Genomic DNA, 72,089 nt, shown 5'->3' with positions numbered 1-72,089 from the left:
GAAACTGATTTCAGAATTTGCCACAGTTATAACCAGTGATCTGCAACAAAGAGAATGGTTACTGCAGGATGTCAAAAATTACATGCAGCAATATCCTGATTTCTGCAAAAAAACTCTTGATCAATTAAGCAACATTATTAACAATTAGATATTTTGACTATAACTGTTAACGAAAAAATACAAAACTAGCTTGGTTTAACTGGATAATATAGCATATATTACCGCCCTTGTTTTAAAACATAAACTGGCATGCCATTTACAGACGCGCTAAGCCATTTAATGCAATCGGTAAATTTTGGTTATTTCAGTTAAGTCGCTTTTTATCATTTTTTAATATTTTAATAACTCTAAAGATATCATTTATCCACTTATAAAGTTTGAATGAGGATAACTTGCAAAAATTTGAAAATGACGTTTGATATTTGCACTTTTTACAAATGTATAAGTTAAGAAAAAACAAAGAAAATTTTATATTTATTGTTTTAACTTTTCCATCAAAAATGTTCGCCAAAAAAAAAAAAAGATGTTATATGACACTTAAAAAATGAAATCATAAAAGAAATATATTAAATAAACTTAAATTTATCATCTTACTAGAGCAATAATATTTATTTAGACTATTTCTCCTAACAAAGAATAACAAAAATAATTACCAAATTAATTGAAAAAATTAAAAATCAAACGTTGCACCATTCATCCAGCCAGATGGGTTGGCAACCCCAACATATCCAGATGGACCACCATTTAACATACTTCCTTTGAAATGAACTCTTGGAAAAATAAAAAATGGAGGGATTGAGTTTCCTATTGCATTAACTGCACAACAAACTGTTACCAATGTCCCTCTTTCTGCTGAAGTTATCCTTCCAACTTATTTATCTCCTTTTCAGCAATTACTTTGACTGGTTTTTGAACAGTTGTGAGACCTGTCTCATCAACATTATATATGTTTTGTGGCTGAAATTTGTGTCGCAGACAAACATTTTTTAGATTCGTGAAAAATTCTCAGACTGTATAACGATTAAAAGCAGTTGCTCGTGCCATACTAGTAGCTTCTGTATTTCGTAAAGATAATTCATTCCTACGTAACATAAAACCACGAAGCCACTGTTTCCCAGCAATTTGTAAACTTTTCCAGGATTTAGGAATGCGCTTAGAAAGAGTCATTGCAAATTCATAGGCAAGTTTTCGTGTTGTTTTGGTTGACAATCCATAGTGAAATTTTGAAGCCCTTAAAAGATAGTCTGATAACGATGTTTCTTCTTCGTTGGTAAAGATTTGCATGGTAATGAAGTTAGGTTTGCAGACTTTAGTTGGATTTAATTGACATTTCCTTACATATCTCTTAAGTGTCATTAAATTGATTCCCCTCTCTTTAGATACACGATAAACTGTACCACCATTAAGAACTGCATTAACAGCTGCTTGCATTTTATTTTCATTAACTTTATAGGTGGTCCATCGGTTTTTCTTTTTTTATGATACACCATATTTAACTGTAAAAAAATGAAAAATATTTATATAGTTTTGCTATATTCCTAATTTTTGGAAGAACATTTATAAAGATTTTTAATTATTAGAATCTACTTTATTAACAAACACACACAGATATATATATATATATATATATATATATATATATATATATATATATATATATATATATATATATATATATATATATATATATATATATATATATATATATATATATATATATATATATATATATATATATATATATATATATATATATATATATTAGGGCTGTTCATGTGAACACAGGAAAAAAAAATTTTTCTCGGATTTGAATGCATAGTTGTTTATTTTGTGCCATTTGACATAGTAATTGACTGTTGAAAAAATCTTTCCAATCAGATAATGTTTAGGGGGTGCTCAATGACCATAAAGTTTTACGAAAAACGTCAAAAACGTTCCAAAGTTCCAAAAATTTCTAGAACCTGGTTAGTTAGATTTTTTCCACTGAAATATTGTCTGATTGCGTGCTATATAGATTAATTAAAGTGCAGCAGATTAACTGTCATCAGGGCACCAGACTAAAAAATGTCTGCTAGTGTTTAAAACAACTGTGTTTATATCATTTTGTTAAAATTTGTATTCATAATTTTAATACTATTATTTAACTCAATTTAGAATTTGTTCAAACAGAATAAAAAGGTTTACAAGTATAAATATTATTTTTATTTGGAATTTCAGTTTGACAACAAATGTATTAATATTTTGATAGTACCTAACCTTAGTAACCTATTACAGAAAACTAGCATGGTAGTCTGGTAGTGTATTGTTTGTTATTAAGTGCAGATAATAATAATTTCTAATTTGAAAATATTTATTTAATTTCTTTAGTAATAATTATTATAATATATTGCTGCAGCTGCATAAACCAACAACTGAATGATAAGTTTGTATAATATGGTATTGAGTTTTGATTTTCTCATAATATTTCAGTTATCATTGAAATGGCAGCATCATCTCGTGTTGCTATCTCTACACGACTTCAAACCAAAATCTTTTTAATTGGACAACCAGAGCCAAATCTTCCAGATAAAGTTCTTCCCTTAACATCTGATGTTTTAAAAACGTTTTTTTATCATCTTAATTCAACCAAAAAGTCAGTGCCTGAAAGTCTTAAAACAACTGTTGATGAACTGATTATTATTTGGAATAAAGCCCGTATTCCGACAGCATTTCATCCGAATGTAGTCTTAAAGTTGAAAACTTTAGTCCAGGAATTTAAATTAATAAAAAAAAAAAAATCCAGATTGTCAGATTCTCAGAAATCGAGAGAGAAATCATTTACAGACACCATTGGCCTACTTTTTGACATTGCCCACAAGGATGCTGAAACCATGATCAGAATTGAAGAAGATAAAGAATTTTTATTGGATCAGAGATGTCAGAGAAAAATGGTGATGTTTGGAGAGGACAAAGAACTTTCAAAATTAGAAGAAAGAAATGAAGCAAGGAAACAAGCAGAGAGAGAACGAAAGCTAAAAGAAGAGCAAAGACAATCTGGTGCGAATGCAATAGTTCCTGTTATTGAACCTTTACATGACGAAAGTTATAGTGATGACAACGATAACGATGCTGTTGATAATGACAAAATGGTTGATAGAGATTTTGAGATAGAAATCCCTGTTTATTACAGACAACAAGTCAGTAAAGCAAGTTCTTCAGGGTCAGCTGAATCAAGTTTAGCAAGTACTCCAAAACAACAATGTATCTTAGATACAATTCTTGACTCGCCTGATGTTTCATCAACATTAGACAGAATTAATCTATCTGACACAAAATTTACTATACTAGCAGCAGCAATTGCAAGGGCTGGTGGACAGAACCTCGATGATGGATCATTGTCACGTTCTACAGTCCGTAGAAAACGAACCTATCATCGATCAAATATTGAAGCCACTGTTCGAACTGAATTCTGCGATTTGGACAAACCACCATTAATCGTCCACTGGGATGGCAAACTGATGATAGATCGTACAAATTCTGCAGCCCCTAAAGCAAATGTTGACCGGCTATCTGTAGGTGTGACAGGTCACAATGTTGACAAAATACTTGGAATAGCAAAACTATCAGCTGGAACTGGAGAAGCCCAAGCAAAAGCAGTTATTCATCTGCTTAATTTCTGGGACATAATTGGTGATGTTATTGGAATGAGTTTTGATACTACAGCCTCTAACACTGGCTCCAAAAATGGTGCATGTGTAGTTCTAGAGAAACATATAGGTAGAAATTTGTTATATTTCGCTTGCAGACACCATGTTCATGAGATCATAGTAGCAGGAGTGTTTGGATCACTATTTGGACCATCATCTGGTCCCAACATACCTCTTTTCCAGAGATTTCAGCAATATTGGCCCAAAGTTAATCAAGGAAATTTTAAACCTCTGGATGACATTTGAATGAAAATACCCCTGGTGCAAGAACTACAAAATGAAGTGATTGCATTCCTCAAAGAAAACCTGCATGTTAAAATGCCAAGGGATGACTACAAAGAAATCATGGATCTCTGTCTGTTAATACTTGGAAAACTGCCTGATCAAGAAGAGAAAAATTATCATTTCAAGATCCCTGGTGCTTATCACATGGCTCGCTGGATGGCCAAGGTTATTTATTGTTTTAAGATTTATTTATTTCGTGAAGAGTTCAAGTTGACCACAAAAGAGGAAAAAAATCTCTGTGAATTTTGCTTATTTGCTAGTCTGGTTTATGTAAAATCTTGGATATCATGCACAAATGCCAGCGATGCTCCAGTTAATGACTTGTTTCTGTTTCAGCAACTTAAGCAGTTTGCAGTTGTGAATAAAACGATTTCGGAAGCAGCAGTCAAGAACTTTCAAAACCATTTGTGGTACCTTTCACCAGAATTGGTCCCACTAGCTTTGTTTTCAAACAAACTTCAAACGGAAGAGAAGCGAAAAATGATTTCCAACATGAAATTTCACAGTGAGAACTGGTCTGAAAGGTTGATCAAATTAAAGAACATTGAAAGTCTAGAGAAGAAATCTCTGGACATGCTGGTGACATCAGTTTCAGCAAGTGCGTTGCGGTCAATGAAGGTTGATATTGATTTTCTGTTCAACAACGATCCAGCTACCTGGAATGATTCCCCAGAATACCAAGAAGGAAAAAATTTAGTATATTCATTGAAAGTAGTAAATGATGCTGCCGAACGATCTGTGGCTTTAATGTCGATGTTTAATGAATCGGTTACAAGGAATGAATCTGAAATGCAGAGGTTAATTCAGGTGGTTGAGGATCACAGAAAGCGAGTGCCAGATGCCAGAAAGTGTACTCTGAAGAGTTATAGTCCTCGCTAGCATTAACATTGCACGAACTATAACATTACGATAATTAAATGTTAATTGCTCATATGTTTTTTTGTTTATAATTCGTATTTTAATCAATGACAAAGAGTCAAAAATCCTAGTGTTTTATTTTGGAAAAATTCTGATATAACAAAAACCGCAGAACTTTAGTCGTATTGCAGTATTTTATTTCATTAATTTCTCTGCTAATAAACGAGTCTAAAGTGGATGTGGATTGTAATTTGTATTCAGAATTTAATATTTAGAGATAATTAAAACTGATCAAATCTGAAAAATCTAATTAACCGGGTTTTAGAAATTTGTGGAACTTTGTTACTTTTTCCATGTTTTTCACATTTTTCGTAAAACTTTATAGTCATTGAGCACCCCCTAAACATTATCTGATTGGAAAGATTTTTTGCACAGTTAATTACTATGTCAAATGGCACAAAATAAACAACTATGCAATCAAATCTGAAAAAAAAAATTTTTTTGGACAGCCCTAATATATATATATATATATATATATATATATATATATATATATATATATATATATATATATATATATATATATATGTATATATACATATTAAGGCTATATTTTGGAAGAAAAAAATATATTTAAAAACAATATGACATATTGTACATGTTACTTTATTGGTTAAACATTTTGTGTGTGTGTATGCACCTTTGATCATAGGATCAAAGGTGCATAAACGCATTAGGATAAAGGGTGCTAACCCACTCAATTTTTACAAAAATTCTTTTTTTGTCATATTTGATGCTTCCATAGCTTACCAAAAGCAACCATAAAAGAGGTGAATAGTTTAGTTACAAAATGACATAAGCAAAATTATGCAACTCAAAATAATATTAAAGATGTGAGGTTCCTTGTAAAAGTAAAAAAATTACTTTTTATCGTCAAAATCAAACTCTTTAGAAATAAATTTAACAGTGGTCTACTCTCTAACCAAAATACAATTAATCATGAAGATACGATATTTATAACACGCTGGTTATCAGCCCTCTTTAATAAGTTATGTAAATATGGAGATAACGCTATAGGATCAAAGGTGCTTAAGGATCAAGGGTGCAAGTTCTCCCTCTACACTTTAAATTTTATTTTATATAGCGTTACTTTTGATATTTTAATTTTTTTTGTTTGTTTTGTTATATTGATTGACTTTATCATAAAAAAAATAAAAAAACATTATCACAAACTTTAAATGACATATCATAAAGAGTTTAATTTTTTATAATTAAAAAAACAACTTCTTTTATGGATAACTCTATTATTAATTTTTTTCACTTGAATTTATGCTTGAAGCAATATAACTCTTGCAATGTCTTCATTCATATTTATAAGTTTTATTTTGCAAAAAAAATAGTATATTATAATAAAAATAGTATATTATAATAAAAAATAGTATATTATAATAAAAATAATATATTATAATTGTTACATCAGCTTTATATAATTAATAGATTGCACGATATCATAAAAGTGAAAACAGAAATTTTCTTTTAATTTACAAAGAATTTTGAATAAAAAAGTTATTTAAATTAAAAAAAAAAATTTTCTTATTTTTTCTTTTTTTACAAAAAAATTAATTCCTTGTAAACATGTCATAGCTTATAACACTGCATCAAAAATATTCAATAAGTGTGCATTTAACTTTTTTGTCTTAAGCCAAGTGAAAGCACAATGGTACATGGTAAGGCAAGTGAAAGCACAATATTTTTTAATAAATAGTACTTGGAAACTTAAATCTTTGTTTAGAGCTCTGAGGGGGCTCTGGAATTGTTGATAAAATGTGATAATAAAAATTTTTTCATTGTACACTAACACTAAAATGGGAAAAATTCAATTTGGGTGGTTTTGAAATTTTTTTGTGTAGTAAACTCCCCTAATATATGTGTGTGTGTGTGTGTGTGTGTGTGTGTGTGTATGTGTGTGTGTATATATGTGTGTGTGTATATTTAGCACTAGAGGTTAAAATTAGTAGCGCTATTTTTATTATCAAAATTATTAAATTTATTTTAAAATTTTAAACCTATTTTTAAACAGGAAATGATAATTATCCATTGTTTAATCTTTATAACTATTCAGGGATGTACCCTCATGGTTGTCCTTTGGCACAAGACAACTTGTTTTCTCCAAGGGCAACTGAAATTTAAAAAAAAATGCCTGACAGTAACCCGGCAGAATGACCAGACAATAGTGTGTTGATTAATAAAACCATATTTTGATCCATGAAGATTTTATTGCGATTATTGCAACTATTCTAAAGAAAACTTTAAAATTTAAAGTAGTTTAACAATGAGTACACTATGGTGCGAAATATAATTTCACCAAACTTAATAAAAAGTAACCGACACACGATTTAATATTTTGAAGTGCGACTGTACCATTTTTTAAACATTGTTGTTGTGTTTTAAAGCGCGTTTTTTCTCAATTTAAAATGACTTTTTTTTTTTGATTTCTAAATGCAATGGTATCATTTTTCAAACCTTATAGTCCATTTTAAATCATGTGAATGGGCGTTTTAATCATTAATAATGCTGAATCTCTTGTTTTTCATCAATAAAATAAATTTTTATTTTAACTTTGTCAATTAAAATTAACAAAATAAAAAACATTATTAAGATGCACATAAAAAGTTATTATTAAAATGCAATTAACGATGCACATGTAAATTTTTTTTCTAAAAAAAAAAAAGTCTTAGTATAATTAAAAATGTTTAAAAAATTAAAAAATAATGTTTTAAAAATTTAACTAAATTAAATTTGATTGAAGATTGAGAGAGAATAATAGAATATTTTTCTACATATAAAACATATCTTTGCAGTTTTGGCTTTCAATATTTTTGCTTCGCATAATGAAACCTTTGTTAAGATTGACAAAAAGAAACGATATCGACTACAACAAAAATGACAACCCATCTTTAATAAATTTTATTAATAACTATTATTAAATAAATCGTTTCTTATTAAACATATTTTATTAGTCAGGCGTTTAAATTTATTTTCTTCAGTATTTTCACCCAAGAAAAAAAAAAAAACTTTTACACCGTACTACTGATTATTATTGCGGACGACTAAAAACTGTTTTAGTCGCCCGCAGGAAAAAACCGGAGAGTATACCACTGCTATTATAGGCAATTTTTTATTGGAATTTAAACAGGAAATGTCAATTAAAAGTGTCATGTTTTTGTTTGTGGAGATGTTTTTCATAAAAAATTAAATTTTTTTTATTTTTGAGTTTAAAAAAAAACAATAAGTTGGAAGAAAGTTTCAATAATTGTATTATGTGTAAGTTGACAATTATAAACATGGTTATTAAATCTATCTTTTGATTGTCTGGTTCTACAACTTGAAATATGTCCATTTGTACGAAGTCTTTTCCTAATGCAATATAAACTTTTTAAATAGTATATTACATTTTTATTGTCAATTGAATTTACTTAATAGTAACAATAAAAGGAATTAATATTTTTGTTTAATATTATTATATAATTTATATTATATTATATAATATATATATATATATATATATATATATATATATATATATATATATATATATATATATATATATATATTTATATATATATATATATATATATAAATTATGTTAGTGTATTCTATAGTTAGTGTTAGTGTGTGTGTGTGTGTGTGTGTGTGTGTGTGTGTGTGTGTGTGTGTGTGTATATATATATCTCTTCCTGATGATCCAGCAATGGTGAAACTTCAAGTCAAAGATAAAAGTTAGATAAGTGTTTTTTACTAATTAATTATTGCTCTGTTTTTTAAGAACATTGAGCACTCTATTTGTAAAATAAACTAACATAATTTACATATATATATATATATATATATATATATATATATATATATATATATATATATATATATATATATATATATATATATATATATATATATATATATATATATATATATATATATATATATCCTAACTGGTTGTCAGAAAGTTTTGTTGACAAAAAGTAAAAATTAAAATGCAAGACCGGAATTTTTTTTGTTGTTGCTTGGTAGACTGCCTGCCCCAACCAAACCCTCAATGGATGCAGCAGCACTCACTTGCGAGTCAGGCTATAAGATAGTTGATGTAGCAACACTCTGTTGCAAGTCAGGCTATTTGTCAGTCGATGTAGCAGCACTTTGTTGCGAGTCAGGCTATGAGATAGTCGATGTAGCAACACTCCGTGCACAATTTACAGTAAAAAAAATTAAAATAAAAACATTTTATTAAAAAAAATAAAAATAAAAACATTGTTTATATTATTAAAAACGTTCAGAATGTTTAAAAACATTCTGGTCAATTAAATTTGCGTTTTTGCGGTTTTTTTAAAAAACAATTAATTTGTAATTAAATTAATGGTTTTAACTTTCTGACAACACGCAAATGTTGGAGGAAAGTCAAAAGTAATTAAAAGTGATGTGTTTGTTGGCATAAGAATCATTTTTTTCCTTCCGTACTCCCAAATGCAACAATCTATAGAATCTATTGAAAAAAAAGTTATAATAAAAAATCTTGTTGAATTCTCTTTGTTAAAAAATCTCATTTTGTATATGACAGTGTATAAGTACTATTTTTTCTGTTTTTAAATGTTTTGGTTTTTTACATTAAATTGCAATCAGATGTTTATTCTGGTACTGATGATTCCATCCACTAAAATTTAAAATAATTTATTCATAAAATGATTCATTTTTTTGAAATTTCTATAATTTCGGTTTAATTTGAGACCCAAAATGACATACTTTTACGAAACCTTTTTTTTTTTGATAATATTAGAGACCTTTCTGATGTTTAGGAGTTGTGCAACCCCTAAAAATATTTTTTATTCAAAAAAATTTTAAAGTCAGTATTATTATATAATATAAGGGTTTAAATGTATGTTTTTTTAAAGATCAATGAATGTACACAAATTTTTTGTGGCTTACATGGACGCTGCGAAAGCACAAAAAATGGTTTTGAGTGTGTTTGTAATTCCTCATACACAGGTAGGTTTATTACTAGGCTTACTACAAGTTGAATATTTAAAATTCTTATTCAAGTTTCTATTACATCTATATTCTTATTACATCTATATTTCTATCAAACATTCATACTTTTTTATTTTATTTCAATAGTTTAATATTAGCACTGTTTTTTGTCAACTGTACCCTGTAAAATTATTTTAGTTTCCATATATTCAAGCTTAGAATTGTTCCTGTATTCCTATTTTTCAAATAGAAAAACACCTTTTTATAAAACACCTTTATCTTTTTTTAATCTGTTAATCTTTCAGTTGTTGGAAATTTTGTTTTGGGCTCTAAGTATAATAAGCAATAAATTTTTATTGAATCTTAGTATAAAAAGCAATAAAGTATTTTTATTAAATCCTAATATATTTTATAGGAGCTTAATATATTTTATAGGAGCTTAATATATTTTATAGGAGCTTAATATATTTTATAGGAGCATAGTTTCATTGAAATTCAATTAAAAGTGATAAAAAAAGTTTTCATATCAATCTAATCTATTATTCTTTAGTAATATACTTTTTTTTTTTAATTTATGGTTTTTAACATCAATTTAAGCAAAGATTAAATATTGTTTTACTCGTAATAACTCATGTATTGTAGGTTTCATTTACTTTGTTCTTGCTATATTTAGGCCCTTTGTGCGATAAAAAAGTAACCTATTGTTCAAATACTAGTTGTCCTCATGGCACTTGTATTGAAAAAGACAATGGATTTTCATGTAAATGCAATGATGGTAATATTTTTAAATGTACACTGATTACATTTTTTTTTTTTTATAATTTTAAATTATACTTTAAAATTTCTTGCTTATTAAATAGTTTAAGCTAAAGTTGGTGAAGTTAGATTTGTCAGTAGATTTCCATTTTTAATTCATTTGTATATTTAGCATAATTCTAATAATTCTCCTTAGATTGTTGATCATAGTTCTAAAAAAGCCACTTTTCTTAGATTGTTGAGCATAATTCAAAAAAAGTTACTTTTCTTATTAGTAAACATCATTTTTTTAGTTTGTTTACTCTAATATAACTTCTTTTTAATATTTTCTAATCAAACGGCTATTATATAACTATAATACATAAATAATTTATTTTAGACATTGAAAATCTAAGAATTATCTCATGTTAATCTGTTGATTTTATTTTAGCAGTAGTTTTCATTTTTAGATTAATTGAAACAAAAATTACAGGCAAATTTTAAATTGAATAATTTTACTGTTCAATGATTTTTTATACTAATTCAAAAACATAATGGGCCACAAACCATTAAAAACATAATGGGCCACAAATCATTAAAGAGTTTGATTAAGAAATGTCTTTAGCAATCGAAGCCAGAGTGATTTGGATCTTTAAGATTTTACTGAAGCAATAAGATTTAACTGAAACATTTTATTTAAACTCTTTATTTTATTCATTGCTTGTTAAAAACTTTTTTGTTAAAAAAATTTCCTCAACTGAGCCTTAATTATATTTTTGCTCCAAATAAAAAGGAGAAACTTAACAAATAATATAAATAATTAAACTAACATGGGGTTAAATATGTTACTTTAATTTTTTTTTTTAACGATGCAATGTTATTTTGTAAGTGAAAACATTTATACGTGTTAACTATTTTAATATTAACTTTAATTAAAATGCTTACAAAATTTATGATTTTTCTTAAAACTATATTTTTTGCAAGGTCACATTCTTTAAGTTTTATTGAGTTTGTTAAATAGTTTTCTTTTAGGACCAATGTTACAGAATATCTATAATAGAGAGATTCCTAAGTGGAAAAAAATTATTAGTTTGAAAGAAAAAAATAAAAATTAAGTAAATAGTATGTTTTGTTTTTCTTTTTTTAACAGAAAACTGTATCTTGTCTAAAACTTCACTTAATTTTCTTAAAACAAAAGATGTTTTAGATAAAGTGTTTTCTCTATTATCTATATGCATGACATGTTTTTAATAAGTTTTTATTGCAAGACTAATTTTATTACTCAGCTTTGTTAAAGAATAGCAAAAATACTGTGATGTATTATCTTCTAAAATAGTTGTTAAAAATTAATTTTTTTTTATTTCATCTAAAGTCAAAGCTGAGTTGTTTGCTAAGAATTTTTCATCAATATCATCTCTTGATTCCACTAGTTGCGTTCTATCTGACATAGCCGACAAACAGGCTGATCCATTGCTTGACGATCGTATCACTCCAGCTTCTGTATCTAAAGTGATTTCCTGCCTAGACTCTTCTACAGCTTATGGCCCGGACAACATACCTGTTATTGTCTTGCAGAAATGCTCTCCAGAGCTATTGTCCATACCTTCAAAACTGTTCAACAAGTGCTTATCAGAGTCTTGTTTTCCAGCCTGCTGGAAAGTGGCATCTGTTATCCCTATTTTCAAAAATTGTGGAGAGCATCCGATTTGTCTAACTACCATACCGTTAGTTTTCTTCCTATCATAAGCAAGGTTTTTGAATCTTTATTTATCACACACTTAATTTCTCATCTTAAATCTAATAACTTATTTTCTGATCATCAATATGGATTTTAGATCTACTCGTTCTAAAGCTGATTTGCTAACAGTAATAACTGATTGGTTTTATCGTGCATTAGATAAAGGTGGAGAGGTGTTAAGGCCATCGCTCTTGACATTTCAAAAGCTTTTAATAAAGTTTGGCATGCTGGTCTTCTCCATACGCTTTTTTCTTATGGTGTATCTGGCAACATCTTTAAGATTATTGAATCCTTCTTTTCCAATCGTAGTATCAAAGTTGTCCTCGATGGACAGCACTCTTCCTCATATTCTGTAACTTCAGGGGTTCCTCAAGATTCAATTCTTGGCCCTATACTCTTTTTAATTTACATTAACAATCTTCCAGATATTCTCACATATATGGTGGCATTGTTTGCTGATGATACTATCATTTATGCTTGTCACGATAAGAAGCCAACACTCTCTGATTGCTTAGAGGGGCATTTGAGCTTGAAAAGAATCCCAATTCTGCTACAGCATGGGACCACAGTGGCTGGTGAACTTCAATTCAGATAAAACTCAAATTTTTTCAGCCAATCGTTTTTGCAATAATTTAAAACTTCCTATATTTATGAATGGTAATGTACTCAATGAGTCATCTACCTTTCATCTTCTAGGATTAACTCTTACTTCTGATCTTTCTTGGAAACCATATATCAAATTCATTGCAAAATTAGGACCTGCTCTTGCAGCCAACTTCCAACTATTATCACATCGTCGTAATGTTGCTTCTCTTTCTCTTTTCTACATACACTATAATGGGCACTGCTCTAAAGAGCTAGTGTCTCTTGTGCCATCTATTAAAATTCATTCTCGTGTTACTCGTCATTCAATTAAGTCTCATCCTTTTTCTGTGACTGTTCCTAAATGCTCTAAAAGCTCTTCTTTGTCTAGTTTTTTTCCTCAAACTATTCTTAGGAATTCGCTTCCTTCATCTTCCATCATCGCTTTCCTGATTCATATAATTTGCAATCTTTTAAGTCATCTGCCAGTCGTTATCTTGCTCTACAATCTTCATTTTTTCTTCTCCAGTAACTTCCAACTCTAATAGTGGTTGCTTGCAGCCTTGTTGGAGGCGAAGATGTTTAAAAAAAACAACCATAAACCTCAACAAACAATTCTTGCTATTGTTGTTTTGCTCACGTTTTAGCTTGATTGTTTGCAAATGATATAGGAGGTAAGGTTGAGAAAGATAATGATAATTTAGGATGAGGATTGAGGATTAAGCAGGATGATGTTTGCAGTTGATGAGGAGGTAAGGTTAAGAAAGATGAGTTACAAAACTTTACTTTAAAAACACTTTTCTTTACATCAGTTCCTAAATTATTTTATTTCAATCAGTTTACTAATTTTAATTAGTCTTTTCTCTATTGTTAGCCAGTATTTAATTAACTTTTAGTATTTTATCTCGATTCTCTGGCGTCAGAGAGTATGAGTCTCGAGTCTCATACTCTCTGACGAATAATACAGATTTCCATAATTTTTTTATACAGCTGTTGTGTTAATTATTATAACAGAAATAGTTGTGCGTTAGATAGGAGCAATTAATTTGAACCTTTGTCCCATTGTTGTAAGGCTACATCTCTTTCTCTTTTCTACAAATACTATTATGGTAGCTGCTCAATTGAGCAACAACCGTGATCTTTTATTTAATCAATTAAATTTCTATCTTGCATGACTTGTCATTCAGCATCTTTTTACTGTATCTTTTCCTTCATGCTCTAAAAATATTTATCTAGTTATTTTCCTTGTACAACAACAATTTTAGTTTTTTCTCATCTTTATGTTTTCCTAACTCAATTACTAGTTATGCAATTTACAGGTTTTTAAGTTGAGCTCATTCTGATCTTGTGGAGAGGACAAAGATATTTAAAATAAAATGAAGATAATCACTATTTTTATTATTAATTTAATAGAGTTTTTGATTTGTTTAGTGAGAATGTTTTTTTAGTTAATGATGATTTTCTTAAGCTGCAAAAGTAACAGCCATATATTTATATAGAAAACTTTATTGGAGAGAATTGCTCAATTAGCATTTTGTCGAATGTGACCCAATGTCCATTTGAAGAATGTCATTCAAAATTCGATGGTGGTGTTTGCAATCCAAAATGTGATAATCCACAATGTAATTGGGATGGAACTGATTGCACACTGGGTGTTGATCCTTGGATTCAATGTAAATCACAAAAATATCAGTGTTGGAAACATTTTGGGAATGGTGTTTGTGATCGCGAATGCAATAATATGCATTGTTTGTTTGATGGAAATGATTGTCGACCAAAAATTGATGAATGCCCTAGTGATTGTGCTAAAAAGTTTGGCAATCGTATCTGTGATCGCCAATGCGACACAGTTGCCTGTGGCCATGACAATAAAGAATGTAGCATGAATACACCACCAAAACTGGTAAATAATATGTTTTTAACTTCTAAAAGAAATACTAGTTTAACTTGTTATTCTTTATATGTTTAATAATAAACATAGTATTACATTAGATTATTTTTTTATTATTTGTTTTTTAATGATAGTTATTTTTACTACAACTACAAGTATTATTATTACTATTAGTATTACCATAAACATCATTTGATAATGTATTATTAAGCATTGCCACCTTGAAACCATAAAGATAATCTATTGTTTCTTTTGGTTGACTCCAAAGAAAGCAATAGATTAGTCTAATACTAAAATTCACCAACCAAAATACTTTTGGTTGGTGAATTTTAACCCAAACAAAACTCAATTATTTACTCCCAATATCAATTGCCATATTTTTGCTATTGTTATATTGATAAAAACACTCTTATTGAATTCACTGCTTTATTGGATTATCATTCACTACTGGCTTCCCATGGAAAGCTTATTAAATCATAGAATCCATTGAAAGTTTGTAAATCTGCTGAATCCGCCTCTCCTAATTTACATGTTATATTTTTACTCCTGATTCTGTTCTCTAGCTCTTTAAAGCTTGATTCATCTTTGTATGGAATGCTAATGACTTATTTGGGAAGGTTCTTCTAATAATGTCCTTTCTCTTCTAGACAAGTTTCTAGACAAGTTCCAAAAATGATTTGTAAACTTCGTTGGACCTGTTCTAGTTGCCTAGCTTGACTCTTTTTCATCATCATAAGTTTGCATCTCTTTTTCTGCAAATACTTTAATGGTTGCTACTCGAGTGAGCTATCATCATTCTATAACCAAAAACTCAATTTAATGTGAGTTGCTCAAAAAACATTTTTTTTCTCAAGTATTAACACTAGTCCTGTTTTCCTGCTTCATATAATTTGCAGTTTTTAAGTCAATAAAATATTCTTGCTCTTTTCAAAGTATCTTGCTTTTTTTCAAAGTTTCTTGCTTTATTCAAAGAATACAAATCAAATCTCTTCTCTGTCTTCTGTTAACTCCCAACTTAACTGTCTGTAGCCTGTTGAAGAACGATAAAAATGTAATACTTTTATGTTAAAGTGTTTTAATTCTTTTATGTTTGAGTGTTTTAATACTTTAATTTCAACTTTTTGAGTTACTATTGCCTAATGTTTAATGAATCTTCTTCAACCACTACCTAATCTTTGCTTGCATTTTTCTTGTAAAAGTGAAAAAACAAAAGAAAAATTTAAAAACTTTTTTATTTAAAAAAAATTTTTTTTCCATAAAAATAACGTTCATGCATTTGTGTTGGAAAATGTTATAGTAAACTTTTTTTTTAATAAGTTTAGGGGCAATGAAATGTTTTTATAAGCAAACTGTTTACTAATATATTTCTTTCTTTTATAAATAGGTACCAGGATTTTTAGTAATAAAATTACGCTCTGGGCGAAGCGAGTTTGAGGCAAACCAAGTTCAACTGCTTCGAAATCTGAGCATTATACTAAATACAATCTTAACAGTTATTACCGTAGAAACTTCTAGCAAATTTAGACGATCATCATCTGACAGTGCGTAAGTACTATTATTTTTAAATGATTTTTACATTAAATCACAATCAAATATTTTTTCTGGTGCCGATCTAAGCAGGTGAAAATCAAAAGTCCTGTAATGACATTTATTCTTAAATTTTTTAGTTTATTATTTATTCTTTAGTTTTTTATCTATCTTTTATTTAACATTAGAAATGAGAAAAAAATTTGTGGGGACAGATTTGGATTAGTTATAACCCTTTTTATATTTTAATGTTTTTTTTATATTTTATTGAAACATTTGAAAGTAAAATTTTAAATTATAAGTAAACTAAATATTTTTATAAAAAAAAACTTGAAAGTAAGTTTTGTGTCATTCAATTTATTGTGTAATTCAATTTTAAATTTTAATACTTTTATTACTGAATATAATTTTTAATAATTAGTTATTTTAAATGTTTTCATTTTATAATTTGTAATTACATTTTTGCTTTCGAAAAGTAATCTTGCTGTTTTAAAGTGTAAAAAGATTAAATTAAAGATTTACATCTTACAATTAATTAAAGATTTACGTCTTATAATTATATAAATATTAAAAAATGTCAAAGTCTGGTTTTGTCTTTTTTTTAAGAAATGTGATGTTTGTAATATTATTATATTTCTATTTAATTCAATAATATTGGTTTACATTTGATAAAATATAACTTATTTTATTGATTTTTGTATTTACTTTTTAACATGGCTTATTTTGTAATAGTTTTTTTCTCAGCATTATTTTACATGTGACAGTCTAATAAGCCAAACAAATAATCAGTATATTGCTGTTATTTATCTTTTACCCCATATTTAATTTATCTTAATATTAATCACAGTGTTTTCATGATTATTAACTTTAATTAAAAAAACAATAAAAGTTGTAATTTCAATTTGGTGTTGTTTTGTTTTTCAAGATGAATGTATAAGTCGAGTTATGGTCAAATGACTTTTCTGTGTCTTTAATATGTGCAAAACTAGCATTACTGGCAGCTTATAAAAGCTGCATTAAAAGTAAGTAAAACATAGTAAGGCAGTAAAACAAAAGGCAACAAGAATTAATTTAAGTAAATATCAGTGTGGACTAATATATCAGATACGTTTTGTATATCAGTCCAATGATAAAGGTAACTATATCACATGTTGTCACAAAATAAAGTACTGCCACCACCTATTAAGACAATATTTTTTGTTTGGACAGTTGAAGATGCATAGAATAATAAGGTCAAAATAAAGATTTGCTCAAACAATATTTTTTACATCACTTAGTGGATCTGGTATTATTGTTTAAAAAAGCTCTATTAATTTGAACAGGTGAATTACAATTTAGGAAACTTAGAGCCAACTTATGGAGAACAATTTAAGTTTGTGGAAATAGCGAGCTTCTACTTTCCATATTAAACTATAAACTTTTTCTTTTTAATTTAAATTTTTTTTTTCAATTTTTTTGCTTTAAAGTCCTAAATGCTACCTGTCAAAACAACTGGTGCCATCCAACTTCATTCCAGAAGATTAAAAAAATCTACAGTCTTATAACTTGCCTAATCCAAGAATAAGGTATTGTAAACTTACCAACATATTCAACAAAAACAGTGGAAAATGTCTTCAAATATAGTCAGAAACCTTTTTACTTAAAAAAAAACATTAAGGTGGAGCAAGAAGAGAATTGAGTGGTCTTGGAAAAGAAGAAACAAATAACTTTTAGTGATGATAGTAAGTTTGAAGTTATAAATAGAAAAAGTTTTTGTTAAAAGAATTTGAAAAAGTATAGTAAAGTATAAGTATTAGTACGTTTTACTGAAGTTGCAATATGCCAATAGGAGTTTTGATATTTAGAATTTTGGCATTTGGCTTTAGTAACATTTATACAGACTGAATGTAACCAGCACATGAATGTATAGAGATGCTAGAGGACTACAAAGCTACATTAATAGACATGCTGATTAGTTAAAAAGGAATTGTGGCAGTTTCAATAAAGTATTGGGTCTGCTGACACTTTGTACAGTCAAAGTGTAGATAAAATAAAAAATGTCAATTGCATCTGGTCAGCTTAATCACCAGATTTTAATCCAATTAAATCTATTTTTTTTTTTTTTTGTTTTTTTTTTTTTGTTATTTCACCTCCCCAAGGCCCAGAAGGCCACTACAGATAAGGAGGCTACTTAATTGTGGTTATAACCCTCTCTCAACTCTTTAACTCCGAAACACGAATCTTGACGAACAAGGCCGCTGCGCGGAGAAACAAGTTGAGCGCGGTACTACCAGGGATGTGGTGGGGATCGAACTCGGAACCTCTCGCTTATGAAGCGAGCGCTCTACCACTACACCACTACCGCATTTAGGCTTGGCTTTGAAAATTTGCAACAATGATGTTAAATTGATGCGAAAAAGATGTGCAGCTTACAAAAAAGTACAAGGGGGAATTGATTTAATTACTTATGTAGATGTTTAGTTTTTTTGTTCCAATATTGAATATTGCAGTATTTTTCATGTATAATTTTATTTTAGACAAGTATCAGTTTGCCACATTTATTTTTGTTTCAACTTACTTAAACCAAGAGTGGAAAAAGTTAAGAAAAAAACAAATTTTTTTCAGATCTCATTTAAAAGTATTGAAACTAAGTTTCTCTCGATTTAATTCCTAAAATATTTTGCTTACATTTAAAACCAGTTTTATTTTTGAATGTCAAAGATTAAAAAAGAATTTGAATGCATTTTTTATTTTATCATACTTTTCATTTCACCAAATAGTTGAGAAAAAAAAGAAATTAAGTTTTTGTTTAACTTTAGGGAATCTAGTTTAAATAGTTTGAGTGCTTTAACTTCTATTTGAACTAGCTTCAATAAAATTTTCTATTTTTTGAGATTTTTAAATTTTATTCCATAATTCTTTTTAGTTTTACTACTGTAACTTTAAAGATGGATAACTCTCTTTGCACAGAGCTATGCTTTGACTCACCTAAAGTTGTAAGTTTTTTTTATTTACTGTTTTAACTAGTTGATTCAAATTAACCAATACACAATGTAATTATTCTTATACAAACTAATAATAATATAATTACAAAAATACAATAAAATTATTAAAAAATATTATACTAAAGAAGTAGGAAATAACAAAAGAATAGGTTAAATAGATACCAGTATGTATAGAATGTAGTAGCTTAACAGAAAATTTCATTTGAACATGGTTAACCTGTTTATTCATACCAGGTTTTAACAATTCTATGAACTTATTTTAAGTTTTTTTAAAGTTTTTAATTTATTAGAAGGGGAATCTAAAACAGAAAAACACATATCATTTATTTGCATGAAACAATTTTAATTAGCATGGAGATGCTTATAAATAATGTTCAGATATCCACAACTTGAGATAGCGAGTAGATTCGCCTATATAACAGGAGTTACATCCTGCACATAGGAATTTATAGATCATGAACAATTTAAACTCTAGTGAAATAGAAGAAAAGAATTTAGAAGTTTTTAGTAAGGTAAATACTAATTTAATATTTGCAGAATGGCAATATTGTTTAACCAAATAAATTCAGTTTTTTTTTTAAATTTGAATCAGGTATTTTCCCAAAACGTTAGTTTTAAATAAGTCAAGGATCCTTTAACTTTTGGTTGTAGTGGAGTATTAGTGGTAATCTTGTTTAATTGGAAATCAGAAATTAGCCAAGAAGGGTACATATATCTTTGAAATATTTTAAAGAGGTTGTTTATGTCAGAGTGAAACCCAAGTTTATAACTATTCATTTTAAATGTTCTATCAATTAAGCATTTGATTAGACTAACTCTGTACAAAAATGTAGTGAAACTATAAAAAATTAGTGTGAAGACTAGATGTTTTTTTATGAAAAGCAGTTGTGGTAACTGAATAATTAATTTTGTATGGAGTTATGTCTAAAAAAGATATTTTTGAGAAAGAAACTTCATACCTATACTCAATCATTAGCCATATCTATTCTTTAAATTTTTAAAATGTACTTCTTCACTTAAACTTTATACCAAATTAATTTTTTTTTTAATTGTATCTTTATTATGCTAATTTTTTCTTTTTCTTTTTTTATTTATAAAAATAAAAGAAATATAATCTTTTAACAAATTTTATGATTAAATAAGAATTAAAATTATGCAGTACTTTTAGGCTGCAAGCTATCTTGGGGCTCGTGCACAAAAGAAAAACCTTGATTTTGTGTTTCCAATTTATTCAGTTTCAGGTGAGTTGAATATTACTTAATAGGTTATACTTCAAAGCAACTGCATCTAAAAATTTACTTAATTAACAGTGATATTTATTTGAAATATGTTACCATAAAAAGCAAAAATTGTTGATGAAGTATAATAAAAATGTTTTTATTATAGTTTAAATAAAAGTAAAAGTGTTTCATAATAAAGTTTTTGTTTATAAAACTATTTAGACAGTAAGCTCTCCCCAAATACCTCTTCAATTACTCACAGCGTTATAATTGCTATAATAGTCACATTTGCAATTGTTGTAGTAGTTGTAGGTGGTAAAAAAATGCGGTTTCGATTATGGAAATTTAACCAAGACCGACCAAATGTCAGCGAACGAGGTGAAGCTGATGGTGGAGAGGAAATAGGGTAAGTTTATGCTTTTTTTTTTTTTTTTTTTCAAAAAAAGTATATATTTTTTTAATTATATTATTATTTTATTTTTTTTAGGTTATCACCTCCACATTCATCATTTGGAGTTGATGATTACAGTCTTGAAGGGTATAGTTCAGCCAAAAAGTAAGTTAAAGTGTTTTACATTCTAATTGTACATCAGGTATTAAAGCAGAGCTTTAACTCAAAATATTTAAATTCAATTTATAAAAATATTGAACTTGATTATTTGCAAATTAAATTTTTACTATCTACAAAGATATCATGCTTAAAAACTTATTTCACATACTAATATGTTTAATAAATTAAGTCTAAACTCACTAAGCCGTTCACTAAATCTCACATCTTGTCAGAAGTTAGGCTCTAGAGTCTTTTAGAAAATCTTCAACAGCTTCATTAACAAGGGTAGGTCTAACATTTCATCTCTCATTCATGGTACAATTCTTATTACCTTTCCCAAGGATAACGCAGAACTCTTTGCAAAGAACTTTTCTTCTAATTCGACTCTTGGATCTTATGGCTATTCTCTTCTTTCCATTCCAATTAAACAGGCTAACTCATTGTTAAAGATTCAAATCACTCCAGCTTCGTTTGCTAAAGTCATATCTCAATTAAACTCTTCTACAGCGAGTGGTCCAGACAACATACCTGTCATAATCTTACAAAATTGTTCTCTCTAAACTATTTAATAAGTGCTTTACCGAGTCTTGTTTTCCTGCTTGCTGGAAATGGCTAGGACTATTGCTCTTGACATATCTAAGGCTTTCTACAAAGTTTGGCATGCTGGTCTTCTTCATAAGCTTTTTTCTTATTGTGTATCTGGGAAAGTTTTTTAAGGTTATCAAATCATTTCTTTCTAACCGCTTTATTAAGTCATCCTTGAAGGCCTACACTCTTCTTCATTTCCAGTAAATTCTGAGGTACCTCAAGGCTCTATTTTTGGTCCTGTTTTGTTTCTTATCTACATTAATGATCTTCCTGACAACCTTATATCTAAAATAGCTCTTTTTGCTGATGCCTCAACTTTATACTTCTGTCTTGACACAAATTCTTCTCTTTTGGATTGCTTAGAACAGGGAGTTTATCTTGAGTCAGATATCACTTCTGTAACAGATTAGGGCACACAATGGCTTTTATATTTTAACTCTAACAAAACTTAGTTATTTAATGCAAACAACTATCGCAATACCGTTGATATTCCTATATTAATGAATGGCAACCCTCTCACTGAGTCTTTTTTTATGTCTTCTTGGGTTGTTGTTTACTACTGACCTTTTATGGAAACCATATATAAAATTAATTGCTAAATTAGCATCTGCTAAAGCTGCTTCTCTTTATCGAGGTTGTCATTTTCTCACTCCTGATTCCATTAACTAACTCTACAAATCTTTTATTTGTCCCTATATGGAATACTGTTGTCATATTTGGGCTGGTTCTTCTAATGATGCTCTTTTTCTTCTTGGCAAGGTCCAAAACTGCATTTTCAACGTAGTTGGACCCACTCTATCTGCTAAGCTTTAGTGTCTTTCCCATTATTGTAAAAATGCATTTCTTTATTTTTTCTAAAAGTTCTATCATGGTTGCTGCTCAATGGATGGTTATCATCTCTAGTTCCATCAACTGAAACTCATTCTCATTTGACTCGTTATTCAGCAAAGTCCATTCTTTCACTGTACCTTTCCCTGCATGCTCTAAAAACTCCTATTCACCTAGTTTTTTTCCCTGCACTTAAACTCTTTAGAACTTTCTCACACAACCTTCAACTTTTCAAGTCTTCTGTCAACCGTTTCCTTGCTCTATAACTCTATTCTTTTTTTTTTTCTAGTAACTCCCAACTTTTTTTTTTTTTTTTTTTTTTAAACGTCTTCCCTTCCAATGAAGCTGCAAGCAGCCACTAAATAATGTTGGAAGTTACTGAAAGAAAAAAGATAAAGATTGTAGAGCAAGATAACGATTGACGGATAACTTAAAGGATAGCAAATTATATGAATCAGGAAAGCATGATGAAGGAAGCGAATTCCAAAGAGCTGATGATCGAGGAAAAAAACTAGACGAATAAGCGTTTTTGGAGCACTTAGGAGCAGTCACAGAAAAAAGATGAGACTTAATTGAATGACGAATAAAATGACAATTAATTTTAGTAGATGGCACAAGAGACACTAGCTCTTTAGAGCAGTGCCCATTATAGTATTTGTAGAAAAGAGAAAGAGAAGCAACATTACAATGATGTGATAATGGTTGGAGGTTGGCAGCAAGAGCAGGTCCAACTATGTTTACAATGAATTTTTGCACCTTGTCTAAAAGAGAAAGGGCATCATTAGAAAATCCGCCCCAGATATAGCAACAGTATTCCATAAAAGGCCGGATTTGAGATTTATAGAGATAGAGAATAGAATCCGAAGTAAGAAAGTGACGAGCTTGATAAAGAGATGCAACCTTAGCAGATGCTAATTTTGCAACTGATTTAATATATGGTTTCCAAAAAAGTTGGAAGTAAGAGTTAATCCTATAAGATAAAGAGTAGATGACTCATTCAGTACATCACTTCATAAATATAGGAAGATCTAAACTGTTGCGATAATGATTGGCTGAAAAAAATTAAGTCTTATCTGTATTGAAGTTCACCAGCCACTGTAAGCCCCATGCTGTAGCAAAAGTGAGATTCTTTTCGAGCTCAAATGCCCCCTCCAAGCAATCAGAGAATGTTGGTTTCTTATCACAACAAGATTAAATGGTAGTATCATCAGCAAACAATGCCACCTTAGATATGAGAATATCTGGAAGATCGTCAATATAAATTAAAAAGAGTATAGGGGCCAAAAATAGAACCTTGAGGAACCACTTAAGTTACCACAGAATATGAAAAAGAGTGCTGTCCATCGAGGACAACTTTTATACTACAATTGGAAAGGAAGGATTCAATAATCTTAAAGATGTTGCCAGATATACCATAAGAAGAAAGCTTATAGAGAAGACCAGCATGCCAAACTTTATCAAAAACTTTTGAAATGTCAAGAGCAATGGCCTCAACCTCTTCACTTTTGTTTAATGCACAATAAAACCTTTCAGTTATTACTGTTAGCAAATCAGCTTTAGAACGAATAGATCTAAAATCCATATTGATGATCAGAAAGTAAGTTATTAGATTTAAGATGAGAAATTAAGTGTTTGTTAATTAAAGATTTAATAACCTTGCTTATGATAAGAAGAAGATTGATGTGACAGTAGTTAGACGAATCAGATCGCTCTCCAGAATTTTTGAAGATAGGGATAACAAATGCCGCTTTCTAGCAGGCTGGAAAACAAGACTCTGATAAGCATTTGTTGAATAGTTTTGAGAGTTTAGATGACAGCTCTGGAGAACACTTTTGCAAGGCAATAACAGGTATGTTGTCCGGGCCACAAGCTGTCGAAGAGTCTAGGCAGGAAATCACTTTAGATACAGAAGCTGGAGTTATACGAATGTCAAGCAATGGATCAACCTGTTTGTTGGCAATTTTAGGTAGAACCCAACTAGTGGAATCAAGAGATAATATTGATGAAAAGTTTTTAGCAAACAATTCAGCTTTGTCTTTAGGTGAGGTGACAAAGTCTGAACCATACAAGAGAGGTGGAATTAAAGATTTGCCCTTATTATTAATACTATTAAAGGTTCTCCAGAAGTCACGAGAGCCTAATTTTTGAGATGAGATACGAGATTTCATGGCTTGAGAATAGCGGGTTTTGGAGTTTGACAAAACCTTTTACCAATAGTTTCTAGCACTAATAAACAGATGTCTGATTTCTGGAGAATTGTTTTGCTGATAGATATGGAAGTAATGGTTTCGATTGGCAATCGCACCACTACAGTGTGACGAAAACCATGGAGGAGAGTGAGGCTTGACCTGGAATCATCGAGAGGGAACAAAAGATTTCATGCCAGCCTGAATCCATGAAGTTATGTAAGAAGCACATTTGTCGACAGGAAGACAAAAGATTTCTACCCAAGGGCCATCTTGAAGAAAATCACAAAAAGAATCCCAGTCAGCTTTACTGTAGTTGTAAGAGGTACGATAATAGGGGGATTCAGGTGATGAAGAAGAATGAGATACTAGTTTTAGAGAGATCAAACTGTGATCAGAAGCACCTAAGGATGAATGTGGAGAAACTGAGCACTGACTAGGATCAGTAACAATACATAAGTCGAGTAGAAAAGGTAAATAATTCGGGTTGTCTAGAAATCAAGTTGGAAAGTTGACTATTTGAGTTAGGGATTGAGAAAGGCAAAAGTTGTGGGGTTTAATGCCTGCAGAATCACTGACACTAGAGCCAAGCCATTCAGTGTGATGATCATTAAAGTTACTGACAACAACTATATTAGATGATGGATAAAGAGAGAGGACTTGGTCAATATGATCAGAAATAACATCAAAAAAAGTGCAGTCGTGAGATAAAGGAGAACGATATAGAACAAATAGAAAGGTAATAGAGTGAAGTGGTACTAAACAAAAGCACATGAAAGAATAGTCTGTGGATTCAAACCTAGTTTTACTTCAAATAGGTGAATTCTTACGAATGTAACGGCCCAGGTCAAGCATGTGACTATTGAAGTCTTTACAAATTAAGGGAAGATAACCATCAACACTAAGATCGCAAGATAAGACAGCTGAACTCAAATTTGTCTCACAAAGAGCAAGTAGGTTTGGTGAACTTTGCAAGAGATCTTTTCAACAGAAGAAAAGTTACTTCGAAGACCACGAATATTAGTGAATGATAGGTTTAGAGAACTTGGTGATGTTGATGTTTTTTTGTGTTTTATAGTTTTTGGTACTTTATTCATTTTAAAATTAGATTGAAGAACTTGACTCAAGGCATAGGTAGTATTTAGAACACCGTTTAATAGCCCAAGCAATTGCCTCATTACTACTAATAAACTCTAAGCCGTAACAAAGGGCTCCAAATGTGGCCTCCGCAATGCACACCAAAAGTACAAAAAGGGACACCATTCATGCACAACATGGCACTGTTAATACTTTGATGTTTTTCTGCTGTTGATGGAATCAGCCTCTCTGAGAGCTACCACAGAGTTCGGGAAACCTGACTACCAGCTGGGCTCAGAACCATAAAACTGAGTTTTAGAGCTGTACCCTCATTAAGAGATAATAGAATGGGTTGCCTAGTCATAAAAACAGAGACACATGCAAAACCCATGCATTAAGTCTAGAAGATTCAGCATTCAACATCATAAACTGGAAACAATGTATTAAAAATACATCTACGCCAGCCTTATAGATGAAGAAAGGGGCGAGGCTGGTCAACAGATAGAATCTGTTTACCCCTTAAGTCTTTCAACAAGACAATAGCCGGATGCATTCAACATCTGCCTAAGATGAGTATTTGTATCAAGACACCATCTCTAGCCTTTACTCAACCAAGAGCCCCAAGGCAGGGGGTGTTTTTAGTTGGAGTTGGCATCTCCTAGCCTTTGCCTAAAAAGGTGTATCCTACAAGGCAGCAGGACTTAACTGTGGTTGCTTGCAGTGAATGTGGTTGCTAGAGTGAATCAGAATAAAAAAATAAAATAATAAGACTCTGTTGTATTTCTTCTGCAAAAGAATTATTGGTATGTTTAATTTTTTAACTGATCACATCCTTTTCTTTTTTTACTTGTTTTTAAATTTTTGTTTAAATCCAGTTTTGAAAAATTCATTAAGTAGACACCACTGTTTACTATATTTATCAAACTGTTTTACTCAGCAGTGCATAAGTGTAATTTTAATATTATCTTTATCACATTTTTCTGTTTTTCTTTAAATACAAATTAATAAAAAATTATAAAAAACTTTTTTGATATTAATAGTATTTCAAAAATAGGAAACTTTATTAAAAAGGTATTTAACAGAGTCGTGCTGAATCTAAATCAGGATTTCAGAGTTTTGGAAACCATTTTAAATACTGATTATTTTCCATTTTGACTAGATTTCCAGATTTTCTTAATTCTGGATTTTTATACATAATTTGGATTTTTTTTTTCATTTATTTCAAATCTTTAATTGAACAGATGACCTAAAATCACAATAAAACTAATATTGTGATTTGGTGACAAACCAAATTTTTTAATTGTTACAGGAAAAACATTTTCTATCAACTTAACTCATATTCTGGTTTTTTTCAGTTTAAAGTTTAAATTGTTTTGTCCTGTTTTATTTCTTGGTGTGTTTACATAACATAATGACATTAATTTCTTTAAAATGATTTATTCAGTTGTAGAAACATTAGAGCCCTTTCATAGTTTCATCAGTAGTGCTATTATACAAAAAAAATTACTATTAAAATTTTTTTATTTTTGTAAAGAGTAAATATTCATGTTGCTAAAAGTTGCACTTGTTTCCTGTATTTTTAAATTAGAATTGTTTAAAGCATCATGTTTTTGTTTGTATAATTCATAAGATAATAAATTCTTTTTGTTATTAATTTTAGAAAAATAAAAAGCTGGGAAAATAGGCTCCATAGCTTTATTATATATTCTTTGACAATCATAAACATGGTTGCTAAAAATGTTTGTTGATTGGCCTGTTCTTTAACTGGAGATATGACCATTCTCCAATTTTTTAAACAGTTTACCCAAATAAAAATAAATGCTGCTAATTTTAGTTTTGTATGATTAAACAATACAAAAAAATTTACAAAGAATTTCTAGGTTTTTGTTAAAATTCTACAATCATGTTATATGCTCTATTTTACTAGGCTTGAATAAGTTATGAGAAAAATTAAATTAATAAGACTTAAAGTTCTGAATTTATGGAAAAAATGGTAAATAAGAAAGTGTGTTGATGAAGTTTTTATACAATGTATTTATTTATCAACAAAAGATTTTAACACTATAAGAAACAAATCTCCTTTTTAATAAAATGATCATATCTGTGAAAGAGTACAATTGATTTGTCAGGTGTTTTTTTGAATACAGCAGAAATTTTCTCATTATAAAAAATTGGTTAAGACTTTTTGAATGTATTTCAATACAAATATTTATTCGTTTAGTTTTTTTTTCCAATAAAAACTTTTTGAAGTAAAAAGATTTTAATGATAACAGGTCTTAGCAATGCTGGCGTGGTGGTTTGAATTTAGGCTCAAAACCAAAAAGTCGGAAGAAGATAAATATAATTTATAAGAATATAAATAGAAGAAGATAAATATAATTTATAAGAAAATAATAGAAGATAAATATAATTTATAAGAAGATAAATATAATTTATAAGAAGAAATAGAAGAAGATAAACACAATTTATAGGAAGATAAATATAATAAATATAAGTTATATTACTTATTTACATCTTATTTGATAAACTCTTTCTTTGTTAAGTTTTGTAAATATCGATTGCTTTTTATTTTATTTTTTTGTAGATAAATTCAACCCTTATTTTTTATGTACACTTTTTATGTTTTACAAATCTTAGAAGACCTAATAAATTTTGTTGTTTTTAATTTTTTACTCTTAAGAATAAATTTTTTGTTTAAACTTTTCAAAGTCACGTTTTTAAAAACCATGCGGTGTTCAAATTTACAAATTTTATGTTTAAAAAAATACTCTTTTTTCATTATTTTCATTAAAATTTTAAGGTTTAATTATACATTTAATCTTTAAAATGTAAAAAGTGTTTGTCTCTGTAATGTAAGATTTAATTTCTTTAATGTAAGGTAATTACTTTTAGATTAAAGCTTAGTGAAGAGGCTGAAACAGAAGTACTTGTAGATACAAGGCGTCATGTAAATTTATCTTTTTTTCTTTTTTGTTTAATATAAGAATTTAATTTGTGGGAAAACATATATTGTCAATATTTTTTTATTGTTTTTGTTTGATGTAAGAATTTTATTTGTGTGAAAATATTGTCAATATTTTTTTATAGTTCTGTCAAAATCATCTCTTGCATCAAGCAATAATAGTCGGAGACATAGAAGAAGTTATAGCATTATTAGATCGTGGATTTGATGCTAATGGAGTAGATGACACAGGTGTATCACCGTTGCAGAAGTGTGTATTAAGGAATAATTTTGATGCTTTTCGTTTGTTATTACGAAGAAGCAATATTGATCACCAATGTCAGCTTGGGAAAACAGCTTTAATGATGAGTTGTTACTATAAAAGTATTTTTTATTAAATTAAATATTTTATAATATTATAAAATTTTACATTAAAAAATGTTTAGTAAATATAACAGTGATATACCATTCAGGTTTTTTAAAGTTGATAAACCAAATCTGATTCGTTGTAATCTTGTTTTTCTTTTATGTCTAAAGAAATATTAGTTTATCATTTAAGCTTACTTAGTAATTTTTTTTTTTTTCTTATAAGAGGAAAACTTTGGAAAATTTTTATTTGATAACAGGTGATGCGGAAGTTATCAGACAAATCATAATTTCATTATTTGAGCATAATATTTAGTTTTTGTGGTTTTATGCGTAGGCATAAACGTTCTATAAAATATAAACTTTATTATTCGAAACACAATTATTTAAAATGAGGTTAAATGCAGCTGAACGAGAATCTTTTCGCAAGCGATTAAAAATGTTTTTTGTAGATAAACCTAATATAAAAAAAATAAATTGTAAATCATTTTGAAAAGGAAGGATTTGCTCGAAGTACAATATATGATAACCTAAAAAGACTTGAAACTGTTCAATCGTTAATTAATCCAATCCCCCAAATGTGCCTCAAGCACGACCAATTGAAAATTTTTGGGGACATTTGGCACAGAAGGTTTACGAGGGAGATTGGCAAGCTTCAACAGAGCAAGTTTTGATTGATCGCATTAAACTTTTTACAGTCGCATATGAAAGGCGTCAGAGCAAAATTGAGATCAATTGTAGATGGTGGTGTTTTTTCATATAAAAAATAATATATTTTTATTAAAAGATAAATGCTTTATTTTAAAAAAATATAATAATAGTTTGTTTTTTTATTTATAAATAAGTTATTGATGTTTTTATTTTGTCCGATAACTTCCGCATCACCCGTTAATTTGAAGATCAAAATTTGGTTGAATAGTAAAGTTTAAAATTTTGCAATATCTTTTACAATTTTTTAAATGACTAAAAAAATTAAAAATTATAGGAAATAAGCAACACTTAAAATTGTTTTTGAAAATAAAGAAAAATAACAAAAAAGAAAAGAAGTTTTTGTTATTATTAAAACACTTACAGAAGTTTTTTCACCAGGTTCAAAAGTTTTTGTCAATCATCGATACATGTTCTGTCAACCATCAATACATCTTCTGTCAACCATCAATATATATTCCGTCAATTATCAATGCATATTTTGTCACAATTTAGCTTTAAGCCATTATAAAAACCTTTTATAAACTTTTTAGATGAGAACAACAATATTTTTTTTGATAAGAAAGTCAATTTGAAAAATTATTTTTTTATGTTTTCGTAATGCAGATCAATTTAAGACTTTAGTAGTATTTTGAAACCTAGAGTATATGTAAAAAAATACTTAACAAAACTTTACAAAACTCATCTAGTATAAAACTAGAAAATTTTAAAAAAATTGATCTATAAGTTGGATAAAGCTTTTTTAAATCATGTATGATTTGATCATTTTTATAAACATTTTAATTGAAATTCCTAAAAATTACAAAATGAATTAGTAATTGTTGTTAATCTAAATTTTATACTTGATGAGTTTTGTTAAGTTTTGTTAAGTATTTTTTTACATATACTCTAGATATGTAAAAAAATACTTAACAAAACTTAACAAAACTCATCTAGTATAAAACTAGAAAATTTAAAAAAAATTGATCTATAAGTTGGATAAAGCTTTTTTAAATCATGTATGATTTGATCATTTTTATAAACATTTTAATTGAAATTCCTAAAAATTAAAATGAATTAGTAATTGTTATTAATCTAAATTTTCTATATTTAAGTTAAGTTGTTAAAAAATTTTTAAAGTCTTTCGCAACTTTTACCTATAATTTGTTTCATTTTTTTAGCTTTATATATTTTTGCAAACTTGAAAAAATCACATTTGCAGAAAAATTAAACAATAAATTGTTGTTTTTTTCATACTAAAAATAACACTACTAAAAAAACAATTTTTTTTCATTCTAGATTTAAAATCTTTAAAATTATTTGTTCCTTTTTTTTTCACTATTTAAATCAGAGTGTATGGGGGTGTATAAGCACAGGAGTGTATAAGCACAAAATCAGAGTATAAGGGTTAGTGCAAGACCATAAATTTCTGGCTGCAATTTATTTGCTCAAAATTAAAATTTAAAAACAGTAGCAAAACACAATGAAGAGATTAAGATAATTCTTAATCTATTCATTAAAACCTTGGTTGTCCTCTAGAAAGACCAATGGTTAGAGATTGGTGTGATTTAAATTAAATTGTTTGATGTTTTAAGCAACATCAAGATTTTTTTGCTTAACGTTTTTGCAAAACTAAATCCTTTTAATAAAATTTTAAAAAATCGTTTTTAAATAAGTAAATATTAAACAATACTCAACTATAATCAAAAAGCAAACAAAATTTGTTGTTTTATTTGTTACGTTTTTTCGTAAAAGAAAAATGACAATAGAGTTATTTTTTTTTTACTAAAAGTTATGTTAAAGTGAAGAAATGGAAACGAAAATGCCAAACGGAAGAAATAGAAAAATATTCCAAGATGTTTTTAAACTATTATGCATTTAAAAGTCTTTGTAGTTTTTACATTATAACTGTATTTTGTTAACTTTTTAGATTTTGTCATTAACAAGACAAGATATGTTGAAAGAAAACAAGTTTAAACCTTTTATTAAATTGACTTTCACAAGACATCGTGACCTTGAGTTTATGATAAATGAACTAAATTAAGCTAAAGTAACTCTATCAAACTATATAAGTTGTTTATTTTCAACAAATTAAAGATGATAAAGGTGTCATAGTAACTGATCGAAAAAAAGTTTTCGATTCAAGCAAAAAAAAATAATTTCTGACATGTTTCGAATATCAGTACAAAAAAATGTTATAATATTGTCATAAGCACTTCGAAAAAAACCTGTTTTTAACAACTAATTTTTTTTTTTTTTTTTTAACAGTCTTTCTGGTTATTTTAAATTAGTAATTTTTTTTAGAATCCAATAAAAAGAGATAAATAAATTAGAAAGAATTTCACTTTTTTAAATATTATTTTTTATATCTATTAAGTTTATTGTTGTTTCACTTAAGATTGCTGTATGCTGGATGAGTTACTTGCTGTTGGTGCTCGTGTTACTCTTACCGATGTAAATGGTCACACTGCATTACACCACGCTGCTTTGGCAGGAAATGCCAACGCCATACATATTTTACACAAAAACAATGCTAAAGTTGACGTTCAAGATATATTGGTATGGCTACAAACTTATAAAATTGGATTGTTTTCATTTTTTTGGTAATTTTTATTTTTTTTCCTAATAAAATATTTGTATCATAATTTTCACTTTAAGGGTCAAAGTCCGCTATTTCTGGCTGTAGTATCTATATCGATAGATGCGGTGAGCGCCCTTCTTGCACATTATGCAAATAAAAATCTAGGAGATAACATGGATAGAACGCCTCTCATGATAGCAAAAGAAGTAAGGTTTTATATTTTGAAATTAATTGCATTTAAATTACAAAATATTTTGGGCTTTGAATTAATTTTGGGGTTTGTTTAGATAAAACATCTCCAGTTAGTTAGTTTGCTTTCTGATTGGGATGGTTCACCGCAGTCCCCAATATCGCCAACAAACATTAAAGTTTATACAAATGGTTCAAAAAAAAGAAAAAGAAAAGATTCATGGGGAAGAGGTGTTGGATGCACAAGTAATTCTGTTGCATTTTCTAATCCTCCTTGTTTCCATTACGATGATCTTTCTGCGAGGAATCAGTTCCTATACCAGCGAACTTCTACCGATGATGCAATCAATCCTTTTCCTACCCCTCCTTCTGTTACTATATATTCACCTTCATATAAAGATGCCTGTTCTCCTAATTTTGGTCCAAACATATATGAACTACCGTCTCCGCCTGAGTCGTGGTCGACATCTTTTTCCTCTCCTTAGTTACAATGATTATAAGTTAAATGTCTTTATAAGTTCTATAGTTTTATATAAAATTTCTATATATTTAAATAGCTTGTACTGTTTCTTAGCTCTTTATTGCAACAGTTTCAATTATTTATTTGGATCAAAGATATCAGTAACATTTAATCCTCTTTAATTTCTTTGAAACATGTTTTTTATCTTATTTTTATGAAAAGTGTTTGAATTTTATTTAACAGATTTTTTTATACCGTGTAAATAAAGTAAATTGAAAATAAAAAAGTGTGTTACTATTAAACATTTGTTATCGATAAACACGTACGATACAAAGGTTGATATTATCGCAAACATATATACCGGGTGTGTAACAACATATGGCGCAAATAGAACAGAAAAGACAAATTTTTTATTACAAGAAAAATATCCTACTACAAAAAAGTTTTTCGAAATTTTTTTTTTTGTCTAAAATTTGTTCTAAAGTCATTAGTTTGTTGGATAAAGACAAAACAAACTCGATTAACCTATTTATTTGTTGAATATCGTAGTTATGTGAATAGCATCACCTTGGATTTTTATGATGATAATGCGTTGTTTTCATTATTTTAACATGATAATAAACGATATTAAACATGATAATAATAATAAATGATAATAAACATTGTAAAAATAAGGCAGTTTAATTTGCTATGGTGATGAGTCATACTGAAATAGCCTGTTATAGAGATATTCAGTACATATATCGACTATTTTATAGCCTATTGCTGCTACATCGACTGAGGGTTTGGGCTGGGGCAGCAATCTTTTTTTTTCGTTATTTTCTTTTTTTTTCTGAAATCTAAATCTTGATTGAGCCATTTTGAGTTAATTTTTCGAACCAAATTTTGTGGAGATTTTCTCTAATTTCTCTGATTCCGAGATAAATTTATAACTTTGAGACTGTTCAAATGATTTCTTCAAATCAGAGATTTGGGTGATTCTTTTGAATAGCAAAAATGATTCATCTAAATCAGAGATTCGAGATAAATCATTTTTGCAATTACGAGATAGGGTCATGCTACCCTCTTTTTGGCGGTAAGTCACAATGCTCCATTTTGGGTGAACACAGCTTTCGTATTTTTATCATAAGTTACCTCAATCTAAGGATAGAGGATCCAGAATGTTATGTATAAATTCAAGTATTCAGTTTTTCGCTTTAATTCACAAACACGCGAGATATTTTTTGTCATTGAAGGTAATGATTGCAAAAACCATGACTTGACTACGATATTTTGTTTTAAAAGTATACCTGAAGTGTTCTGTAAGTTCGCTTTGGTTGCCTTTAACGATAACGCGGTCGCTTCTACTTTTTGAGGAATGGTACACTGTAAAATATTTTTCATCAGAGAAAAGTAAAACCTAGATGACATTCTTCAGTGAGGCCAAGAGTCATTTGCTTTTTCGAAGTCTGTTGGCCTTATTACTTTTAGTAAATAACGACCGAATTGTTCTGGCTAAAGACTTGACCCCAATATCACATTTTATTAGATTTTTCATTGCTCCCACTAACATGTCAAGGCCTTTTGCCATCTGTCGCAGGTAACAACTTCCTGGACAGCCAAGAATCAACATTCTTTACAACTTTAAGAGTTCGTTTAAAAAGTTGTCTTTCACTTCCTTTTTTCCGTTCAATATTTCTCTTTGGACATCAAGTGCCATCCTGGCACTCAAAAATTGAATAATCTAATTGTTTTTGTTTCCCATTTTTAACTACGTTTTAAAGCTAAAACTTAAATTTTGGCCTTACGTTAAGACCAATTTTAAACAAAACTGCAGGTAGCAAGTGCTGTGACAATAAAACCAGATGTTGTGAAATCACACCAAGATTATGCGCATAATTCAACGAAGTAAGAAAATATATATGGAGATAATATAAAAACCAAAAACCAAAATACATAAAAATATAAGAACAAAACTTTTAATTCTCTATTTTTATTAATTTTGTGTCTAATGGTAACAACTAATATTAACATCTTTTAACTACTAGGGTCAATCAAAAAGTTCATATAATCAATTTTTTTATAACAAAGAATAAGCATAAAACAATTAAATTAAGAGTGGATCATAAGTAGGCACCTTGCTTCAAAATAATCTCATTTAAAACTGTTTTCAGTTTTTCCAGTTGCCGTTGCATATGATCATGTGAATGTGACCTTAAGTTTGTCTCCATGGCTTCTTGAACCTCTTCCTTTGTCTGAAAGTCCAAATCCGTGCAATAAAATTCAAATGAAGAGAAAGCATGTCTGTCCAACAAATTAACGGGAGACTTTTTTCTCAACAAGAAAGTCTCTGACTGCAGCAGACACGTGTGGTCTGGCATTATCGAGTTGAAGGAGCATTGTGTTCCATGTTGCTCTTTTCAAGCCTTTGTTGACAAAGTTAGAATGCATATTTGATTGGAAAAGCATGTACACTTCTGAATTGACCGATTGTCCATTTGGAAGTACCTCAAAATAGGCCTTGCCATCAAATGAGATAGCGCAAATTGCCATACTTTTTGCATCAAATTGTGATCTCCTGATACGTTTTGGAGCTTCTTCACTCTTTGAAACCTAAGTGCGATTACCGCGTTTGCACCCGATCGATCTGTGGTAAATCCACTTCTCATCCACAACTATTAGACGTCGTTCAACATTCAATTCATCTTGTAGGATGGTCAGAAATTTAAGCGCAAGTTAAAGCCGATTTTGTTGATTTGCTGGGGTGAGGCCATATGGGATCCATTGTGAACAAATTGATCTTTTCATCAATTTTTCGGTGATTATTGAATAAACTGAACCAAAAAAAAAGTGTATACGACATCACAAATTTGCTCTATTGTTAAAAATTTGTCTTCATCAAGCAGTTGTTGAATGATCTCAATATTATCTATAGTTGTTGAGGTACTGGGTCTACCTGACCTCGATTTATCTGAAAACTGACTATAATCACTTATGTTTGATGTAGAATACTTTTGATAGTACTTGTATACTGTTTGAATGGAAGTTGCATCCTCACCCCAGGAAGTAGTTATGAATTTGTGAGCACGACGACAAGTCTCAAATAACAATCTAATACCAACTTTGTCAATTTGCATTATAGCTTTAAAAAAAATTAAAAATATTTATTTTATAAGGCATATATGTAGGGGAGACCGGGGCTAGTTGGCCGCAGGGGTAAGTTGACGAACTGCGTTTATCTTTAGAGCCTTTCATCAAAAAGTGAAAAAAATTACTGAAACTTCCTCATTGACCATTTCATCATTCACTGTAGTATTGTCAGGATTCGCGCGTGCGCATGGGAGATATCGAGATTTATGCGTTTTTTGGACAAAAACGTAACTTTTAGAACATCGCTTCCTTTTTACTTTACAAAGAAAATATTAAGTCGTATGAAAAAAAAATTATTGTAAAAGTTCCAGTCACAATTGGTTTACTATATCCAGTCGGACTTTTTTTTCAAAGCTGCCGTTTTTCAGGATCTATAGACTGTTTATTAAAAAAAAAGCTTTCGGGGTAAGTTGACAAATTTTTTACGGGGTAAGTTGGCTCATAGCATTTACTAAGGAAAAAAATATTTATTTTTATAAAATTATTTTTTTTATTTTTAACAATATTGAAAATATTTATTCTTACAAAAAAATTAAAAAAAAATTTTGTTTCGTTTTTTTTTCCACAGATAAAAGGTGGGTTACTGTTTGGCTTTTATACGGACTAATATTTGGTACCAGCTAAAAGTAATATTAAATTTTGGGATAAAATTGTTGCAAAAATTAATTAAAAAAAAATTTCTATTAATTCTGCACTTAATAGTGCATTAATAATTATTTTTATAGTTTGCGCCAACTTACCCCGTCGTAGGGTAAGTTGGCGCAAATTTTTTTTTTTTTTTGAGGGTCCGGAAAGGCCCCAAGAATTTTTTTTTGTAAATGATTGCAAATTTTATAAGATACCCTAATCCATACTCTTTAAGACTACACTTTAATATTTTTAAAAAAATGTACTGTTAGGGCTACAGAGCTCATAGAGTAAAATGGTCTCCCCTACATAAGTTAATGTTAAGAATATCTATAAAAAATTTTTGGCAATAATAATAAAACACGAATTATATGAACTTTTTGATAATACTATTAAAAATATGTTGTTATTAGTTGTAAACACTAACTTTATGTCAAAAGCAATAACAATCACTATATAACCTATAAATCTTTATTGCATTTAAGAAATATCAAAGTTTCAAGCAACGAATCTGACATAAGAGCTTTATGAAGGGGCATTATAAATCCTCCCTGACAAAAGATGCTCTTGACATGAGCTGACGTTGCAGGGACACAGAAATACTTGCCAAATATATATATATATCTAATTTTTGAATATTGTTCCATTGTGTACAGTTTTTTTGGCCAAGGCCAAGTCAACAGTTTCAAGGCCAAGATAATAATTTTTGGCCTTAAGGTAAGTGTAAGACCACGGCTAATTACTAACAACTCTGCCCAAGTGTGAGTTGGAGTGAAAAAAGTGTTGTTTTTTTATAATTGGAGTTGGAGTGCGCATTTTTTACTCCGGAACGGAAATTTTTTACTTGAACTTGAACGTATGTTATAATTGGCAAGCCGAGATCCTAATGCTAAATTAAATATATCAATATTTACAGAAATCAGTCTTTATCCTTAACTAAAAAGCGAAATTTCGCCCTGGAATCTAACGTGTTAATCAGTTTTAATTTGTTGTTTTTAGCAGTGACACGTCGCTTTCTAACATATGATGCTTTTACGTTTTTTAAAACAACGTTCACACTAGTTATATCAATTTCATTTCCGTGAATTCCATTTATAGCTGTTTATATCTACTTCATTTCCATTAACGGAATTAACACAGTAAAATGTTTTCTTTGTGTAGTCTAATACGTTAAAATAAAACTCAATCAATGATTGAAAACAATTATAGTTTTCTTTTATTGCACATTTTTAAATCAAGACTTAAATTTGTTTTACAAAATTCATAGATTTTTAGAAGTATTTAATTTTTCTTTAAATTAAATCTTATATAAATGAAAATTTAATCGTATTCGCATTTAGTATATACATTAATTGTGTAATATTTTATTTAGAGCATATAGCTAAGGTAAAAAAAAAAATATTTCGAATATATTTTTATGTTCCTTACTCCAGCACTTTATCGTAAGTTTAAAAAGTCTTCTTTTAGAATGAAGGTTCAAGTAGGTTTCTTTTCAGTTGCTGCTGTTTTTTTCATTCTTTTTATTGTTCTATCATTCAATCAAGCAAATGGAGAGGTATCTCAAAAAAAAAAAGGACCACGTGTAACAAATAAGGTATTTATTTTTTATAATTTTTCAATCATAGTTTAAAAGTAAAACCATAAAGAAATAGTGCATCCACTGGTGTTATAAAGTTTGTTAAAGTACAATTGTAATCCTTTTTTTTAGCGATCTAAATATTCTTGATCTTTTATATTTAAAAACAGCATTAAAAAATTTCTAACTATTAATCTTCTATATTCTAAAGAATATCAAAGACTGGTTGGCATGGTGTATAACATACTTTTTAATAAAAATGCTTGAATCTGGATTGATAATGAATTGAATCTGAACAAATATATCTTATTTAGTTGTTGCTTGATGATAAGTAACCTGAGTTCAGGCTGAGTTAAATCATATTTAGTATTCATTTTTTGGTAAAACTTTAAGAGCTCACTTTATATTTTTGATTAGCATATAAAAATGAAAAAAGGTTGTTTGCTGAAGGAAAAGAGGTTTTTTGCCAAAGTTTTATTTTGTACACAGTTTTTTTTTATATCATATACAAACTTTTTTAAACCTCTTCAGCATTTGTTTTTTAAGGCTAATACTTATATTATCAATTAGTCAATTAATACTGTCTTTATATTCGCATATTTTACCCATGACTTATAGCAAGGCAACGCTTTATTGCTTGATTTTCTAGAGAAGGAATGGATAACACTGATAACAAATAAAATTTTAATGTGCACATCTTGTTAACTAGGTGGTTTTTTAAAACAAATTAAATATGCTGATTTCAAATATGCAAACCATTTTTCACCATCACGTCAAGTTGTAAAGATATTTGGGTTCAAATCTTTAGTATTTAAGGTAAAGTCCCTAATATTGTCAAAAAAAAAGTTATTCAAAAGTATGTCAACCTGTGTCTCAAAAGAAGCGTATTTTCATAGAGATTTTAAAAATGGTATTTGTTTGTAATAAAAATAAGTACTTTTTGTATTATTGCTGAGAAACATTTTGTTAAAATTTTTTTAAAAGTCTTTAGCATTTTTTCACATAATTTTTTATGTCAATAAATTTTAAGTAAAAAATATTTATCTTTTCTAAAATCTCTATGAAAATACGCTTCTTTTGAGACCCAGGTTGACATACTTTTGAATAACTTTTTTTTCAACAATATTAGGGACTTTACCTTAAATACTAAAGATTTGAACCCAAATATCTTTACAACTTGACGTGATGGTGAAAAATGGTTTGCATATTTGAAATCAGCATATTTAATTTGTTTTAAAAAACCACCTAGTTAACAAGATGTGCACATTAAAATTTTATTTGTTTATCAGTGCAATCTGTTCTATGCAAATGTTTATATAGTTGTGTAGTTTATAGGAATAATCAATCGTTATCACTTTTAGATTGTCAAACTTACTAAAAAAAATCCCTCCAACTTTTTTTCAATTATCATTGTAGTTTTTTTAGTGTTAATTGTATAACTGTTACACAATCTTTGAAATTGAAAGGATTTTAGTCTGACACAAAAGTGCTGTATTTAGTTAACTGCAGACAGCAAAATTTTGCAGCAAACAGATGTTTAAGGTTGACATGGCTAAATTATAAAACATTTATGTTTAATGATTTTTTTATTTTCATATGTATTTATTATATTTATTTATTTTCATTAAATATTTAGAGAAACTAAGAATTGCTAGGTTTTTCAAGGGCTATTTTTTTTTTTTTTTTCTGTAATTCACCTTCCCAAGGCCAAGACGGCCATTACAGATGAGGAGGCTACTTGTGGTTATAACCCTCTCCCAACTCTATAACTTCAAAACATGAACCTTGACAAACAGACTGCAGAAAAACAAGTTGACCGCGGTACTACCAGGGACATAGTGGGAATCGAACTCGGGACCTCTTGATTATGAAGCGAGCGCTCTACCACTACGTCACTACTGCGTATATTGTGATTATAATGTGAATAATTGTGTATTTAAAAGAATTATGTGGGCTTGACTTTATAATTCCATAGGCCCATGCAAATATTTCACAATAAAATAGATCTGTAAGCGAAATAAGTAAAATTAATTTGTAACAACAAAATGTTCAACATGTAGAGGTTGGAGTAACTTTACCCAGTTTCTTCAATCAAATTATTGAGCCAGGTAGTCAATTACATTAAAGTTACAAAGGATATAGTAAAATTTAATAACTTTGAGCTTTGGGCAGTGCTAACAGTTACCTAAAGCTGTTGTTTAAAAATAAAAAAATTCGTTTGTTTTATTATTATTTTTTTTTTACATAGCAGAAAATTAATTATCTTGAACTTAGGGTCATCTGACTTATAACTATCAATTGATATTTGGAAAAGTTACTTACTAACATTTAGAATTTTAAGACTAAAAATATTTACAAAAAATTTAAAAGATTGCTGCTATTGCATTAGTTCATTGTTGGGCGCTGTTTTCTTAGATTCAAATGAATAAGTTTAAAAATAAAAATGTGATCCAAATAAAATTATGGTTTTATTTAAAAATAAGCTTTCCTTTATTCACTCAAAATTGTAGCTAGTCTAAAACTTTATTCAATTATTTTTGTTTGTTTTTTTCAAATATTTATGATAAGTAATTACTCATCACAAAATCATAAACACTTATCTTGAACATAGCTGGGGCATTCCACGTCAAGTGGAACCACTTTTTGGTCAAATCCGACATCACCGACTCGAATTTTGATGAAAATTGACTTACATGTTGGGCATATGGACATTGTAATTTTTTTGACTTAAGTCAATTATTTCCTGAGATATGACCTTTCAAAGTTTTGACCTTTTCATTTGACTTTGGTTATTTAAAATATCATAACTTTTTTTCTATTATACTTAGGAAGTTGATTTTGGTGGCAAACAGAAGCTTTTGCACAGACGAACACCTTTGTGTCTATACAAAAAAGTATAAGTGATGAGTTCAATAGAAAATAGTTATTAGTCATTTGGTCATTTGACCTTTGAGCCTGGCCGTTGGCAAAGGTCAAAGGTCATAATTTTTTTTACATGTTGCTTTTTCTATTATGGATGCCCCATAAAAAAAATCTTTTTGGGATTTCCATAAACAGCTTTGGGATTAATATTAAAGTATAAGTAGGTTCTAAAAATTTATTATTAAAATACCTTACAATTATACAGTATTTTAAGGTAATTTATTGAACATGGGCCTTAGGTTATATAATAGCTACTGTATACCAAATATACTATAATTTGGTGATACTTGGCCTATATATATATATATATATATATATATATATATATATATATATATATATATATATATATATATATATATATATATATATATATATATATATAACAAAAAAACGGTAAAAATACACAACAAGTTGAGCTGGCTAATATTCTGTGACGTAATTTTCTCAATTCTTGACACAGAACTGGAACTATTGTCTTGTACTTGAAGTTCATTCGTAGATAATAGTTTAAAGCAATGAAGTTTTTGGGTACCAGGAATCGTTTTAACATTCGAAAATCTTTCCTTCAATATTGTGGATTCGATTTGCCAATCATTTGCAGTGAGGTATTCAAAGGAAATTCCATGGATATTTTCTTTAGCAAACAAATATAATTGATAAGTGGTCATTATTTGGTCATGGTGTGGATGTTGTAAGCTTGCTTAAGCTACTTCACTTTTAACAGTTGCTCCAACTCCATCACAAGGGCCCTTACCATGACTTGTGGCAAAGAAATGCCATTCGGCTGGAATACCAAAGTCCTCTTTGTGGGAGCACAGATTTATTAAATTCTTGCTGTTTTTGTATTGTGCTGCACAGCCATCACTAAAATATGTTATTTTTAATACTTCAAATTTCACTTTTAAAAAAATAATTAGTTTTTTTTTTTTTTTTTTTTGTTAATTCACCTCCCCAAAGCCCAGAAGGCCACTATAGGCGAGGAGGCTACTTAATTGTGGTTATAACCCTCTCTCAACTCTATAACTCCGAAACACGAAACTTGATGAACAAGGCCGCTGCACGAAGAAACAAGTTGAGCACGGTACTACAAGGGACGTGGTGGGGATCGAACTCGGAACCTCTCGCTTATGAAGCGAGCGCTCTACCACTACACCACTACTGCAGTTTGCACTGAAAAAGATGAACTGCAATTGTGTCATAGTATTACATTCCAAAAGCAGCACATAACTTCCTTGACATAAATGTGAACAATTGAATTCTCTCATCACTTTTCGATTACTCCATTGAGCAACAAATATTGTCAAAATCATGATCTTTTCACTCTTACTTTGTGTTGATTTATACTTATCCTGGAGCACTTTAACAATGTCATCAGCACATGCGTTGGAAACTTTTTTAATTGCTTCGTATTTATCATCCTCTGAAGTATCAATGGTAATAGCATCTGAATTGGGTGATAAAAGGTCTAACTTCCTTTTTACAAGTTTTTTAAGCTTTTACTTTTTCTCCGGAATATAACTTTTAAGAGTTTGTAACTTGCGTTTATCCAAGGGTGACTCACCCAATAACAACAAGGATTTATTAAAAATTGAAATTTCTTCTTCCTGACACTGATAATTTTCATCTCCCTTGTCACTACAAATATCTTGAAATCTGGAACTGACTTGAGAATCTGACTCTGTGTTACGATTTGCAGAATTTTCATCATCACATAATCCTATTTCCGAAGGTAAGCTTGTGATCCTCTTTCGGCAAGTATCACATAATTTTGCTCCAGCCGTAAGTTTTGAGGGATATATAGCTACCTGCCAAAAAGTAACTACCCTTAAGGTTTTATATTCTTTTTTCTCATGGTGTTGGAAAGGATCATAACAATAGTGTTGTCTCTTCTTTAACTCTTTTACTTGCGCTTGAAATGCCATTTTTAATCTAAGTTTCAGTAAAACTTTTTTCCTAAGTTGTCTTTTGACAACTAATTTAATGGAAATGAATTATTTTAATATAAAAATATATAGCTTTTAGCCTCATATAATTTAATACTGACTTAGTATGTATATATAGTACTAGTAATTAAATTACAACCATGAAAATAAAAGAAAAAAAGTAAATAATTAATAATATATATCTACGATTTACATTTTATTACATAGCTATTTACAGAAAATAACCTCAAAATACCACATTTGTGAGGCCGATAAATATTAAATTTTTAGAACATAATTATACTTAAGCAAAAAACCAACATGTAAAAAAAACATTTGACCTTTGACCTTTGCCATTGACCAGGATCAAAAGTCAAATGACCAATAACTTTTTTTTTATGGAACTTATCACTTTTTTGTCTAGACACAAAGTTGTTCGTCTTTGCAAGTGCTTTTGTTTGCCTTTAAGATCAACTTCCTAAGTATAATAGAAAAAAAGTTATGACATTTTAAATAACCAAGGTCAAGTGAAAAGGTCAAAACTTTGAAAGGTATATCTCAAGAAATAATTGACCTAAGTCAAAAAAAATTTACATGTTTTTCTTCTGTCCATATGCCCAACATGTGCCCAATATGCCCAACATGTGAGCCAATTTTCATCAAAATTCGAGTCGGTGATGTCGGATGGGTGGTTCCACTTGACGTGAAATGCCCCAGCTGACAAAACGTGTTTGAATTATTAAGTCAAATATTCAACCCTTTTGTTTTGCCAAAAAAAAATTATTGAATTTATAAAGTTTTCTGTATGTTTATTACCATTAAAATGATTAAGAGAAGTTAATAGCATTTTGAAAATTAATTCAACAAACTTTTTGTAAAAGTATTTTGGTTTTTATTGTCTAATAGTGGGTCTCTTCATATGTCCCAAATATAACAAAAAGGCAAATAAAAAAAGGCAATTATATTACTAAGTTTCTATTTTACATTGTTATTTATTCAACTATGCCTTTTTTAAATCAGTTTTTGTTATTTGGGTTAGTTTTTGTTATTTTGGTCAGTTTTTATTATTTGGGTCAGTTTTTGTTATTTGGGTAAGTTTTCCGTTTTGTATCATTTAAAGTCAGCAGTAAATGATTATTTACTGTTTAGTGAAGAAAAAAAATAGATCAATTAATAAAAATATTAGTTAATGAAGGGGAGAGTAGTGTACCTCAGAGGTATTTTCAAACTTTTACAAATATAAAAAAAAATACTTATATAATATAAAAATACTTATATAATATAAAAAAAAATACTTATATAATATTTAAAAAAAATACAAATATAAAAAAAAAAATAATATGTTCTGTAACAATATATTTTCTTTATCTTGATGATATTATTTACTCTTGGATTTTTTATTAAACATCCTGACATTTTTTTATCCCTTTTTTTATTTTAAAAAAATAGCTTACACTACAGCCAAGGTACACTACCGGTGGTGTACCTTGGAGGTATGTATGTTGTACTTTAAAGGTATTATTGTTTTAACAGATTAAGTATTCAACATGGTAGAAATTTGATATAATGTTTACTTATAATATAAAAATACTTATATAATATAAAAAAAATACTTATATAATATTAAAAAAAAATACAAATATAAAAAAAACAATATGAGGCTGATGTGAATCAGCCTCATTAAAGATAATATCAATCTAACTAGTTAGATTTATATAAACTATATATTAATTTATGTTAATGTTGAATTTATGTATTATTATGAATTTAAACTAATTTATACTTAGAAGTATTAAACACTTACAAAAGAATTTAAGTTGATTAAGAAAAGAGTAATAACAAATATCTACATTAAAGTTTAGTAATATTAAGTCCTTCACTTTGAATTTGCATTTATCTACTCTACATTCAGGTAATCAGAAGTAATGCCAAATGATAGTCTTTCCAGCTGTCGTGCTGAACATCCTGTAATAGAGAGATGTGGCAACTGGAAGACCATGTCTGATTTGTCCAACTCATACACAGTTTTATCTTCTCTTTGATAATTTGATAAAAATTTAAGAAAAGATAACAATTTTAGAAAAATAATTACAATTTAACAAAGAAATACATACATCATATTATACTAAAGAAATTCTTAATCAACAAAAAAAATCAACATATTACATTAAATACTTTCATAACAAGTATTACTCATAATAGTATTTACAAAATCATGCAAGTGTATGTTGTGTACTTGGTTACCACCAAGTACACAACATACACTTGTTGTGTACCTTGGTGGTACCAAGGTACACAATATTAGCTACCTCCAAGGTACACTGCTACTATAGTTTCTACAAAATCATCGTATATTTATAGGTTAGGAGTTAAACAGATTCAAACATGCATAAATGTAGCTGAAAACATGCTTTACAAATTTTGATAATAAATTTTAAAATAAAGTTTATACCTGGAGCTGTAGAAAAAAAAAGAATACACTCTAAAAAAGTTACTTTTTGGTAAAAATAAACTTTTATTTTTATTGCAACAACAAGCAGTGGTAAAACAACTTATAATGAGCCTTTAATGGCTGATACATGCAACTAAAATTTAAATTCATCACCCAAGATGGCAGCACAATTGGTCTCCAAAGTACACACACTTCCAAGGCATCTTGCCTCCAAGGTACACCACTCTCCCCTGCTCTAAACATTAAAAACTTTCATTAATTTATTTTTTAGGTTTTTTTCGACATAGAAGTTGGTGGCAAGAAACTTGGTAGAATTGTAATAGGATTGTTCGGAAAAACTGTCCCTAAAACTGTTACGAATTTTGTTGAGTTATCAAAAAAACCAGTATGTATAATTATCTATAATTAAATTTTGGTATGTATAAGTAGTATGGTATTTGGTATGTAAAAGTATGTATAATTAAATTTTGAACGATTGAATTAGCAAAATCAAAATTTAGTTAAAAACCCAAAAAAGTAAAATGATAAAATTATAAGTAAATTAATAAAAGTGATAAAGTTAAAATGATTTTTATTCAGAAAGGAGAAGGTTATAAAGGCAGCAAGTTTCATAGAGTTATTAAAGAATTTATGATTCAAGGTATAATTTTTTTATAAAATTTTGTTAATACTAATACCATTTGTAACAATTTATGTCATTTGATAAAATGTTGCGCAAAAATTTAAGTTTAAGTGGTTTTTTGCAACTTTTTTTTTTTTTTTTTAAATTTTTCAATGTTTTGTTGTGCATTTATAATATAATATTTTATAATTATTTATAATATTTTTGCTAGGAGGAGATTTTACTAATGGTGATGGAACAGGAGGTTAGTTTTACATTTAACTTAAGTTTAATTAACATTTATATAATTTTACAAAAAAGAGTTTGAACTCTGTTTAGTTTATTATTATAAAACCATTAATAAGACAACGTTGTTTATGTCAACAAATTTTAAGTTTTTCGTTTCCTCTTTTTTTTCTTTCTTTCTTTTTTCCTCTACTATTTTCTTCTACTTCTAATTTTAGGCTTTTTTCACCCTTTTGTCAATGTTCCACTTCTTTCCTTTGTCAATATTCTACTTCTTCCTTTTGTCAATACTTAACTCCTTTCCTCTGTCAATATTTTACTTTTTTATTAAATAAAAATTAATATTTGGTAAAAAAAAATTTATTGTACATATAAAAAGACTACACAAAACTTGTGCATTACTTTTCTCTTAGCTTGCATAAGTTCTCACAAAACATCCACTACCTACATAATTTATCTCTTTACTAACTTTTCTACTTCTCTGCTTCTTTCTTAATTGCTTATATAAGTCATCTCTTTATTGCTTAAATAATTCTTCTACCAATCACATATAAAATGATTTATGATATATAATGATGTAAAAAATAAAATTTCTGAGTTGTTACTGGTTGTATATTACTGATTTAATTGTTATAAGTATTTATCGTGATTATTGCTTTGGTCATGATTATTTCTCTGGTCATGGTTATTGCTTTGATCATGGTTATTGCTAATTTGGTCATGATTTCTGATCAGTTATAATTAAAATTATTAATAATAGTTTTGATTTATTCTTTGATTCAGGAAAGCTATGTTTCTAAGCTATTTCTTAAAAAACTTAAAATAAATTTAATTCACAACTGAAGTAACCAGGAAGGACATCCACAACCTGACACCACACACAAATAGATTTTGAAGTTGCTATGCCAATTTTTTATTTTTTTATTTATTCATTTGCTACAGCAAGTAACTTAACAACAAGTAAACCTGTTTCTCAGTGCAGTGACATTTTTATCAATGTTTGTGTTTCAAGATTATTTAGTTGAGAGGGTTAAAAGCAATAAAATTTTATTTTAAAAGTTGAATAATCCTTGACTTTTGTGTGACTGTTTAATGACCTTTGAAAAAGTGAAAAAAATGTTACCCATTCATAAATGTTAGCAAATATTAAAGTTATGTAAAGGTTTTACATTAGAATGTTTAAATATTTTATAAATGGTCAAAAATTTTATAAATTTAAGCAGTTAGAGCTCTAACAGTGTTTTGATGTAGAGGAAACTTTTTGTATTGTTAAGAGTCATTAGGTAGTTCCATAGAAGTAGCAAAATCAAAAATTATGGTGTTTTAACTCAGCAAATCATGCATTTTTTTTATTCTTTAAAGCATGCAGTTTTTTAAAAAAAAAATTTTAATTTTCAGTCAGTTCTTAAAGCAATTGAAAGCAGTTCAATGCATTAGTTGAAATGATATTGAAAATATAATATTGCAAAAAAAAAGTTTTTTAATAAAAAAAAAAAAATAATAAATACTAACAAAAAAAATCATGTTTTTTTTTTCATCTTTTAGTTTTTTTTAGTTTTTTTAACTAAATTTTATTTTAATTTTATTTAGTTAACCATTTTAATAAAAAAAAAAAGACATTTTACTTAAGTAAATTAAACTCTTTATCGATGCTATAATTCATCAATCAATTCATCATTATTTAATGTTCTGTATATAAGCATTGTTGTTTTTTCAACTCTCATCTTGTTTCTTAATGGAATGAATGAGTCCAAAAGTTGTTAAAATTCTTTATATTCTTGCACTAGAAGATTTAAAAAACCTTCAATATCCCTTGTGTTTTAATGCAACCAGATATGGCAACAGTATTTCATACAAGGCCGGATTTGAGATTTATAGAGATAGAGAATAGAATCCAAAGTAAGAAAGTGTCAAGCTCGATAAATAGATACAACCTTAGCAGATGCTAATTTTGCAACAGATTTGATATATGGATTCCAAGAAAGATCGAAAGTAAAAGTTATTCCAAGAAAATGAAGAGTAGAAGACTCATTGAGTACATCATCGTTCATAAATATAGGAAGAACTAAATTATTTCGATAATGATTGGCTAAAAAAAATTGAGTTATATCTGTGTTGAAATTCACCAGCCACTGTGAGCCCCATGCTGTAGCAGAATTGAGATTCTTTTCAAGCTCAAATGCCCCTCCAAGCAATCAGAGAGTGTTGGCTTTTTATCGTAACAAGCATAAATGGTAGTATCATCAGCAAACAATCCCACCTTAGATGTGAGAATATCTGGAAGATTGTTAATGTAAATTAAAAAGAGTATAGGGCCAAGGATAGAACCTTGAGGAACCCCTGAAGTTACAGAATATGAAAAAGAGTGCTGTCCATCGAGGACAACTTTTATACTACAATTGGAAAGGAAGGATTCAATAATCTTAAATATATTGCCAGATACACCATAAGAAGAAAGCTTATAGAGAAGACCAGCATGCCAAACTTTATCAAAATCTTTTGAAATGTCAAGAGGAATGGCCTTAACCTCTTCACTTTTATTTAATGCACAATAAAACCTTTCAGTTATTACTGTTAGCAAATCAGCTGTAGAATGAGAAGATCGAAATCCATATCGATGGTCTGAAAGTAAGTTATTAGATTTAAGATGAGAAATTAAGTGTTTGTTAATTAAAAATTCAAAAACCTTCCTTATGATAAGAAGAAGACTAATGGGGCGGTAGTTAGACAAATCAGATTGCTCTCCAGAATTTTTGAAGATAGGAATAACAGATGCCGCTTTCCAGCAGGCTGGAAAACAAGACTCTGATAAGCTTTTGTTGAATAGTTTTGAGAGTTTAGACGACAGCTCTGGAGAACACTTTTGCAAGGCAATAACAGGTATGTTTTCTGGGCCACAAGCTGTAGAAAAGTCTAGGCAGGAAATCACTTAAGATACAGAAGATGGAGTGATACGAATGTCAAGCAATGGATCAACCTGTTTGTTGGCAATATTAGGTAGAATGCAACTAGTGGAGTCAAGAGATAATATTGATGAAAAGTTTTTAGCAAACAATTCAACTTTGTCTTTAGGTGAGGTGACAAAGTCTGAACCATACAAGAGAGGTGGAATTAAAGATTTGCCCTTATTATTAATACTATTAAAGATTCGCCAGAAGCCTAATTTTTGAGATGAGATACGAGATTTCATGACTTGAGAATAGCGGGTTTTGGAGTTAGACAAAACCTTTTACCAATAGTTTCTGGCAATCGCAGCACCACAGTGTGACGAAAACCATGGAGGAGAGTGATGCTTGACCTGGAATCATCGAGAGAGAACAAAAGATTTCATGCCAGCCTGAATCCATGAAGTTATGTAAGAAGCGAATTTGTCGACAGAAAAACAAAAGATTTCTACCCAAGGGCCATCTTGAAGAAATACACAAAAAGAATCCAAGTCAGCTTGACTGTAGTTGTAAGAGGTACGATAATAGGAGGATTCAGATGATGAAGAAGAATGAGATACTAGTTTTAGAGTGATCAAACTGTGATCAGAAGCACCTAAGGGTAAATATGGAGAAACTGAGCACTGACTAGGATCAGAAACAAGACATAAGTCGAGTAGAAAAGGTAAATAATTCGGGCTGTCTAGAAATCGAGTTGGAAAGTTGACTATTAGAGTTAGGGATTGAGAAAGGCAAAAGTTGTGGGCTTTAATGCCTGCAGAATCACTGACACTAGAGCCAAGCCATTCAGTGTGATGATCATTAAACTCACCGACAACAACTATATTAGCTGATGGATAATGAGAGAGGGCTTGGTCAATATGATCAGAAATAACATCGAAAAGAGTGCTGTCATGAAATGAAGGAGAGCAATATAGAACAAATAGAAAGGTATTAGAGTGAAATGGTGCTAAACAAAAGCACCTAAAAGAAGAGTGTGTGGATTCAAACCTAGTTTCACAACAAAAGGGTGAATTTTTACGAATGTAAATACCCAGGCCAAGCATGTGACTATTGAAGTCTTTACAAATTAAGGGAAAATAACCATCAACACTAAGATTGCAAGATGAGACAGCTGAACTCAAATTTGTCTCACAAAGAGCAAGTAGGTCTGGTGAACTTTGCATAAGATAAGACTCAACAGAAGAAAAATCACTTCAAAGACCACGAATATTAGTGAATGATAAGTTTAGAGAACTTGGTGATGATGATGGTTTTTTGTGTTTTATAGTTTTTGGTACTTTATTAATTTTAAAATTAGATTGAAGAACTTGGCTCAAAGCATAGATAGTATTCAGAACACCTTTTAATAGCCCAAGCAATTGCCTCATTACTACTAATAAACCCTAAGCCGTAACAAGAGTTCCAAATGTGGCCTCTGCAATGCACACCAAAAGTACAAACAGGGACACCATTCATGCGCAACATGGCACTGTTAATACTTTGATATTTTTCAGCTGTTGATGGAATCAGCCTCTCTGAGAGCTACCACAGAGTTCGGGAAACTGACTACCAGCCGCCCTCAGAACCACAAAACTGAGTTTTTGAGCTGTGCTCTCATTAGGAGATAATAAAATGAGTTGCCTAGTCATAAAAACAGAGTCACATGCAAAACCCATGCATTGAGTCAAGAAGATCCAGCATTCAACATCCTAAATTGGAAACAATGTATTAAAAATACATCTACGCCAGCCTAATAGATGAGGAAGGGGTGCGAGGCTGGTCAACAGATAGAATCTGTTTACCCCGTAAGTCTTTGCCTAGGAGGCCTTCTACAAGACAGTAGCCGGATGCATTTGACATCTGCCTTAGATGAGTATATTTATCGAGACACCATCTCTTGCCTTTACTCAAACAAGAGCCCGAAGGCAGGGGGTGTTTTAAGTTGGAGTTGGCATCTCCTAGCCTTTGCCTAAAAAGGTGTATCCTACAAGGCAGCAGGACATGAAGCAGATTGTACTGGGTTACATGTTAGTACTGGGTTGTATTAGGTTACGTTTAGCTTTTAACTTGGGAATATAATAGCTTTTAACTGGGTTACATTTAACTTTGGTTAATAATAGCTTTACACTGGGTTACATTTTAGCTTTTAACTTTAGGGTTGTACTGGGTTACATTTAGCTTTTAACTCAATATGAATTTTGAAATGTGATTTCATATTAGTTGGATTGTTAGTCACAAAGATTTTTCTCTAAATTTATGTGTCTTTTTAATATAGATTTACACATTCTATTGTTTTTCTTGCTACATTGTGTAAGATATTCACCAGTATGATCTAAAGTATTGGTTGTTTTTACTAAAATATTTATTTTATCAGCAATTACATACAGGACTCGAAATTATGAACTTTTTTTGATCCAAACAATTTTTTGGATAAATACTTAGGTTTGGGGGACATGTCCGATAAAATGTAATAAAAAAATTTACTTTAAGGAAAGAAGCGCCATTCCTGGTAATGCATAAAATATTTTGTTTTTACAGCATCTTTTGACAACTTTAAACGTTTTAAATATGCGCTGAAATTTAAAACTTAATTAAAAAAAGAAAGTTTTGAAGAATGAAAAAAACACAAAACTTGAAATCTAAAATTTAAAAAAGAAAATATTTTATAATTACATTTTTTTCAAATTTTTTAAAAGCCTTTTTATACTACACAAATTGCTTTGTAAATTTAAAAGTTATAAATATATAAAGTATTGTTTACTTATTACTTTTTTAAATAAAGTATTAGATAATCTCAGATATGTTAACAATAAACTTGTTTTATTTTTTAACTTAGGTCAGGTTATCCTACTACAAGTCAGGTTATCCTGCTACTGGTAAAATGTAACCCAGTACAATCTGCTTCATGTCCTGCTGCCTTGTAGGATACACCTTTTTAGGCAAAGGCTAGGAGATGCCAACTCCAACTTAAAACACCCCCTGCCTTGGGGCTCTTGTTTGAGTAAAGGCTAGAGATGGTGTCTCGATAAAAATACTCATCTTAGGCAGATGTCAAATGCATCCGGCTACTGTCTTGTAGAAGGCCTCCTAGGCAAAGACTTAAGGGGTAAACAGATTCTATCTGTTGACCAGCCTCGCACCCCTTCTTCATCTATTAGGCTGGCGTAGATGTATTTTTAATACATTGTTTCCAGTTTAGGATGTTGAATGCTGGATCTTCTTGACTCAATGCATGGGTTTTGCATGTGTCTCTGTTTTTATGACTAGGCAACTCATTTTATTATCTCCTAATGAGAGCACAGCTCTCATAATAAAATGAGTTGCCATGTTGCGCATGAATGGTGTCCCTGTTTGTACTTTTGGTGTGCATTGCGGAGGCCACATTTGGAACCCTTTGTTACGGCTTAGGGTTTATTAGTAGTAATGAGGCAATTGCTTGGGCTATTAAACGGTGTTCTGAATACTATCTTTGCTTTGAGTCAAGTTCACACCTATATAGTCAAGATTCAAACCTAGTTTCACAAGTTGTTGTGAAACTAGGTTTGAATCCACACACTCTTCTTTTAGGTGCTTTTGTTTAGCACCATTTCACTCTATTGCCTTTCTATTTGTTCTATATTGCTCTCCTTCATTTCATGACTGCACTCTTTTTGATGTTATTTCTGATCATATTGACCAAGCCCTCTCTCATTATCCATCAGCTAATATAGTTGTTGTCGGTGAGTTTAATGATCATCTGACACTAAAGCCACTGTAGACTACCACTAGAATCACTGACACTAGAGGCTTGGTTCTAGTGTCAGTGATTCTGCAGGCATTAAAGCCCACAACTTTTGCCTTTCTCAATCTCTAACTCTAATAGTCAATTTTCCAACTCAATTTCCAGACAACCCAAATTATTTACCTTTTCTACTCGACATATGTCTTGTTTCTGATCCTAGTCAGTGCTCAGTTTCTCCATATTTACCCTTAGGTGCTTCTGACCACAGTTTGATCACTCTAAAACTAGTATCTCATTCTTCTTCATCATCTGAATCCTCCTATTATCGTACCTCTTACAACTACAGTCAAGCTGACTGGGATTCTTTTTGTGTATTTCTTCAAGATGGCCCTTGGGTAGAAATCTTTCGTCTTCCTGTTGACAAATGTGCTTCTTACATAACTTCATGGATTCAAGCTGGCATGAAATCTTTTGTTCCCTCTCGATGATTCCAGGTCAAGCTTCACTCTCCTCCACGGTTTTCGTCACACTGTGGTACTGCGATTGCCAATCAAAACCATTACTTCCATATCTATCAGCTAAACAATTCTCCAGAAATCAGGCGTCTGTTTATTACTGCTAGAAACTATTGTAAAAAGGTTTTGTCTAACGCCAAAGCCCGCTATTCTCAGGTCATGAAATCTCATATCTTATTTCAAAAATTAGGCTCTCGTGACTTCTGGAGAATCTTTAATAGTATTAATAATAAGGGCAAATCTTTAATTCCACCTCTCTTGTATGGTTCAGACTTTGTCACCTCACCTGAAGACAAAGCTGAATTGTTTGCTAAAAATTTTTCATCAATATTATCTCTTTACTCCATTAGTTGCATTCTACCTAATATTGCCAACAAACAGGTTGATCCATTGCTTGACATTCGTATCATTTTAGCTTCTGTATCTAAAGTGATTTTTTGCCTAGACTCTTCTACAGCTTGTGGCCCGGACAACATACCTGTTATTGCCTTGCAAAACTGTTCTCCAGAGCTGTCATCTAAACTCTCAAAACTATTCAACAAGTGCTTATCAGAGTCTTGTTTTCCAGCTTGCTGGAAAGTGGCATCTGTTATCCCTATCTTCAAAAATTTTGAAGAGCGATCTGATTCGTCTAACTACTGTCACATCAATCTTCTTCTTATCATAAGGACGGTTTTTGAATCTTTAATTAACAAACACTTAATTTCTCATCTTAAATCTAATAATTTACTTTCTGATCATCAAGATGGATTTTAGATCTACTCGTTCTACAGCTGATTTGCTAATAGTAATAACTGATAGGTTTTATCGTGCATTAGATAAAGGTGGATAGGTGTTAAGGCCATCACTCTTGACATTTCAAAAGCTTTTAATAAAGTTTGGCATGCTGGTCTTCTCTATAAGCTTTCTTCTTATGGTGTATCTGGCAACATCTTTATGATTATTGAATCCTTCCTTTCCAATCGTAGAATCAAAGTTGTCCTCGATGGACAGCACTTTTCCTCATATTCTGTAACTTTAGGGGTTCCTCAAGGTTCATTTCTTGGGCCTGTACTGTTTTTAATTTACATTAACGATCTTCCAGATATTCTCACATCTATGGTGGCATTGTTTGCTGATGATACTACCATTTATGCTTGTTACGATGAGAAGCCAACACTCTCTGATTGCTTGGGGGAACATTTGAGCTTGAAAAGGATCTCACTTCTGCTACACAATTTGGCCACAGTGGCTGGTGAACTTTAACACAGATATAACTCAATTATTTTCAGCCAATCGTTATCGCAATAATTTAGTTCTTCCTATATTTATGAACGGTGGTGTACTCGATTTGTCATCTACTCTTCATCTTCTAGGATTAACTCTTACTTCTAACTTTCTTGGATACCATATATATCAAATCAGTTGCAAAATTAGCATCTGCTAAAGTTGTATCTCTTTATCGAGCTTGACACTTTCTTACTTCGGATTCTATTCTCTATCTCTATAAATCTCAAATCCTGTCTTTTATGGAATACTGTTGCCATGTCTGGGGTGGATCTTCTATGATGCTCTTTTAGACAAGGTGCAAAAATGCATTGTAAGCATAGTTGGACCTGCTCTTGCAGCCAACCTCCAACCATTAATACATAGTTGTAATGTTGCTTCTCTTTCTCTTTTCTACAAATGCTATAATGGGCACTGCTCTAAAGAGCTAGCGTCTCTTGTGCCATCTACTAAAATTAATTGTTGTTTTTTTTGTCATTTAATTAAATCTTATCCTTTTTTTGTGACTGTTCCTAAGTGCTCCAAAAACGCCTCTTTCTCTAGTTTTTTTCCTCGAACATCAGCTCTTTGGAATTCGCTTCCTTCATCTTGCTTTCCTGATTTATATTATTTGCAATCCTTTAGGTTGTCTGTCAATTGTTATCTTGCTCTTCAATCTTCATCTTTACTCTTCCAGTACTTTCCAATTTTAATTAGTGGTTGCTTGCAGACTTTTTGTAAGTGAAGATGTTTAAAAAAAGAAAAATATATATATATATAAATACAAAAAAACAACATATGGATAAAAAAAATGTAACAAATGCATCCATTAGAAGCATGAAAGTTAATAATCAGCAAAACAAAAGAAGCGGCTCTACAATCTTCATCTTTTTTCTTCCAGTAATTTCCAACTTTAGTTAGTGGTTGCTTGCAGCCTTGTTGGAAGCAATGTTGTTTAAAAAAAAAAAAATTTTGATTATTAAAGAATATTGCACATAATGTCATTTATATAAATATGTTTTTTTTATGACAAGACTAACTTTTTCTATGATTAGTTTTATAAACACTTAAATTAAACTCAAATCAATTAAAAAAATCACTCTAATCAACTTAAATTGCAAAAAACTTTAGCATGAAAACAAATGTTACATAATTTAGTTTTTAAGGTGTAACAAAATAGGTTCCTTGGTTTCTAAAGCATTAAATTAACTTATATGTTAAAAGTTTTTATTAATTAAATTTAAAAGGGGTTTTAAAAGCTATAATATTTATTTATAATTTTTAAAAAGTATCTGAAAATAATTTAAAAAAATGATGAAATATAAATTTAAATTACTCATAATTAATTGTAATATTTTAGTATAAATGATAAAAACCTGGCTGCTAAATTTAAAAAAATTGAAACTTGAGTGTCTTTTAAAAAAATGAATTATCTCAATAAAATAACATATTTTATCAACGTAACTGTGTTCAACTTCATTTTCTGTTTTGTATAAAAAATAAAAAGGTCAAATTATATGCTATATTGAATTTAATAATAATTTTGGAACAACTAAAATGATAATAAAATATATGCACACAAAATATGGGTCAGACAAAATGACCGGTAGATGTTTTTTTTCACCAGACAAGTGCTGGACCTATGTTGGGTGGGTATTTCGAGTCATGCAGAGATGAACTATTGGTTTGTTATGTGCGTTGATCCAGCCATCTAAAGATATTTATAGCTACAATTTTCCCATTCAATAAATTACATTTTTCATTTTCTTCTGTTTAAGTTTAAAAAATTTTCTCCGATTTGTACTTTATTTGGTGAGTGTAACTTATTTGTAGAGTGAGATTTGTAGAGTATTTGAGAGTGTAACTTATTTGTAAATATAATCTTTTCTTGAAATGAATATTGATTTGAGTTTACAAAAAACTAATAATACAATATTTTGGAATATTCTATTGAATGATTTCAGGTAACATAAAGAGTAGAGTTAACTCCAGGTTTATTTGCATCATAGGTGGCGAATAAATTTTTGTAGATATGTGTTTAAATACATTTATGAATTTGCAGATCTGGTATTAAATTTTTATTTAATTATACTTAAACATATTCTTTTTTATTTTTTATTTTTTACAAAACCAAAAAAAACTTTGCAACAATACCAAGAAAATCATTTAAAGTTGAAAAGCTACCATATACTTTCTAATCTTGAGGCATTAAAACACCCACCATTTTTGGCCCAAAATCGAACTGGCGGGGACCCTAAAAATTAAATTTTTTTTTTTTTTTTTGCTCAAACTTATTTTTATACAAATAGTCAATTTATAAATCGATTCGCGAGTTCGATTTCGAAAATTGATAAGATATGAAACACCCTAGTGTATATGTATATATATTTATATTTATCTATATTAAAGTTAATATTTTAAAAACTTATATTTTAAGTAAAATACAAAATTTGTAATTGGGACGCAGTAATTCATTTAGTTAATTACCCTCAAAACCTTGTTAATCTTCTATTGACTAAATAACTTTAAGAAATAACTTTGTGATTTGATTGCAAGGAGAAGTTCAATGGCTTTCTATAAAATATTTTGCTGTTAATATTAAGTGAACTTTAAAAAGTATTTTTTTCCATATTTTGTCCAGAACAAAAAATAAATTACTTAAGGTTTTGCTTAAAATAGATTGATGCAAAACAGTGTTTTGCATTAATCTATTTTAAGTGTTGTGAGGTTTTACTGATTTACATAATCGAAGATATTTAGCTTTTTGTGCTTTTTTTGACAAAATTTTAAAGCATTTTTATTTATACAATTTCAAATTTTTGTTTTGCATCCTTTATTTAACCTAATAAGCTATATTCTTCAAAAATACATTCTTAAAAGTTTAACAATGATATCAGTTTAGGAGAGTTGAAATAAAAATGGCTTTATTTTTATATATATCAAATCCGTTGCAAAATTAGCATCTACTAAGGTTGCATCTCTTGCTAAGTTTAGCAAATTAGCATCTGCTAAGGTTGTATCTCACCCCATTTATCAAATCCATTGCAAAATTAGCATCTGCTAAGGTTGCATCTCTTTATCGAGCTTGACACTTTCTTACTCCGGATTCTATTTTTTATCTCTATAAATCTCAAATTTGGCCTTGTATATAATACTGTTGCCATATCTGGGGCGGATCTTCTAATGATTTCTACCTTTCTCTTTTTTTTAGACAAGGTGCAAAAACGCAGTGTAAACATAGTTGGACCTGCTCTTGCAGCCAACCTCCAACCACTATCGCATCATCATAATGTTGCTTCTTTTTCTCTTTTCAACATATACTATAATGGGCATTGCTTTAAAGAGCTAGTGTCTCTTGTGCCATCTACTAAAATTCATTCTCATGTTACTCGTCATTCAATTAAGTCTTATTCTTTTTTCTGTGACTGTTCCTAAGTGCTCCAAAAACTCTTTGTCTAGTTTTTTTCCTTGAACATCAGTTCTTAAGAATTCGGTTCCTTCGTCTTGCTTTCCTGATTCATATAATTTGCAGTATTTTAAGTCATCTGTCAATCGTTATCTTGCTCTACAATCTTCATCTTTTCTCTTCCAGTAACTTCCAACTCTAATAGTGGTTCCTTCCAGCCTTGTTGGAAGCGAAGATGGTAATATATATATATATATTTATATATATATATATATATATATATATATATATATATATATATATATATATATATATATATATATATATATATATATACATATATATATACATATATATATATATATATATATATATATATATATATATATATATATATATATATATATATATATATATATATATATATATATGCCAATCTAAAATTTTAATAATTTATCTGCAAAATCAAAAAGTTTAGGAAATTAAATTGAATTGCAATAAAAAATTTATGCTCTATCTTTTATGTACAGGGCGCGACAAATTGTTTTTTCTTAATATAAACATTAGCGTTCGTATCTTTATTTATTGACGAATGTCTAATTTAAGAGGGATATGTCAAATAAGCTATTTTATTTTCAATTCTTTAAGTTTTGTAAATTTTTTTTATTTAAATAATTTTTTATTAAATTATAAATGAGTTTTATTTACAAATAACTTTTATTCTAGTTAATAAGTTATTAGATCAAAGATGCTTGTTTTTATTTTTTTATTAAATACACGGTTTTCAATATTCCCGAAAGTTGTAACACAAAAAAATTTCAAATAAACAAACATTAAAAATGGTACATTTTATGAAGGAGTCAAAGTTATTTTTCGAATATGAGATGCTTTTTTAAACTGAAATAATTATTTTGAAATTACGACTTTTTGAGTTTTAACTTTTCTCATTCTTGCTTTAATTTTAATAAGTAGTTATGTATTATATAGTTAGTGCATCACCTTTTCAGTTATTATTTAGACAAAAAACTAAACCTAAATTCTAGTTATAATTTTTATAACATGGGCTTTAATTAATTATTAAGATTAATATGAAGTGAACTTATATTATAATTATTGATTTTTTTGGTATCCCCTTGATTAATTTTTCTTTAAAAAAGAAAATTATCTTAAAAACGTTAAATACACACAAATAAATAAATTTATTAAAAATAACTAAGCAATTGAGTACAAATACATTTCAAACGAAAAAAAAATTAATTTACAATCAAACATGTGTATAACAAATTTAAAAAAATATGTAAACTTTGATCTTTTTTGCATTAATGCGTCATATGACAAACCTTAAATAAAAATTTTAACAGATAAGTAGACATAAAAGAAAAAACAAACAAACTGCAAAACAAATCTGCTTTTCGGTAACCTGTTGTCATACTTATGTTGCTGTCATGATGCATCTTGTCAGTGTTTTATGACGTTATTTCATGTTGGCTTTTAGTAAACATTAGTTTAATTTAAAAGACATCACAATAGATTTAATATATTTTAATTGAAAAGCAAAGTAGCAAATGCTTTAAGGAGCCAAGCTATAAACATTAAAGATAAAAAATTAAATTGAGATATAAATAAATTGCATTTATATAGCTAAATATATTGTCTAAGCTTATAGTAAATTTTAAAAGCAGTGAGTTCAATAAATTAATTTACCAATTATTTATTTTTAACAATATAATGTAGCACCATTATATTATGATAATCAGGTAATAAATCAATTTAACTATATTTAAGTTTAATTGATAAAAAACAAATAAAATTTTAATAAAATAAAAACCAAAACAAATAAAATATACAACATAATATATTATTAAAAGATAAATTACAAATTTAAAAAAATAAATTACAAAATTAAAAAAAATAAAAATAAATCACTGAAGAAAAAGCAGCAACAAAAAAGTTATAAATATCTTCACTGATAGAATACATTTACAACCTTTTGTTGCTGTTTTTTCTTCAGTGTCTCCCAACACCCTGGTATGGATGAGCCCTCCATTTAAAGGAGGGCTCATCCATACCGTCATTACTACACCACTTATTGAAGGACCTCTCCGAGAGAGACTCTGGATGTTGGGAGCGATAATTTCTATACTGCTCAAATGTTAACAAATCTAAAATCACAAATGCTCTCAAATGTTAATGACTCTAAAATTACAAATATAAGAATATAATAAAAAATTATAAATATTTGCAACTTTATATCCTAACATTATCCATTTAAACTTCACTTTTATTTAAAGTAGTAATAAGAAATCTTAAACGAATATCGAAGATTGTGAACTTTCTTCTATCATTTTTTTTTCTACTCTAAATAGCACACACAAATAATTTTTATATATAACAAACTGTCATTTAAAATAAGTTATACAATCATCATATGGCTTTAAAAAAATATATATCAGCTAGGAGATGTTTGAAAAAAAATTAACTTAGCAAATATTAAAATAAAAAAATTAAAAACCTGCAATTCTAATAATAAACATATTGCTAACACAGAAAAATTAAAAAGAAAGATGTTGTAAACACTTTTTTGCAAACTTCAATATTATTTCTTTAAAAAAATTATTAGTAAACGTTTTTAAAAAATTCACAAAACTTTACAATATTTTGTTCTTCTATTCCACATAAATATATCATCTGATAAATCTAAAATAAAAAATGTAACGAATAAGTAAATAAGAAAAACATTACCTACAAAAAATGAAAATCAATGTACCTTATAGAGAAAAGCTGTTGTGATTTACCAGAGTAGTAGTTATTAAATATTATTATTTCACGTCAGCTTTTAGAAAATAATTTATGCTGGTACATCATAATTCCAAAATATTTATAGCAAAATCATGTAATAAACAGCACTAAAAGACAGCACTAAGACAAAATCAAATTGAGATAAATCAAATTGTATATATAGCAAAATAATTTTTCTTGGCTTTTAGTGAATGATTAAAAGCAGTGATTTTTAATATAATAAAATTACCTAATTATCATTTTGAACAATAGACACCAACGTGAAGGTATGCCAAATGTCTATCAACTGAACAGATAACAAAAAACAACATCACAACAACAACACACAACAATAGCACACACCATAAGTTATTATAATATGCATATAACATAACTTAAGTAACATAACATTCATATATAACAGAACATATGTAAGAACATTACGCAAAATGTTATTAAAATACATTATTATGTATTTTTAAAATAATTAATAATAAAGGTTTGAAAGTACCTAGACCTAAAGCAGTAACAGTTTGACACTAAACACTGCTGTTTAATCCTCTGCTATAAGTACATCACTTTGCTGGCAAGGTTGACAAATCTTGCTCTGCACGTTTATCAAGTCACAGCACTTTGAAAACATGGAAACAACATAGTATAAACATATGTACCAACTATAAACACAATATATATATTTAACCTTATATAAACATATTTAAACACATTTATAAAACAATTATATAACACATATTCACACATACACAAACAATAAAAAAATACTTTACATTATTATAAAAACACATCGATAAAACAACTATAAAGCACATATTACCACCTACACACACTTATCAAAAAAGCATATATGCAAACAATAAACATTTGCAAACAAAAATTTTGCAAATGTTTATTGTTTGCATATATGCTTTTGACAATTTGCTAAATGACAAGAGAAAATTTAAAAAGATACAAGTTAAACATATATATATATATATATATACAAACAATACTCTTTATCTTCCTTTTTTTTTTTTTTTTTTTTTTTTTTAATAAGAACTGTAATCTTCATAACAAAATTTAACCTTTACATACAATAACATGTGACATGTCTTGTCAGTGTTGGCACAAAATTTTTATTTATTTTCAATTAAGTTAATAGCATCACAGAAATTTCAAAGTAGTAAAAACCAATTTTATGGAAAATTGGTTTTTACTACTATAAAAATGTTATATATAAATTGCTAAATTATTTGCATAATTATCGTTATTTTAATAATATATAACGATAATTATTTATCTTAATATGATTCTTTATGTAATATTTCTAAACTAATAAATAATAATTAAATTCCAAATGATAAAAAGTTTTAACTCGCATAAGAGATCTTTCTCCAATAACCGCGTGCATTTTGAGAGCGCGCTCTTACAAATTTTGAAACGCCTAGTAACTAATTAAAATTTAAAAACGAAAGCGAAACGACGTTAAATGTTAACTTTAGCAATTATATTAAGATGTAAGAAAAATTACTAATATAAAAAAAAAAATGTGCCCGGGAAACCTCAAGAACTCCGTCTAAATTTTAAAATACTTTTTTTTTGTTGTTCTACCATTTAGATAAATTTACTATAGTTTTAATTTATTATTTTAAATTTTGTATTAAGTAAATAATTTTATTTAGTATGTGTATAAAGAATAAAGACATTATTGGAGTGTATTGAATAAAAGTTATGTAACATGTTAAGTATAAATAAAAAAGTGAACTAAGGGAGGAAGTACGTGTAAAATGGCATGAACGCACACGTTATGATTAAAGGGATCCCAAAATGCAGAGGTAAGTTGTGTTCATATCTTAAATAAACCTTGGAAAATAAGTTTAGATTTGGTTAAAACCAAAACAAATTAGTTCTCGAGATATTAACAAAAAAATTTCCGCTTTTTTGTAACTTCGCTATCTTATTTCTGTTTCGAAGCCTAATTTTAGCCTACGATTCTGCTGAATTTTTTTTCTTTCAAACGAAATCTGGTCATATTGATCAAATTGGTATGTCAACTAACTGAAACTGTCGTTCATGAAAACAATATGGCGTTAAAAATGAAAGTTTCTTTTAATTAATATCGCAATAAATAATTTGTTTTGTTAAGTATAATTAACTCTAAACTTATTTTCTAGAATATAAGATATTAACACAACTTGTCTCAGCACTTTGGGATCTTTTTTTATGATAATTAGTGAAATTTATTTGTCTTTTTTCTTTCCCAATTTAAACACCACAGCTTTTTTTCTTTTTGAATTTAATCACCATAAAAGAATATTTTTTCTTGATTTTAAATACCACAATGCCTACTCTAGACTAATAATAATTAGGGGAGGGGGCTGCTAAATCAATGGTTTTACTGCGTAGGTACTTTACGGACGCCCCCTTAAAAAATAAAAGTTTGCAAACTACGTTATTAAAATTAAAAAAAAACTTAAATAAGACCTAAATAATTTTTTAATGCAAAAAATTTAGGAAAGAGTATCTATGGTATGAAATTTAAAGATGAAAACTTTAAATTGAAACACGCTGGTCCTGGTTATTTGTCAATGGCAAATGCTGGTAAAGATACTAATGGTTCTCAATTTTTCATTTGCACCGTCAAGACATCATGGCTCGATGGAAAACACGTTGTGTTTGGAAAAGTTTTAGAGGGAATGGTAATTAAAAATAATAATCTAAAAAAACGATTTTTAGTACGGCATTTAAAAATTTGATTTCATCGTTAATTTTTACAACTTATTTTAGGATGTTGTCACTGCTATTGAAAACACTCCTGTGAATGGAAGCACGCCTAAAAGTGATGTCATTATTGCCGATAGTGGCGAACTTGAATTAAAGGAACCTTTTAATCTAGACAAAGAATGAGTTACTTTATTTGATATCGACATTTGTTTAGTTAATTTTTCTAATAATTTTTAAAATATAAATAAAGTTGCTAAAGAAAATTTAAATTTCTCAAATATGTATCTACGTATCTATTTGACTTAAATTATCGTAATTTTTGTTGCCTCTACGATTAAAGAAGGAAACATGCTCTACTCAAGATGTATTAAAATATGAACCCATTTTATTTATCCATATGAATGTTTGATGGACCCATTTATTTTACCCCTTTCAAATTTTAAAAAAATAAGCCAACATTCCATCGCATTTGCTATACTTCTTTCCGTAAACATGTTATAACTCAGGTCAACATAAAAATTTTTTTCTGGTGCCAAGCAAACAATTTTTTTGTATAGCATTTTTCATTTTTATTTCAAATATGCAACTCATTTTTCACCATCACGTCAAGCTGTAAAGGTATTTGGGTTCAAATCTTTAGTATTTAGCGTAAAGTCCCTAATATTGTCGAAAAAAAAGTTATTCAAGTATGTCAACCTGGTTCTCAAAAAAAGCGTATTTTCATAGAGATTTTAGAAAACAAATATGTTTCCTTAATATTTATTGACATTAAAGTAATGTCGAAAAATGCTAAAGACTTTTTAAAAAATCTTAACAAAATGCTTCTCAGCAATAATACAAAAATTACTTATTTTTATTACAAACGAAAAACAGTTTTAAAATCTCTATCAAAATACGCTTCTTTTCAGACCCAGGTTGACATACTTTTGAATAACTTTTTTTTCGACAATATTAGGGACTTTACGCCAAATACTAAAGATTTGAACCCAAATACCTTTACAGCTTGACGTGATGGTGAAAAATGAGTTGCATATTTGAAATAAAAATGAAAAATGCTATACAAAAAACAAATTGCTTGGCACCAGAAAAAAACATTTTATGTTGACCTGAGTTATAACTAGTAACCAGACTAGTCTATGGATAGACTTACAACACAGACATAGACAATTCTGTATGTTGTAATGGACACAACAAATGTTTAATTTTTTGTCCTTGTTGTGTCTATCAAATTTTTGATGGTGTCCTAAGATTGCTCAGTTAAAAAATAATTTTCACTTCATAAGTCTACAAAGCATAATTTTTTGTCTATTTGGTGTCTATGATTTTGTCTAAATTTACTTGATTTCATAAAACCAGAAATCTTTCATTACCGTATTATTTGAAGATTGTTATGTAGTAAATTTATAATATTAAAAAAATATTGAAATGACATCAAAACTCCAAATGACGATCATTGCCCATGATTAATTATTGTTTAAAACTTGCGTACATATTCATTTTGAAAGAAATCCAGAGATTTTGAGATTTTAGGATGTTGAAAAAAAGTTTTTAAAATAGTAATTCCTTTGCATCAAACTTTTATATATTTTTTTTACTACACATTTGAAAATGATTTTGTCTAAATTTACTTGATTTCATAAAACCAGAAATCTTTCATTACCGTATTATTTGAAGATTGTTATGTAGTAAATTTATAATATTAAAAAAATATTGAAATGACATCAAAACTCCAAATGACGATCATTGCCCATGATTAATTATTGTTTAAAACTTGCTTACATATTCATCAATAAAATGAAAGTAAAAAACATTTTTCTTTTTCACTATTGTTTTATTCACAAACCTAAATAAATTTTAACACCTATTGGAATCTTCTACTTACTAATCCACATTTTATAAAGGACAACTCCTTGATCACATATTTTTAAAATAATTTTATTGAAGGTGATAAAGATTTTAGTGACTAAGGAAAATTTTTTAAATGATAAACTTACCTTCAACTTTTTTGAAGTAATCCCAAACTGGAGAGGGCATTTTAAAAATAAATTTTCACGCACATTCACTGAGAATTGAAAAACAACTGAACTGAGTAATTAATGAACTTCAATTGAGCACAAAATAGTCCATTTTGAGGTTTTTAAATAGACATTAACTTTTTAATCAACAGCACACGCTGGACAAAAAATTAAAAAATGAACTTCTGTTAGAAAAATTGTATTTTTAATTTTGTGCTCGTTTTCAGTTTTTGAAACGATGCTGCAGTGAAAATTTAATTACTCGTTATAAGTCCAAATTATATATTAAATAGATCTTCTATACCTCATTAAAAAATCGAGATTGTTCATTTAGTGTCCGTTTTTAAAATGATTGTCTAGAAAGACAAACATTTTTTATAGACAATTCATTTTTGATAGTTGTAATTAAAATTGTTGCAATTAGTGCTTTGTCGAAGTCTATTTTTGTCCTTTTATAATAAGTCCATTAGAGATTGTCTGGTTGCTAGTTATAACATGGTGAAAAATGAGTTGCATATTTGAAATCAAAATGAAAAATGCTATACACAAAACAAATTGTTTGCTTGGCACCCGAAATTTTTTTTTTTTTGTTAACCGGTGTAATTATTACAAATTAGAATAAAATGAGACGTTTAGTTAATCAAAAAAATCTCTTGTGGTTTGAAATGTTTCATTTTATAGCTGTTATAATACGTTGCCTAATTGTAACTTTAATTATCCATTTAATTCAATCGTTCATGGTTCCACTTACTAAATGATCTAAATTGTGCGTTATTTTTGTTTCATTATTTAATTTGTGCACCTTACTTGAAGTCTGTACTAGTGAAACTTAAATCTTTATAATGTATTTAAATGTTTTGATAAGATATAATGTTACATGTTAAAATGCACTTATAAAAAACTATTATACTCTTGTATGTAATATTCAGTGTTTGGGATCCAATAACCGAGAATAAATTCTTAACCAAAAAAATTGCTTATTGCCCAAAGTTCCCTTATTTGTGTGGACAAAATAATTGGGACACGCGATTTATTTATTTTTACAATTTTGAACAATAACTTTTTATTATGCCATGTACGTTTTTAAAATAAAAGAGTATTGTTTTCATTTCAATTAGATTAATTTTTTGTTTTCAATAAAAATAATAATTTTTAATAATTTATACATAAATTATAACAGTTGTCATGCGAAAAATGGGAAAGTGTTACGTATTGCACTGTATACCAACGAAGAATGATTATTTTAAAAAAACATTAAAACCACCAGAGAAACTGAAGTAGAAGGTAGTAATGATCTTAGAGTCAGTCGAAAAACTATATTGTTTTCTTATTGCACATGGCTTAAGGGCAGTAGCGTAGGCAGATGTCAAACAAGAATGTTATGCAAAAAATTACTGTGATCAGAGACTGGGAACAAAAATATGTAAAGAAGTTCGCTTCCGTGGGTGCAATTTTTCTCAGCATATTATGTTTAAATTCATTGGTAGGTTTTTTAAATTTATTGAATTATTTTTAGTTCAAAAGTTATGGCTACGCGACTTACAACTCCCTTATGTTAAGGAGAGCAAAAATTATAACCTGGGAGCGTGTGGTTTTTATAATAAACTGTTTTTCTTTCTAAATCATACTTTGATATAGCACTTCATTAACGGCTAGCTGCACACAATGGACAACGCCTATTTATTGATTTACAGGATATAATTTTCCAACTTTTTTTATCACACTTGCTCCGTCAGTAATTTTATAGCAATATTGTTATGAAAATTAAGATTATGTTCTGCAACTTTTTGTTCTAATAGCTCAATACACTAATCTGCAAGCATTGATCCTATTATAAAATTTAAACATAATTGCCGGAAAGTACAATTTTGTGCATGTAAATTATTACTCATATAGAATGGTTGCAAAGATGTCTGTTCATCAAAAGATCTAGAAAATCATTCTGCTACACCGAATTCACGTTATTTCAGCAATTATAAAGTTCCTATTTTTAATCTAAACAAATATAATTCATTGTAATCTGCAACCTTTTAACGTAAAGTTTTGTAGGTAAACTGTTGAGTCCTGTAACTATCTGTTGAATGTAAACCTGTTGAATGTAACCTGTAACTCTATGTTGAATCCTGTAACTAACTGTTGAATCATGTAACTTTAATGTTTATTTATAGAACGGTGTTTAACGTTGAAAAAAACTCCGATCAAGGGCTGTTAATGGTTCAAGATTAGCAGAAAGTGATTTTTTGTTCTAGCTTCAGTTTTGGAAAATAAAAATATGTGTATAAAAGTCTTTTGTGGTGTCACCTTCAGTTTTGTGAAAATCTTTAGTTTTGTCGAGCCACCTTTAGTTTTTAAAATATTAAAAACTGTAAAAACGTAAAACCAGTCAGTGTTCTTACATATCACATAATTTCTTTAATTTTTTTCGTTAGAAATATTTCCAATCAGAAGAACTATTTTTTCTTCACGCTGTATGTAAAAAGTCATTTTAAATTTAGATTTGCTGTTGAAATTACTCGCAGTTTTAATGGAATTAAAACTCGCACTAAATTAGTCACGAGTAAATAACAAATATTTGAGTTAAAGTTTGTAAAAAAACTAAAATATATGTAATTGAGCACAAATTTTAACAATGTTATTGTTATTGTTTGTTATGTTATTGTTATGTTTATGTTATTGTTAATGAAATGTTATTGCAAATTAAATGATTTAAAAAAAAGTAAAACAAATTTCGAAATTAGATCGCTGCCGAATGCCAAAAAAAAAAAAAAAAAAAATCACTAACCGAAGAAATTTAAGATTTTTTCGGTGTTATAGCTCCTTATAGCTCTTTTAAATTAAAAAAAAAATTAAAGAAGCTATTACAGCATTTATAGCTTATTTATAAAATTTAAAGGAGCTATAAACGATTTTTTGTTTTAGGCTTGAAAAGTAAAATCCCATAATTAAATTCTAAATCCAGAGATTTTGAAAGAAATCCAGAGATTTTGAAAGAAATCCAGAGATTTTGAAAGAAATCCAGAGATTTTGAAAGAAATCCAGAGATTTTGAAAGAAATCCAGAGATTTTGAAAGAAATCCAGAGATTTTGAAAGAAATCCAGAGATTTTGAAAGAAATCCAGAGATTTTGAAAGAAATCCAGAGATTTTGAAAGAAATCCAGAGATTTTGAAAGAGATTTTGAGATTTTAGGATGTTGAAAAAAAGTTTTTAAAATAGTAATTCCTTTGCATCAAACTTTTATATTTTTTTTTACTACACATTTGAAGTGTTGAGAAGAAGTTATAAATTAGCTGTAAGAATCAAGCTGCTTAACAGTGGTCCTCAGTATATTATTGAACAGCCATCTTTTTGAATAAACTTTTGGTTATGACAAAGATCATCGTTGAGTACTTGGATTGGTATTTCTAATGTTATGCTACGAAAAGTTTTCGTAGTTTCGTTTAACTTTTGAAACCTTTTGTTTAAGTTTCGAAACCTTTCGTTTAACTTTCGAAACCTTTCGTTTAACTTTCGAAACCTTTCGTTTAACTTTCGAAACCTTTCGTTTAACTTTCGAAATCTTTCGTTTAACTTTCGAAACCTTTTCGTACCATAACATTCTTTAACTTTTATTTTATATGTTTAAAAATATATAAAATAGTATGTTAAAAATATTTATTTCATAGACATCGAATACAACAAATTCTCCTAGTAGAGATCTGGAACTCGTGAATGTTTACAATTTATATTAAAGACCTGCTTGTTTTTGTATTTTGTTGATTATATTTAACTGTAATGGATAAGTGCTTTCCCAGATTATGTTAAAGTAACTGATGTAGCTATGAATAAATGAGAAATAAGTATTCTTTTAAACAAGTTGTGTTTAGACGAATTTGTTTTATGCATAATTTCAATAATGTACAAAAAAAAACATTCCAAAATATGATTACTTATATGTAAACTAAAAGTTGATTTTTCTTGTTTAAATTTAGTTTTATCTATAAGCAGATTAGGATCTCTTACTAGATTAGGATCTACTTACTTACTCTAATTTAGATTATTTTGCAAAAAGAGTTTATTTAACTTGTTATTATTTTTTGACGTTTAGGGAGAGTTGTTGTTGCTCAACAAAATTCTTTAACTACGCAAACATTAACTTATTGTTTAATACGGTTAATCAAGAACTTAAGTATCTGAACAAAACCATTTATTCAAATTTTCAAGTTCTTGATTTCATATTAAAGAATAGGTTGATGCTTGCATTGTTAAAAAATAATTGAGAATCGTTAGCAAAAAAGGTGTTCCCTCAAAAATATAACTAAAGCATGAGATTAAAAAACAAGTGTAAAAATGTTGTTATTTTAAACCAAATTAAGTTTATTTTGCTGAACTAATGTACATTTAATATTGTTTACAAATTTTTTATAGTAATACATTATGGCAAACTGCATTTAATTTTCTTTTAGTCAAGCTCACAAAATGATGTATTAACTCTAAAGGGACAATATTTTATTTTTGAAAAAAAAAATATTGTTCGAATTTTTTTCGAACAATATTTTATTTTTTCAATTAGTTTTTGAACATTTTTGGTTTCCCATTTTACCTTGAAGAATAAACTCTTCAAAGCAAGATAAAATATTTGTAATCTTAGAAACTTTTGTTTATTATAGAAAAATCGGTACTTCCCCATGCAATATTGTAATAGGTTAGACAATTATGAGTAAATGTATAGATATATTATATAAAAAGTATAGGTATATTATATAAAGCAAGAAGCATGTTAAATAAACATATTTTAACTCAACTTTACTACTCATTCATTCATTGCCACACAAACTATGCGAATATGGCTTGGGGTAGTGTTAATAAAAGTAAATTAGAACCTCTTCATCGCCAACAGAAACATGCTGCACGTCTTATTAATTTTAAAGACCGTTTTTCACATGCTAAGCCTCTTTTTATTAAAATGAATATTTTAAACATATTTCAACTAAACATTTTTAATGTACTGTGTTTTATCTTTAAATGTAAAACTCGTACAGCTCTAGTTTCTTTTCACAATTTATATTCCTTAAAAGAAAAATATAACTATAATTTAAGAAATGATAGTTTCCTTTTTCAACCAGTTTTCAAAACCAATTTAGGCAAGTTTTGTATTTCTTTTCGAAGGGTGTTTTTATGGAACAATATAGTTTTGAAACATTTTGATTTTTTTCACGACTGGAACTTTTTCGTATTTAAAAAGAAAATTAAAAAATATCATTCTCTCTATTGAAAACATACTTATATATTTTTAAATTTAGTTGTTTTGATTTATTTATAATGTTTTTACGAATTCTTATATAAAAAATATTTATTTGACTATATACTTGTGTATTTAAATTTTGTTTTATTAATTTTATTTTTGTGTATCATGTTATTTTAATTTATATATTTTATACCTATCAAGTCTTGTATCTTAAGCATTTATATAAAACGTTAATTTTTACTACTAACATTCGTTTTATAAACTTTATTTGATTGCCTTATTTATTTAATACACATTATAAAATTGTTTCAACACGTAACGATTGTAAGCGATTCTTGATGTCAAAATCAACTACAAGCAAGTCTCCGCGTTCTTATTTTATATGCCGCAAAATTTGTAATTTTTTATTTATATGCATTTTCTTTCCTTTATTTTATTGTAATAGTTATTGTGAAGAAATAAAAGAACAACAACAAAAAAAAAAAAATGTATATATTTTTTAAAAATTCAGTATTTAGAAATGGTTTTACTTAGAAATGGTTTTACTTATGGCATGGAAATATTTTTTGAAATTTTATTTTTAATAGATTTAATATGAAATTTCTTTGATGATAGATTTTCATTTAACATCACTCCAAGAAAGTTAATGGCTGCTTCGCTTTTAATGGCTGATTTTTTCATAAAGAGAATAGATAAATTCAAAGAAATTTTAGCAATCTATAAGTATGTGTGATCAAAATTACGAATTTTTAGGTTGCTTTAGGATTATTGTCAAAATCTATTTTACCTTTGGTCATTTTTGTTACAATTTTTTTGTTAATCTTTTATTTATACAATATACTGTTGCTTTCAAAACATTTTTTTAAAATACATTTTGTCTAATTTACATGCACCCAAAGATATATGCTATTATTTAACAATTTGCACATAAGCCATTGCATGATTTGAAGTTTTATTTTTAAAGGAACTCGCAATAGATATCATTAATATAAACAAGTAATAATAATGACCTGCTAATTAAAAGTTTTGGAACCTCAGAAACTTTCAAGCTGTGAAACAGTATCGTATAGGATAATTTC

General features: G+C 28.6%; 2 protein-coding genes across 4 annotated transcripts in view; both read left to right on the top strand.

Moving 5' to 3' along the window:
• LOC100200510 (neurogenic locus notch homolog protein 1-like) overlaps nucleotides 1-33,283 on the top strand; it is a gene marked incomplete at its 5' end in the record, with an annotated part of 131,557 nt that extends 98,274 nt beyond the window's left edge. Inside the window, 13 exon segments of the mRNA NM_001309709.1 lie at nucleotides 9,776-9,869; nucleotides 10,525-10,626; nucleotides 14,406-14,809; nucleotides 16,182-16,342; nucleotides 19,230-19,299; nucleotides 20,477-20,549; nucleotides 20,751-20,934; nucleotides 21,016-21,084; nucleotides 28,650-28,704; nucleotides 28,845-29,082; nucleotides 32,150-32,310; nucleotides 32,410-32,538; nucleotides 32,620-33,283. Coding sequence (NP_001296638.1) covers nucleotides 9,776-9,869; nucleotides 10,525-10,626; nucleotides 14,406-14,809; nucleotides 16,182-16,342; nucleotides 19,230-19,299; nucleotides 20,477-20,549; nucleotides 20,751-20,934; nucleotides 21,016-21,084; nucleotides 28,650-28,704; nucleotides 28,845-29,082; nucleotides 32,150-32,310; nucleotides 32,410-32,538; nucleotides 32,620-33,006 — 2,127 coding nt within the window.
• Nucleotides 33,284-37,857: 4,574 nt separating this feature from the next.
• LOC100196976 (peptidyl-prolyl cis-trans isomerase 5) lies at nucleotides 37,858-64,051 on the top strand. 3 transcript variants are annotated; one of them, XM_065791806.1, is made up of 7 exons: nucleotides 37,858-37,876; nucleotides 38,205-38,331; nucleotides 45,884-45,997; nucleotides 46,192-46,252; nucleotides 46,446-46,478; nucleotides 63,560-63,744; nucleotides 63,833-64,051. In XM_065791806.1, exons 2-7 carry the CDS (start codon nucleotides 38,206-38,208, stop codon nucleotides 63,950-63,952), a joined length of 639 nt encoding a protein of 212 aa, XP_065647878.1. In that variant the 5' UTR covers nucleotides 37,858-37,876; nucleotide 38,205; the 3' UTR covers nucleotides 63,953-64,051. The 3 variants fall into 3 exon arrangements, with proteins under 3 accessions (XP_065647878.1, XP_065647877.1, XP_065647876.1); XM_065791805.1 differs by lacking the exon at nucleotides 37,858-37,876 and adding an exon at nucleotides 37,986-38,123; XM_065791804.1 differs by lacking the exon at nucleotides 37,858-37,876 and having other exon boundaries at nucleotides 38,130-38,331.
• Nucleotides 64,052-72,089: the final 8,038 nt, after the last annotated feature.

The sequence above is a fragment of the Hydra vulgaris genome, chromosome 02 (assembly GCF_038396675.1).
Source record: "Hydra vulgaris chromosome 02, alternate assembly HydraT2T_AEP".
NCBI lineage: Eukaryota > Metazoa > Cnidaria > Hydrozoa > Anthoathecata > Hydridae > Hydra > Hydra vulgaris.
This window is presented reverse-complemented; position numbering and strand designations above follow the sequence as displayed.

What these genes read in the sequence shown, in the direction of transcription:
- LOC100196976 (XM_065791804.1), top strand. Translation starts at nt 38,155, where the DNA reads ATGTTCCTTACTCCAGCACTTTATCGTAAGTTTAAAAAGTCTTCTTTT. An exon ending in TTGAGTTATCAAAAAAACCA is followed by an intron (nt 45,998 to 46,191) that starts GTATGTATAATT and finishes ATTTTTATTCAG; the next exon opens with AAAGGAGAAGGTTATAAAGG. An exon ending in TAAAGAATTTATGATTCAAG is followed by an intron (nt 46,253 to 46,445) that starts GTATAATTTTTT and finishes TATTTTTGCTAG; the next exon opens with GAGGAGATTTTACTAATGGT.